Raw genomic sequence first — 60,284 nt, 5'->3', positions numbered from 1 at the left:
TCTGCAAGATGGAGGAAGGGAGCACAGCAGACCGTGGGCCTTCTGCCGCAGCCCAGCATGGCTGGGAGACCCCAGAGGCAGGAACCCACCACCCAGCATCGCCCGGGGCCTGCTGTTGATGGCAGAGTTGGCAGGGCGGGGCCAGAGTGGGGCCAGAGTGGGCAGGGGGTCCTCCATGGGGGACCAAAGGCAGTCCTGTAGAACCTACCCGAGCCACAGTCACCATGCAGCTCTGGGAAATGGAAGGGGCACCCACCCAGAAGGACCCAGGGGTGTGCAGGGGACAGTCTGCAGCAAGTGCACGGACTGTCTGAAGACCCATCAGTGCCGGAGGAAAACCCACATGAGCATGAGGCCCTCACCCCGGGGAAACCGAGGCCATGCAGGGAAAGCAGAGTCTGCTGCTGTGACCCGGTGATGTGTGTACTCAACTGAAATCTGCCCTCAGAATTCTTCCTGAAAGTTCCCCTCAAGCACAGCACCAGAGACCACATTTCCAGAGAGTTCTGTGTTAGTCCTCCCAGGACAGGGAAGACCCGCCGACATCCAGGCATCCTGGTGTCACCCAGGGATAGCGGCTGGGAGGGACTGTGGTCCCTTCTGTCCAGTCAGGTGGGCAGGAGCCACCGGGATAAGAAAGGACATGGCGTTGGTTGGGGAGACTGTGGAACAGTGAGGGTGTGGGGGAGGGGTGGACGATGTCTCACAGCTGCTGCAGGGGGACTTTTGGAAAACTCTGCCACATTATGCACTGTGCAGAGCCCTTCATGTCCCTTCAGAATAAAATGCGCAGGAAATGTAGTTGATAAAACTGAATTTCTTTGGGAAGAGACTTTTGTTGGAAAATATTCAAAGACTATTTCTTATGAGCTATAAATTCCCTTGGGGATTTTCCTAAGAGCGTGTTTCAGCGGCTGTTCACTCTGATACTCTGGGTGTGACACCAGGTAGACATGAGGCTGCAGTGGCCCCGAGCTTCCTTGGGTTACATGAGAATTTCAGGGAGACCTGCGACAAGACCACATTTATAAAACAGGCGGTGGGGGGAAGAGAACACAGAAAGGTAGTATTTGTATAAAAACACGATTCCCACATCAAAACCACATGCAGCTACAAGGCCAACCACAGAAAACACATGGCCGAAAGTCAAAATCCCAGAGTGGGGAAGGCAACATCACGGAATTATCGCAGATCTGGGAACAGAGGTGATGAAGTGATTATTACGAGAGAAAATTTCAATGACATGGAGACAATGTTACCCCTGGGATTTTGCACAAAAGGCAATGTAGAGGATGTAAGAGAAGAAACAAGGAAAAAAGGGGAAGAAAATGCGTCTGCAATTCAAGGGATTCAAGACTTTAGACCTGAAGCTTCAAGAGCCAGACAGGAGTCGTGACAAAAAGAAATAAGATTACCTACACTAACTATACGGACACCTGAAAGCGGGAACTGGCTTCCGATTTTGTAGAATTTAAAACAGAGCAGCTCTTCCAGTTCAGAGAGTACTTTGAACCAAAATAGACACAGCCAAGCTATCAGTCAAGCATGAGAGCGAAAGGAACGTGTGAAGCCTTGGAACATGTGAAGACTCAAAGTACCTCACACAAGTTTACTCCATCAAATCGGAAAATTACCCACAGCAGTGAGCAAACGAACCTACAAGTATGTCTGAATCTACAATAAAATCAACTTGAAATAACGCCTGATGACAGAGCAATGAGCCTGTGAGACGCGCGGCGTGTATGCTCGGCCCCGATTTCCTAGGACACAGACCTGCACACCGTGGTGAAGTCTGCCACTCTCCAAGGCTCTGTGGGTTCTTCAGGGACAGAGGGCACCTGGGAGAGAGCAGATGGTGAGTGAGCGGGGCCGGTTTGCCCCCTCATCCCGACCTCCCCCCTCAGCAGGGTCTTCACTTGTCTTCCTAAATGAAAACCAAGAGTCCTTTTCACCTAGTGTGAAATATGTGCAAAGGGAAATCGTGTGTTTTCTAGTTCAAATTCTTATCTCTTAGGAGATCAGATCAGTTCAAACAAACTGGAACCAAACCCCTGGCTATCAACAAATGTGCCACTTCCTGTTTCCTTCTGGGTGAAAGCTGCACAATTAAAGTGGGCTCCCTGGGAGCACCCCCCAGTCTCTCTGTGCGGACAGGGGGCCCTATCTGGTGACAACCCCCTTCCCCAGAGGACACGCAGGGAGCCACGCGAGGTAATCAGAGCCATCCACCTCCAGCCACCCATCCACAACTTTGAGGACCCTGTGCTTGGGGCCTGGCCTTCTGGGAAACAGCACTTCCTGCTGGAGATTCAGCTCTACCCTGCCTGCCAGCGCCGGCCGCCTGCCAGTCCCATGCTTCCTCCACCAAGCCCACTGTGAAGTGTGGAGTGGGAGGGGGTGCTGCTGAGGACCCAGGGTTACGGCAGCAGCACAGTGGAGTCTGTGTGTCCCAGGGACAGACAGCAGTGGCCAGGGCAGGTACCGACTCCCTCCCCAGCCAGCAACAGCAGCAGACCAGCAGGCAGCTCCACCACGCGGCCCCCCTGGTCAGGCCCCAGCTCCGCCACGCGTCCACCCTGGTCAGTGCGTAGCTTTCCAAGGGGAGTACTTCGAAGGTGACCATAGTGATATTCAGCAATGAGGTGGGTGGCACTTTTTCTAGGATGAGTTTGCGAACTTAATTGTCTGACCACGTGCACACCACAACCACACACACACACCACGTGCACAAACCACTGACAAACACACATCATACACATTGAACACAGACCACTACACATACATATCACATACATACATACCACACACACAAACGTACACATCACACACACCCCAGCACAATACACCCACCACACCACACATATACACACACCCCACACACAACACACCCACCACAGCACAATACACCCATCACACCACACAAAATCCACTCACACACGCTCGCATATACCTCACCATTCACACACACACTCATTTTGGTTTCTGGACTCATTTCTCACTTCTGACCTCTTTCATGTGGTTTCCTTGGCCTGGAATCTTGACTCACCTCTGCCCCTCCCCCAGCACTCACCTTGTGCCCCGTCCTAGTGTTACTTCCTCTCCATGTCCTCCCAGGCAGCCCCACCAAGTCTGAGTTGGGCCCTTCATTTATTCCTTCCATAGATGTTTTAATTAATCCCGATTCATTCTAAGGACTAGGAACATCCATGATGTCATTGGAGGGCAGACTTCTAGTGTTGGGCCCAGAAAATTAGCCCTGTTTGGGGCTTGATGGTGCCTGGGTCCCCTTTCTGCCCTATTTCAGTTCCTGCCTTGTTTTTCATTGTCCCTCAGCTTTATAGTCTGTGTTTTGGTCCACGATGCATCGGAGCTGAAATGACCCCCCAAGGTAGTGCTCACCTCCAGGCCCCCGGAGCCCCAACACAACCATGGCCGACATTCATGGAGCTTTGCCAAGCCGGCCCATGGTTACGGAGGGAGGCAGAAGGGGTGGCTTAGCCAATGGGCGGGTGACCACCCTGCCAGGACCTCCTGCCTCCCCTCTTCTGCGGGTGTAGAAACAGCCCCTTCTCACACTGGGCCTGTCCTCCCTGGGGACAAGGCGTTCTGGCACACCCACACACAGGCTAAGGATGCTGACCTGGGCACTCCCAACAGCATCTTTATGACACCACGACCTCTGTGCAAACATTCCTGAACTCTGTCACGGAACACAGATCCCAACAGCTTCTGAGTCAGTATTCTGTCTGCTCTGAGTCCTGCTGGGTCCTGGTACCTTCATGGACCTCCAGAGGGTAAAGCTGTAGTGCCCTGGTGAAAACAGAAAATAAAGCACTTACCTCCCTAACAGCCAGAACCCACTCTTCACAAGTATCACAAATGTCCTGGCTGAACAGAAAAACATGCACACGTCTGGCTCAGCCCAGGCCACACTGAGGAGGACTGCCCAGGCAGGACCTCAGGGGCTCCCTGGTTGACACGCCCAGGGTACCTCATAAAGCCAGGGCCCCACTGCCAGGTGTGGGGGAGGGAGGGTGGGCACAGCCCCCTGGACACGCCCCACTGCCAGGTGTAGTGAGGACAAGCCCAGGCCCTCTGGAGACCCCGTGGAGAAGGTGCCCACACACCTGGTGGCCAGTGAGCAGCGTCACCCTTTATCACCTGACTTGATTCCTTTTACATGGTCCTCAGTTGTGACTAGAACACTTCCTATCACAGCCCCTCAGTGAAAAAGGGGTCAGCTCATGCCGCCTGACCTGCTTCAGAAGCTCAGTGCCCGAGGAGCCGATCCTAACTTTCCTCGTCACACGTGGCCCCGTCAGCTGTTTTGCTCCAGGAGCCCAGACTCGCAGTCTGTCACACTGTCCAGGGCGTGGGCGTCTCTGGGTCACATGCAGGGACCATGGCACAGACACAGCCGCCTGAGCTTGGAGGCCCTGTGGGCTGGTCCCTTGGTGGCCACAAAGGGGCCGTGGCAGAAGGAGAGGCAGGAAGTGAGGGACACATGAATACTCTGTGCCGAGTGGGGGGTACGGGGGTGTCACGTGTCGGGGAGGGTTTTCTCCCAAGGATGGCCAGCCAGAGGGGTCACAGCACCCTCCCTCGTGCCCTGCTTTTTGCCTCAGTGTCTCAATCCTTAAGCTCCAGAAATTCCCAGTTCCTGCCTGTGGGGTCCAAGTATTCCTATCAGAAGGCCCCCACATGTGGGCCGATCCCCAGTCCCTTCCTTGGTGGGGATGGGGAGGGTAGACAGGGTAAGCTCATTTTCCATCCGCAGAGGTGGCTTCCTGTGGGCTCCACTGGTCCCGGGCACCATGAAACTTCCTAGGGAAGCCACTGGCGCCGGGGCATTCTGAGCAGCGGAGGGCTGGCTGTGCTTCTCCAACATGTGCTGTGTGCGGCCCTGCTACCAGGCGCCTGTGGTGGCCAGGGGTCTGTCTCCCAGTAGACAGCTGGGCCCAGACATACAGAGGCACAAGACACAGAGAAACGAGCAGGTCACTGGGCTGCCTGGGCAGGGCCAGGGGCTGTTTGGAGGGAAGGGGCTCTTCACGAGTTAGGGCTTATGTTGTGTGACACGTGGCCATGACAGCCTTTCTGGAGAGCCAGGGACCTCTCCGCTGGGCAGGGACCCAGGCCCACAGGGCTGGTGCTGCGACTGACCTCTGGTCATGGTCAGTTCAGCCATTAGTTCCCAGCCGCCCGGCCTCGCCCTCACCTGGGCTTCCATTTCTTACATGAGGCAGTGCCATCCGAAGGGGCAGTGAAGGAGCAAAGCATCATTGGGATGACAGGGACGCTTATCCTGGAAACTGCGCCTGACCACGGGCGAGCAGGAGGAGACAGGCCTGGGAGGCTCTTCTGGGATCACCAGCCTCTCAGGCCCCAGGGGATGATGGGGTATGGGGGCTGAGTCCCCAGGCCACTGTGGGGTGGGTGGTAGCCTCCCAGGGCCCCTAGACACCAGTACTGCCTGTGGGCAGGCCTGAGCTGGCACCAACAGAGCTGCACTGACCTCCACCCAGAAACTGCATGCAAGTGAGGTAAGAGCCCAGACGCCCACAGCTGACCAGGCAGCCACCAGGACTGCCAGGCACCGCTGTCCATGGTGCTGCCCAGGCCAGGCCCTTATCGGGCTCCCACCAGGTGCCAGGCCAATGTGGTACCAAAGAGACCCAGGGCAGACAGTCAGGCTGCCAACAGCACATGGAGGCAGAGGTTGTGGGAGACATCAGTGCCGTGATCCCCAGTAACTAAAAACCAGGGTACTGCACCCCTTGGAGAGGGCAGTCCGTTTACGGCACCTTCACTTTCAACAGGACGTGACTCTGAGAAAGCCCATAGCTCGTGGACAGCAATGTCACCGCTCCTGTGCATGGCAATGCATCATCCAGCTCTGGCCGTGTCGTCTTCACAGTGCTTCAAAGGGCTTCCCCGTAACTGAAGATGAACACCATCTGATCTTGCACAGAACGTGCTTCTCCAGACACGTGTGCAGCGCACGGATGGTGCAGGGTGGCCACTCAGCCATCGCTCTGGAAGCTGGTGACCTCAAGACCAGGGGTCCTGAAGGCCGACGGGCCCCAGGGCAGCTCCCCTGACACTGAAGGAGGCCACCAGGAGGGTGTGGGAGGTCACACTACTCCAGGGCACCCCAAGTCCACAGGTGGTGGTCTCCAGCCTGACCCAGATCCAAGGCGACCTCAGCTGCTCACGCCTTTGAGAAATGACCCTCCCTTGGCGATGTCTTTGCTTCCTGGAAATAACTTTAGAAGCTGCAAAATCAGGGCCTGCTCACTGTATAAACATTAGGAAACAGGCATGAGAATGGAGAACCTGCAGAGGGCCTCCCCTGTGCAGACGCAGAAGGGAGTTGACCAGGAGCACTGTGAAAGCGTTACAGCCACTCTTGTCCCCTCAGCGGTTGGCCCTTCCCACAACGCAGACCCGCCTGCACTGACTTTGTGGAATGGACGACACCTCATCACCTGTGACTGACCGACATGCCTGAAACTCAGGCCGTCCACTTCAATCTGTTGTAAGCAATGCTCTGTCACTGCATGCAGTCCTGCTGTGCACACAGCTGAGATCCTGGGGGTGCCCCTCACTGCAGGGAGAGAGGGGGTGGGACGGGGTGGGCCGGGCAGGGACACGCATATACACACACACGTGGGCTGACAGAAACGCTCTGGACTCACAGTGACGGGGGCTGCACAGCACCGTGAGTGTACAAACGCCACTGAGCTGCGTATTTAAAATAGGTAACGGATCGTTTATGTCATGTGCATTTTACCAACACAAGACTCCACAGAACACGAAGGCCTTGCGTCCGCGTCTTCCCGTCCTGAGGCTTCCTGCCCTGCAGGCCTGGAGCTTTCTGAGTGGAAGGCCATGGGCCCGTGTTTTGGGGCCTCTGCTGCCTGCACTGTCTGCCACCCTGGGAGGTGGACGCCACTCCCTTCGGGGAGGTCTGGGGCCCTGGGCGGTGCCACAGTGCACTCTGCCCAGTCGCACTGGCACTGGAATGAACTTGGGTCACGGAAGGGCAGTCTCCTGGGAGGTGCCCCCACCCAGAATCTGCCCTCCATCCCATGTTCAGGGACCCCCACCTGAGTCCTAGTGGAGGCAGAGCCCCTCTCCCATCGCAGGCTGGAGACCCAGCTTCTGCCCCCCCAGCCTTGCTGACATCGCATGTCAATGCAGAGACGAGCGGCTGGGGTGAGGCTGCAGGGCAGTGAGGACGCAGTGGCTCTGAGGCCAGCAGAGGGCCAGCTGCAGGGCTGGGGCCAGCTGCAGGGCTGGGGCCAGCTGCAGGGCTGGGGCCAGCTGCAGGGCTGGGGACAGCTCTGCAGCCGCGGGGCTTGCACTCCTTTGCTGAAGCCGTTAGTAAATTCCTTTCCTGCTTCCACCAGCCACAGCTGCTTCCTGATGCTTCATCTGTGATGTGTACCTTTCACCAGACATCTATGGAGGACCCTGAGATTCCAGACAGGGCTTCAGCCAGTCCTCGTCGCCCAGGCAGGCAGTGGCCAGCAGGGCCGTGTCCAGTGGTGCTTGTGGGGCCAAGGACGTCACACTACCCACTGCCTCCCAGTCACACATGTTCTCCCCCAGGACTGACCCACCCCAGGAAATAACGGACTCTGCAGTTTTCTGTTTTCACCATGAGGTAACAGAGCAGGAAGCTGTGTGGGGTGGGTGCAACCCCAGACATCACTGTGGGTACCAGAATTGGACTGGACCGCGCGAGACTGTGACCAGGAAGAATGGACACTGTAACCTCATGTGACAAAGGTTTTTTACTGAAAAGCCACTCAAAAGGGGACACCTAGCAGTGCTGTAAATAATTTTACGCATTTACAGTCTTTGTGCTTCTTTTTAAGATCTGTACTTACAGTGTGCAAATATAAACAGGCGTCCAGTAAACACATCAGAACAGAAAACGTGTAAGACTTGCCCGTAACTGGTGGGGCAGCTGGTGGCCTCTAAGTCTCCCAGCAGGAAGTACCCCTTTCTCAGGCATGTGAACTAACCCTCAACTCCCAGCCTGTCCTGGGCCAGGACGGGGCACGGCCAGCTCCCCACAGGCTCCTGTGTGGCTCCCATGGTGACTTGCCTCAGAAATGTGGGGATGTGGGGCCCGGGGGGCAAAGAACATGCAGGACCCCCAACACATGTAGACAGGTGCTCCCTCGTCTGCTGCCCCAGGGGCGCTCATGGAGGATGTGGGCAGAACAGGTACGTCCACACCGGCCTCCGAGAAGGGCTGTACCGACGCCGTTGAGGCTCAGACAGACCACACCAGCTTCATAGGCTCTTGTCACACACCCTTTATGTAGGATTTCCACGATTCAGGGTTCACGGCTGTCTACAGAAACACTGCATCTGTGTGCAGCCGACATGATATCAGAGACAATTCACCACCGCCCCGGCTGCTTCCTGCACGCCAGAGGGGACAACACAAAAGTATGTCTCACGAAAAGCACTCTACGTGCAAATGAAAACTTAGAAAATAAAAACAAACAATCCAAGACTATCTACAAGGCTAGCTCTTTGTAGAGGCTGCAGGTTCTGGAGACTGAAGAAACTCGTACGGGTCGTGGGTCACCTCTGGCTGCTCACCAACACTGAGGCGAGAAGGGCTTCCTGCAAGCGAGGGAAAGACGGGCCATTTCAACGGGTCTGCACATATGGCCCAGGCACAGCAGGTGCTGGGCCGAAGTCATGTGTCTGTGTCTCTGCTGTCAGCACAGCCCAGGACTCAGCCAGAGCAATGGCGCCCAGGCCACCCCCACCTCTCCCAGGGTACACGCCACCCCCCATCTCTCCCAGGGTACAGGCCAACCCATCATCTCTCTAGGGAACCTACTTCGTGTGCCGTTTATCACAAGGTTAATGGGACCGAAAACACTGGTCCTTATTCAGAGCTTTTGTCAAACCTCTACAGATGATACCCCTACCCCTCAAATGCCAAGACTTATTCTCTGAAAGAATCATTCAATATTTGTATCTGGGAACTGAAACTGTAGCGTGGACACAGCCCAGCAAATTGAAGGAGCCTCAGGGCAAATGTTTGGTCCCCTTCCTGGTGGGGCTGTGACATCCTGGCAGGGTACTGAAGAGCCAACACAGCCACTCATTAAACACGACGTCCCCTGCCCAAGGAAGGTGATGTGCTCTCTCCAAATAAGAGTCCTGGAGGAGGGCACTTGTTCAAACACTGTTTTAGGACTGAAAACAGGAACACTGGGAAGAAGCACTCATTTCCAACATCTAACTCCATGTGGCTGTCAGGGTCCTGGCCTCGTTCTGCCCCGACCAAGGGCCTCAGGAGGCAGCCACCTGGGACTCTTCCTGACACGTGGACTGCTGGCATCTCCTGGCCAAGGTCACACATTTCTAACACTAACTAAATTCCACTCCAATACGTCACTTCAGGGCAGCCGCCTGATGAGGGAGGCCCGTCCTCTGTGCCCTCACGAGCTCCGGCCCCCGAGGTCCTCAGTCTGCCCTGACTGGCCTCATCCCCGTGCGGCGGGGGTGTCTGGGCCTGAGGCCCGGGGGGCTGCCTTACCCAGGTGGTGCTGGTCCCTGTCCGAGGTATTGGACAGGGAGCTGAGGTTGGACGACGGCCGGGAGCCCCCGCGCTCTGCCTGCGCCTCCTGCAGGTCCTGCAAGAGCTTCGTCGTCTCGTCCAAGTGCAGGTGGCCGTCATCATGGTCCAGCTCCTTCTTCACTTTCCCTGCCAAACACAGGACGACGGGACATCGGCCCAGGTCACCAGGCAGCGTGGAGCGCACTGCATGCTGGCACTAGCAGTGTGCACCGTGACCTCTCCCTCGTCACTATGCGCACTCAGGACGACCCCTCAGGTGACGCCAGAGGAGCACGAGCAGCTCACAGGGCAGGGGGACACGGTGGGAGTGCACTGGAGGGGGAGGAGGACGACGGGAGGGGTGACGCGCTGACAAGGAGCCAGGTGCCAGCTCAGCGTGAGCCACTGCACGCACAGGACTGGCCTCCTGTTGTAACAATCAGAAAGCAGGACGGTGTGAGCGGAGGCCTGCCGACACCGGGACCGGGCACAGGCCACAGCCAGGGGGGGACCTGCGGGGCCGGGCAGTGAGCCGGTGAGGACGCGCTGCCCGGCTTGCGAGTGAGAACCCGCCAAGCATGGTCCTGCATCCGCCAGGGAGGTCAACAGCTCACACACGCTGTGACCACCTGTGTCCCCAGCATGTGGAAGGGTGTGGCCTCCACCAAATGCAGCTCTGTGCCCACCCTAAGAATGTGTCAGAGGAAACCGTGGACAGGCACCACAGCTCCAGGTTGCCCCACGGCCCGTCCAAGCAAGGCCCAGCACGGGTCAGAGGCATGCGACCAAGTCTAGCACCCAACAGCGTCACTGCAGAGCCTGGATAAACCACCAGCAGGCAGGTGACAGAGCAGGAACACACAGCTAACCAGGGAGGAACACCATAGAGACGCGGGGACGGGCAGACGGTGCGTTCAAACAGCGACTGGGAACACGCTCCCCGTGTTAGAGAAGGCACGGGGGACGATGGCGCTGGGAAGGCGGAACGGAGCTGGATGAACACGGAAACCCCAGCAGGCTCCATGGCAGCTCGGCCCTCGAGGACACAGCACGGGATGGCCCCCCACTCAGCAGAGACTCAACAACAAATGGGCAGAATCAGGGCACAGCCAAACTTCCCACACTTGATCAAAGATAAACCCCTGGGACCAAGAAACTGAATGTAACCCAGGAAGAATAAACCTAAAGGAAAGCTCACCAGGCACCTTAGGACCAAACTGCCGACAACCAGCAGGAAGGAGGAAGGAACCCTGACACGCAGCCAGAGGAACAAAGTGTGGTGTGCACTTTGTCCAAAGCAGAGCGTCACCGGAGCAGCTCGAACCACTCGCCTCTGCAGCCCAGGCTGCCCGTGGCCGGTGGCTGGGATTTCAGAAGGGCTGCCACCACCCGAGTGACAGGAGGGCTCACTGTGCCTCGGCCACCTGTGATCACAGGGTTAAGCTGAACGCCCGCTTTCCTTCTGGGAGCCCGGCACTGGGGGTGTGCCGAGCAGAGGGGCGACGCTGTCACACTGCTGCCGGGACACAGGGGAGGGGGCTGTGGACGCGGCACCTGGTCTCCAGGCTCTCCCCATGTGCCTTTCCTTTGTGGAGTGTGGTCAGTGTCCTTTTGCTGTAATAAACTGCAGCCATGAGGACAACCATATGCTGAGGTCCTAGGGAATCAGCAAACCTGGGGATGGCCTTGGGGATCCCCGAATACTGGGAGAATAGAAAACCAACAGCAAGATGGCAGACATGAGTCCAGTCACACCAGCAGCTACATTACACTCAAATGGGCTAAAGACACTGCAACCAGAAGGCAGAGTGTCAGGATGGATAACAAAGCAAGACCGTACTTCATGCTCCTGATGGTCTGACAAAACCACCTCGGCGCTATCTACACTGGCCTGTCACTGTGTGTGGGGGGGGTCTGTTTTGTGCCTTTCAGGAGGTTTAGCAGAATCTCCAGCCTCCACATGTGATGCCAGAAGCACGGCAGCCCAACTGTGACACACACAGGTACCTCCAGACATGGCCACAGGTCCCCCGGGGGAGCTGCTCCTGGTGAAAGCACAGGTATGTCCAAGGAAAAGAGGGGAGAAGCTGCACCACGACCACCACCAGAGACCCGGAGCTGGGATGGCAGCGTGGACTTCTAAACACCGAATGCTGGGTAGGATGTGGGGGGCACTGCCCACAATGGGGTCAGCAGGCCCCAGGGGAACATGCCGGAGGCACACGCGAGCACTGAGGCACTGATGCAGGCGCAGCAGGATGGAAGGGCCCAGCAATCTGAAAGCTGCAGCCTGAATCGGGAAGGAGACCCAGGAAGCCTGGCCCATAGCCATCTGCAGGGGGCCCCGAGGACAGGGGGCCACCCCGCCAGGCTGGGCCACCTTCCTGGGAGCCGGGATGGGCAGCACGTGACAGCCCCGTGCCCCTGGGGACCGCCTCTCAGGCTGTGTGGAAACAAGGCACCAGGAGCTGAGCCTCCCGACCCAACCACAGTGCGACAGGGGGTCGCTCCCGGCACAACCTACCCAGAGAGCCGAGCATGGAGATGTCCAGAGAGACGTCAGAATACGACTTCACTGACACAAAATCCAGCACGGAGCTGCCATCTCCTAGGGAGTCCCCAGCCTGCAGAGGACAGGAAACAGAAAAGGAAAGACAGCTAAGTGGGCAGTGAGCACCACTGGGAGGACGGGCCTGCAGTCGTGTCCACTCCCAGGAGTAGGCGAGACCAAGCTGTGTCCAGTCCATGCCGCGGCCCAGGGACCAGTGGAGGTGAGCCCACGAGGAGCCACCACCGAGAACAGCAATGCCAGACGGACGGACAAAGGCTGCTGGCTCTCTGGGGACCTGCGGGTGCGGAGGGAGCGTGAGGCAGACAGCATCAGGTAGGTGCACAGAACCTGAAGAGCCCACCGCTACTTCTCAGGGACTTCACGTAAGTCACGTGGCAGGTTGCAAACCACAGCACTCTCTTTCCTCCTCGCAGGGAGCCTCCCGAGCCACACACTGCAGCCCCCCAGCGCTCCTGCCCTTGGGGTGCACCTGTGCTCCTCTGTGGAAATGGCCGTGTCAATTCCAGCTTTGCATGGTACAGAAATGTCCCCACCTTCTCTGAGACCTTCTCCCCTACCACACACATATCTTCTTCCATCCCATTTGTGACTCTCTGAACACTAGGATTTTAGGGTTCACATGTAGCTATATTTTAAGCAAACATTTCAGGGGCCATCTAAGTACTCAAAATTCTGCCAAATCACATTCACTCACTGGAGTGCCAAGTCCTAAATCACTATAGACAATTTAGTGTCAAAAGACGGTGCCGTCCCCCACTGGACACTTTGGAGTCACTGTCTTTTCACCAAATAGTTAAGAAACAAAAGCGCCACATGCCGGACACTGCGAGTCCGTGGGCCTGGCTTGTGCAGATGCCCTTCCACGCCCCCCACTCCACCCTCGGCCGTCTCCCGGGGCTTGGACAGGACCCGCACTGCCCGCTCGGTGGGAGAAGGTGTCTACCTCCATCCAGCGACTCACAGGGACCCAGTGACGGGAGGGAGCTGAGGCTGCTGCTCCCGAGCAGGGGGCACCAGGCCTATAACCCCGTGCCTGTTGGGTTGTCTTGGCCTCGGTGTGAGCCCTCTGCCATCGGGCTTTCTTGGCCTCGGTGACCCGTGAATTTTCTTCTATCCTTGGCTTTCGTAAAACCTACCTCTGTCTGTGCCAAGTGATCTCTCCCAAGAGGAACTGTTACTGTCACGACTCTGACCATCAGCACATCAGGCTGAGCTCATGGTCACAGAGCCTGGTGATGGGCCAGGCCCCACAACAACCCGACCTCTGTCCATTTCATTGCGTCCCGCTCATGCCCCTCATGGTGTCATCCTTCCTCATAACCAGAGACTGAGGCTTAGAGTTGTCAGTCACCCCACACAGGGCCCTTATTCCTCAGACTCAGGGGGGACCATCCCACAGTGTGTCTTCCAGGGATGTTACAGGTTTACGTGACGATGCTACAGCACAAAGCCATCTGGAGCTCATACAGATCCTGAAAACTGGTTTGCTCACACCTTATTCCACCAGTAAAAGGGCACTAGAAGCAGATTCCCAAGGGACCACCGCAGAGCAACGCCCCCCCACACACACACGTGTGCACATATCCCAAAGAGCATTCCCAAGCTGGACCGCCCCAGGGCTCACCTACGGGGAACCAATCTGGCATTGACCTTCCCATTGGCCACTTCTGCTCGCCAAGTGAGGAGGTCTCCATTCTGAGACACCATTGAAAATGTTACCATTGAAGCTGGTGCCTTTGAGAATGTTAAAAAGTGAAGCCTAAGGCAGAAACATCTGGGAGCCGAGTGGTGACAGAAGCATATCACCAGATACCACGAGGGGCACGAGCAGGATGGAATGAAATGGACAGAGGTGGGCGCCTCGTCATGTGGCAATACCAGGAGGCCCCATGTGGACAGCAAAGCAGAGAATGGAGCGGAGACCCGGGACGGAGATGGCCACGGCCTCCAGGGGTCCGGAGAGGGGTGGAGAGAGGGTGCTGTGTGACAACCGCACAAGGAGTGACAAGGGGCCCCTTCTGAAAGCTGTCCACAAGGAGGCCCTGGTGACCGAGCAGGGGTGTGTGCCAGGCTCCCAGCTCAAGGTGGCCTGCTCACGTGCCAGCTCTTCAAAGACGTGTGCGGGCTTACGCTCTATACCACAGCGTCTGCAGAACCCCGGCTGCCTCTTGTACCCAGCTGCACTGGCAGCCACATCTACCCTCGGAAGAGACGCCGTGTCACCTTTGGTATGTCACTCAACAGGTGTCAACCACGGGAGGCTGACGCTCCTGCCCATGTAACACCTGAGGCCCAGGCGCACGTCCTGCCCAGCGTCCTGGCATCTCTGCTCCAACACCGGGACTGTGTTCAAAGCCCACTGTCAACACGTGCACGCCAAGGGATTCCCAAGGGACAGATGGGGGGAATCTTAGCGAACCATGGTTTCCTCGGAAACCATCTATGCTGGGCGCTGGTGAGGCCCCGAGGACCTAGTGCTGCCAAGCTCGTCCTGCTCACGAGTGTGCAGCACACATGCGCCCAGCCGCCAGCACAGGGCACCTGCCTGATGGTGTGTGCACCTCAGGACCTGAAGGACCCACTGCAGACAACGTCCCCTGCATGCCCTGCAGGCCCCAGGGCAGGACCTCCCCCGTCCACCACCCGGCACCTATGCATTCCTGAGTCTGGATTTACAGGTGTTTACTGGGGCTTTACACCCTGCACCCTAAGCCATTAAAATGGGGGGAAGGGCGAGACTACCACTTAATTGTATTCATCAGAAACGCAATTAGTCTCTAAATAAGACAGTACACGGCACTCTCTCAACCACCCCATTTCAAAGCCGGAGCAGGCCCGCCCTCTGGGCCCTACTTACACGTCTGTGGGACTCACCTTCACTTCATCTGGGGGCTTCATCGGGATGTTTCTCCTCTGCAAAGCAAAACAGGCGGGAAACCAGTTGTTCCAAAATGATTGTATACAGAAGGACCATTCATCCACGTCATAGACACACGTGACGGCTTTCTGACTGCTCCTGGGCTGTCCTCATCATGTTCCCACTCTGTTGTGAATCAGAGCCGGACCCCGACGCTTCTATGTAGCCAGCAGGTGACTAACCCACCTAACCCCACCCATAGACCACCAGTACACCCAGCGCCAGCCATGATTCCGGAAGGGCTGAGTGCCCATGAGCACAGCAGGCAAGATGGAGGGGAAGGGGCGAGAGGACACCCACCCTTGTTTCTGCAGCATCAGATGGCGGAAAACAAAAAGGAAAACATCAGACGTTGTACCTGAGTCTCAAGGGCAGCTCAGGAAAACACCGGGCCTGGGCCTGGTGGTTCCATGTAGGAGACCCAATCCGCCTGACACCAGCTCAAGTCCTGATGGGGCAGGATGCCCGATGCTGCCACTGCCCTCGGACTGGCAGAGCTATGGGGCCATGTGTCCTATTCATTGGCCAGCACAGCGCCTGGAAGAGGGCTCAAGCTTGACCACTACTGTGTGACCAGCCTGCATGCTGCCCTGAGCCACTGTCCTGTGATGTGGCAGGAGCATCACCCTGAAAATACCCTGCTGCACACATACCCCAAAACAGCCATTCCGTTTGCACAGGTTTGTATCTGCGACCTGTTGTTCAAATAATGTTTCTGAGATTCATTTGTGTTATGACTGTCACAAACTTTTAAACAGAAAAATAAGTACTGCCTTATTTTCACAAGTTTTCTCCCGTCAATTTCCTTTAACGTACACATCTGAGTATATTTAATGCTGTGGCACATCTTTAAAACTATGTGGCTGCAACAGAAGTTCACTATCAGGTCATGAAACTGGAACCTAGAGAGGAACCCCAGGCGCGAGCACAGCACAGGCCTCCTGCTGTAAGCAGCACACAGCGTGCAGACGGTGTTTCCAACGCTGGGCCTGAAGGCAACACCACGAGGACACTTTCACCCCATGGCACAAAGAGCGGCACTGAGAGCCCAGCTGCCACGCCGAGGCAAGGAGATCACAGGCCGGGCCGTCTGGAGGAGAGCACACTGCTCAGGGCAGGAGCCGGGCACGTCCACGTGAAATGCTACCAGGCTGGCGCGCAGGGCAGACCCATGCCAACTCCACGCAGACAGAGCAGACCTCACAATGAAACTACGTCCATCAGAAGAGACCCTCAAAGGGCTACTTCTTAGTATTTGAACCAAACCGACCCTAGAATAAACGCTGCCTGGAATGACCGTAAAAAGCTTAAAAACAAGATCAGATGATTCACAAGTAACAACTCTGCCAAAATGCACAGCGACAGTCTTAACGGACGAAGACAAATCCAGGTCAGCCTCGTCCAACGGAAAAATAACGTAAACTCAGACATGTGAATTTTCTAGCAGCCACATTAAAATTACCCTTAATGTGCAACTAGTCTTAACAGATTTTACTGAACCCATTAAAAACATTTTTATTTTACCATGAAAGCCAAATAAAATAATTACTGAGATAGTTTTACTTTTTTTTTTTTTAACCAGTCTCATCCAGCCAGACAATGAAACAGCAAGTCGTGGCCAATAACCCAGAGGAAAATCTGCCAATACAAACAGATCCAGAATAACAGAAATGACAGTTAGTTGACAAGGACTTGAAATGTGATGAGCATGTCCAAAGATTTAAAGGAAAACACGAACATAATGAGAGAGAATGGATGATGCAAAAAAGAACAGATGGAAACTCGAGATGGAAAACACCACATCTTCAATGAAAAATCCACTGGCTGGGACTAAGTAGATTCAGACGTGGTATAAGATAAGAATACGAAACTTGAAGTCAGGGCAACACAAACTATCCAAACAAAGAGGAGGAAAAAAAAGACTTTATTAAAAAAAAAAAAAAGACTTCAGTAACATGTGGGATATATCAGGACATCTAACAAATGTGTCAAAGTCACAGAAAAGCTGAAAGGGGTGCAGGCAAATGATAATTGAAGAAATAATGGCTGAAAATCTTCCAAATTTCTTGAAAATTGTAAACCAATAGGGCCAAGAAACTCAACAAATCAAAAGCAGAATAAACAAAGAAAAGTACCCTAAGACTCATCGAAAATAAGTTGCTGAAAATCAGTTATAAAGAGTAAAATTTAAAAGCATCCAAAGCAAAAGTCCACAAACTTTCTCCCAAGGACAGCAAAGATTTGAGGTTTGAGGCCACAAATAGCTCCCAGCACAGTCTTTGTTTTCTCACAACCTTCAAAAAATGTAAAATACATTCTTAGCTTGTGAGCTAGTTTGTCAGTCCATGATCTTGACCAAAAAAGACATATTACAAATGGAACACGAAGATAAAAGTGACTGAAGACATTTCAGAAACAGTGTAAGTCAGACATCTTTTAAAGCAGAAGGCAAAAAAAGCCAACCTATTAATTCCAGACCCAAGGACAACAAATTTCAAAACTGAATTTAAAGACTTTTCTCAAAGAAAAGCTGAACAAATTCACTAGGAGAAATATTAAAGAAAATTCTTCAGGACACAGGAAAATGACAGCTGAAAAATGGAAGAAATTTGGTTATACACAAAGTTATGAAGTGTGTCAGAAATGGTGAACACGAGATATATAGAGAAGACTTTGTAATGTTCCTTTTAGAGACAACTGCCAGTTGAAAGTAAAAATGAAAAATGGAAAATCCATGAGGGAGGAAGTGTTAGCAATGCTCTCAACACAGCATTCTCCCCCAGAACCCAGTCATGTGGACGGGCTCTTTCTACAGGAGTGGTACCATGCGCAGCCCACCTGCCTCAGCTGGAAGAGCATCCGCGAGTGGTCTCCACCTGTGATCTGGTCCAGGAGGTCGTCCACCATTCTCTTGCTGTAGCTCCCAGCATCCTTCACGAACTCCTGCAGGCTGGAAGGGGCCACGGGAGGACATGCTGGATGAACACTACGCTCCAATCTCCCCGACTCTGCTGCCACGAAGGCCGGCGGAGCAGCGCACAGGAGCCGGTGGCACTGGCCCCACCCCCACCTGCTCCACCTGGTCTTATGAGAGCTGCCAACCTCCCGCACAGGGTGGGTGTGGGCGTGGACCAACAGACTCATCAGATCTTCAGTGTCCACGACCCAAAAACGCGACAGAGATCTCAACAACAAATTAATTTCAAAAAAGTGAGGTGAAGAGCCGTGGATACATATACATAAGGCGACTTACACTAACTTCTGCAAAAAAGCACATTCATGTCTATTTGTATTTGGCGCAAAAATACACGTAGACTGAGGAGAGATGCACAGTGTAAATGGCCACCTACTGGGGAGGGGACGGGTGTGGGGGAAGGCTCTCCAAGAACATCTTCTAGTGTCACTTTGATTCTGGAGCCACTTTAGCGCCTTAAAAACCAAAATAATGCTGACCAAAAACTGTAAAAAGGCGGCAGAGAATGAAATGCCACGGTCCCAGCTTCAAAGCCGGGGGAAGGCTCAGAAGGGGGGCGCAGACTTCAAAGACCTTCACACAGAGCGAGGAGGTGCCAGCCTGGTGGCGACAACACCAGTGTCTACCAGGAGTGTTCAGAACAAAGCACGATGACCGTGAGAAGGGGCAGGCCTGGCCAGCACACTCCGCATGGCCCGGAAGTGGCCAGGGCAGAGCGCCTGGAATAGGTGGCGGGGGTGTCCAGGAGCCCTGTCCGCTTGCAGCTCGTGCGCTGGAACCTTCGCTGTGTAGCACAATCCCTGTTTCAGGGGCAGGTACCCGGGGAAGGCTAGCCTGGTCCAGTTACATGGTGCCACCCGAACAAAAGGTGACTGGTGTCCCTCAAGAGCTGTGAGCACACTGCCAGGGGACCGGGGACGGCAGCAAGGAGTGAAGGGGGCAGTCACCAGCCTGTGACATCATCCTCTCCTAGAAGAAATTTCCTTCTCAGTTTTCTATTTTCACTTCTTTTTTTCATGAAAACCCGGGTTAGGCATTCATTTACTGTATTAGGACTGATTTCTTGTTTATTTTTCAAATAAGTTGTTCCTTTTTTGAAATAATCCTTTTTTGAAATAAAACAAAGATCTAAAATGGAAAAATTCCACTGCTCAGAGGCCAGCAAAATTTAGTTTCCCCATAGAAAATTACTAAAATTCTACAAGCGTGACCAATTTCTCCTTTGCCACAGAAAACAAAACACACACAAAAACATCTGTATAGAAATGCAGTACGTCTATAACTTTACTATTATGATTCATCTTAGCCTATGTCCCCAGAATTCCCATGTTGAAGCCCTAACGCCCCCAGTCCCTCAGATGTGACTGCATTTGGAGATGAGGACTTTATTTTAAAGGGTGATTAAGTGACAATGACGCCTGTATGATAGCCCCTAACTCCCTGATTGGCGTCTTTGTAGCAAGTGATTAGGGCACACACACACACACACACACACACACACACTGACAACAACGGGACAACACAGAGGCTTCAGAAGGAAGCAGCCCTGCTGACACCTGCATCCTGGACTTCTGGCCTCCAGGACTGGATAGCAGATGTCTGTTGCTCACGCTGTATGCTGTGCTTGTTACTCAGCCCGAGCTGATTCATACAGCCGCCGAGAACCACATCTCAACACAATGGTGAAACAAACTTACTAAACACACACAGGTGATCACACACACGTTTTTCACAACCGTTCCCTGGACCATCACCTCCTTAAAACTGACTTAGTCACCCGAACATCAAGACCAGCCCTCAACAGACCAGTGCGTTACTGAAAATGACGTGGAACTTTCTGCTGCAGTTTGATCCTGCTGCCCGTGGCTGTCTCTCCCACTCGCCCACGAACAGGCCCCAAGGTGCACTGCAGGAAAAGGGCTCCGGGTGCAGAGCGAGCAAGAAGCCCACCGTACAGCCATGCCTGGCTTACCTCAGCGCACACTGCACGCCTGTCTCGTCTCCATAGGCAGAATACAGCAGCTCCGCTTCATCTGATCCAAGGTCCCCAAATACCGAGTTGTTCTGCATTGAAAGTGCAGTGCTGGCACTTGAGAGAAAAGTGACTAAGAGGAAAGAAAGGGAAGCACCGGAAACCTCAGGTTACACTCCAAGTGCACCGTGAACAAGACGCACGCACTCCGGCACTGTCCCTGTGGGCTGCTCTCCCACACACGCCCCCCCAGCCACACCGTCTTCTCTAACGCAATCTTGCTCCTGAGTCCAGCTGAACTGGCAAAAGCTTTGGAGGCAAAACGAGCAGAATGGTTTCGTCACCGTCGTTGACGTCCATGGCCAAGGCTGCAGAGAACGGCTAAATGTCCTGGGAGGGAGTGAGCGCTACTGGAGGGCAGCTGGGTGCTGGCTCATGTGTCCCTCACCGCCCCCTCCCCGACATCTGGGAACCATAGCTATAGAGGTCAGCTCTTGCCGAGGGGACGTAAAGGGGGTTGGATGGTGGCTGCCCTGAAGGAGATACGTGCTAGCATCTCCGTGAATGCTGTCAGGGGCCTGGAGGTTGGCATCTGAGGTACGGAAGGGCAAGCAGCAGCCAGGCCTCTCTCTGCTGGGCACCAGTAGCACCCCAGTGTGACAAAATGTCCTCTGGGAGCAAACAGCTGCACACACTGACACATTCCAGAACCAGAAAGCCGACCACGTATAGAAATGCGGCCAAGGCCCCGCCCCTGCTGGGCCAGCCCCCTCTCTGTGGAGACCTCCACCCACAGACCACGCTCTGTTGCAGGCATATCGCACCCCTCCAAACAGATGAAACGTGAGTTTGTTGGAGAAAATGAAATTCCCACCACTAGACCATGACCTGGCTCCAAGGGTCCCAGCAGCCACCACTGTGGCGGGCGGCAGCCCATCCAGAGAATTCCATGAAGCCCAGGGCTGAGACCCACCCACCAACAAAGAGCAGATGGCCAAGGGGGAGCTCGTCCTGTGTAATTTCATCGCCATCACTTTCAAATTGGGATCTGGATACAGTCCTGACAACAGGTGAGTCAAGACGACCATGGAAGAGCCACCGGGCCCACGATCCCCGCTCTCACCTTTGCTCCTTCTCTCATCTTTGAAGCCCAGCGTGGTGAAGCCGGGCAGCAGCTTGCTGCAGAGGGAACTCAGGTCCACGGGGTGGGTCTCCTCCTCTACAAGGAGAGCGCGCTGTGAGTGGACGATTCGCGAAGCCCCCGCCAGCCAGCACCGCCAGCTCTCTCCACCTCACAGCGCGTGGGAGCAAAGCCGGGGATCCCACAAACACCACCTAAAACCAAATCTACCAAAGCCAGCCAGCGTTCTCCAACCTTAACTGCACTCCAACTTTCACTGTGATTACCCCAAAGTCAAAAGCACGAAAAGCATCAGCTCCCTGACCATGACATCGGCAACATAACATACCCACTGACCGCTCAGCATCTAAGAAATGTTGCACGGGTCAGAGAAGCAGCAGGGGAACCCCCACCTCTGCGTGCCCTGCAAACGTATGTTTCCTGTGCAAGCTTGTTAACCACACACTGGTCATGTGACCTGAGTGGGGTTCAAGTCCACAATCAGAATCTCAATCTGGCCACTGTCTTTCTTAGTGGGCGATCAGCTCGTGTATTCTCTTCCCGAGAACATTAAGAAATTGGTTAGAGCTTTACTCCATATACATCAGAGAATGCCAAGTAAACCTGAAGGTCAAGGGCTGGGTGGAAGAACGCTGCCAGGAAGGCCAGGCCCATGGGGGCTGCCCATGTCCACCTGCGTGACACCGAGGGACAGTGTTTCACCTTCCGCGTGTGTGCACACGAGCACGTCCAAATCCAGTGGGTTCTGCTTTTCTTCAAAGGTAAGCCTTTGAAATCTTTTTCAAGGTGATGGAGAAGTGTAAAAATACGTCTTAAACACCATACAAGCTGGATGGACCCAGGGTTCACGCCCCCTTCGAGATCTTTCTTGACGTAATTATCAAAGGGGGGCTTCTCAGGAAACTTGTGTGGAGCTGACAGTTACCTTTCAGGCTTTGAGTGGGGCCAGGCTGGGCACCGGTTTCCGATGTGTGAGGTGAACCCAGCAGCAGGGCACCCAGCCCTAAGCCTGCAGCTTCGCGGGAGCACAATCCCCATCCTGCTGCTGTCCTGGGGACCCCGAGTCTGACCAGCGCCTCCACCCACACTGGACAACGCCCCAGTCAGCCTGTTTAGCACAAGTTTGGGGAGAGGAGGGCGGGAAACCAGCCGAGGCTGCGCATCCCCACAGGTTACTGCCCGTGTCACGCACACCAGGGAAAACGATCATCACAAACAAGTCGCAGGTTTTAAATCACCCAATAGGAGCAAGTAGAGGTCAGGAGACAAAAGACTAAGGAGAAAACGAGCCCGAGGGCCACCCACCGTCGGCATCCGGCTCGGCCGTGTTGACCACGCTGTAGAGCAGGCCCCCATCTGCGCTCTTCTTCAGGTAGCCCATCTGCAAGGAAGCGTGCCTGAGCTCGGGCCCGGAGCGCCGGCCCTGAGCACCCACAGAGGCTTCTACTGAAGCACCAGCAAAACAGGCAGCGGCGTGGGCCCCGCTGGGACAAGTCCCGAAGGGCCGCCAAGGTCACGGGCTCTCCATGAACGAAGACCAGACGCCCTTGTCGTGCCCTCCCTGGGGCCTGAGACCCACCTGCAGAGGATTGTGCACACGAGTGCAGTGACAGGATTTCTGAGAAAGGCAACTCAGGACCCCTCCTACAGGGAGCTCTGGGACCAGAATACGCAGGGAACACGTTTCCCAGTCATTAAGAAGCATCAGCAAGACGAGTGACCAGACACTGCATCACGTCACTGCCAGGCAGCCCAGAGGCTCCATCTCTAAGGCACGTGGGAGCTATTTCCACTTAGAAACCAACCACCAAGAGCAGCTCCCCCTCCACTGGTCCTGAGGGCCGGGAAGAGGCGGCACGCACGTGTCAGTGTGCGTGGGAGGGTGTGGGGAGGGCTGCCCACCGGCCTCGGTGCTGGAGCTCCAGGTGGGGGCCGGACGTCCGAGTGGGAGCAGCCACCGGCGGGGAACAGGGCCCAAGCAGGGTGAGTGGGGCACGGGGAGCGGGACGGGACACTGGCTACGCTTGGTCAAGTAAGTGTCCTGAGGTAACGGAAGCCAGGTTTCTCACTGTGGAATTACAAAACCGGAAAGGAGAGCAGTGAGCACGGGGACGTTGGGTGGCATCAAGTTCCAGTGTGAAAACACGGTGTTTGGAGAATGGAAACGCAGACGTCCGGCGAGGCTCCCTCTAGGAGCTGCATGTGCACAGTGGCCTTCCTTGCTGTCCCTGAGGGCCACCCCCAGAGCCCACAGTGTGGTTTCTGAACTCTATTCCCCACTGCGGAACCAGGGCTTCTTGGAGAAACAGCCGATACAGGGCTGAATGCAACAGGGGTACAGACCAGCAGATCCCAGAGAAGCACAATGTGAGCCGTACAGGAAGCCTCAAGCCTTCCAACAGGCATGTTCAAAATTGGTAAAAAGGAATAGGCGAAATTAATCTTAATAGGGTTTATGTGACCTGATGTATCCACAAGGTATTTCAAAATTTTTTACAGTCCGCTGTGCGTTTTGCAAACTCAGTGTGACAAAAAGAATGTAAAGTTCTAATAAGTTTTCACACGGACTACACATTATGAAATAAAATTTTGGATACATGCGAATTCCATCTGTGTCCTTGTCACACGACCACCAGGAGGTGTAAGCTGCCTCCGTGACCCGGCAGCTTTTATGGGAAGTGCTGGCCTAGGTCTGTGGCAGACATATGCTCAAAGCATGTGGGCCTCTTCCTGAGGACCAGCGACCCGCCGGCCGGGCGGCCAGGCTCCCCCGGCCACAGCTGGGCCGGTCCGTGAGCGACTGACTGCAGGGCACACGGAGCCGTGAGCACAGGCAGCCGACCTGCAGCAGAAAAGCCCGCCGGGCTCACCTGTAACTCTCAGGCTCAGCCCGATCTGAGCATCAGCCCCGAGGACCCCTCATGACCCCCCACCCCCCAAGACAAGGTCAGCGACCCCGACTGCAGCTTGCACGCCTGATCTGGACCCTGCAGTGACAAACGCACCCCCAGCACAGCAACGCAGCTCTGGCTAGACACGCAGACACCCTGACAGTCGGCAACTCTTGATTCTGACGCTGTGCTGCTGTCCTGCCAGACGACACACCCGCCCCGCTGGCAGTGCTACCTTGCCACCTGGGAGGACTCGGCTGATCCTGTCCCGAGCCTCGTCGGCCGCGTGCTCCACCAAGGCCAGCACGTGCTCCTCCGCTGTGCTGTCAGTCAGGCTGCAAGCGTTTCCTTCTGGCTCAAACATGCAGCTACAAGGCAGGAAGACCACACGAGTCACTGGGGCACGTGGCGCACACCACGCCCGCCTCCCATGCTCAACACCTAACGGCAGCCCCGAAGCCACGCAGGGCGCCAGCAGGAGTGGCCTAAAGTGCACATCTAACCACAGTAAAACAAGATGCTTTCAGGAAGAGGAAGCCAAGCACACTTTCCACATTGCTCACGTCTCGACTACATGTTTCAGTGGCTTTAAGGAAAATAGAAGAAACATCACACGACAGGAGCCTGGCTGGTTAAAGCATCATTCAAGGCGCCATTAGAAAAACGTGACAGAAATCCCACGGAGGCTGAGGAGCAGGTGGTGAGCCAGGCTGGAGAGCAGCCCCACGCGAGGCCACGGGCGCCCCGAGACTTCAGCAGGCCAGCCTCACACTCTGTGTGAAGGACTTCTTAACTCAAACAGCTGAGAGGAACTACAGGCAGTGCCCAAGGGAGGCTGCCTGTGCTGTGGAAGGTTCTGAAAGTAGGTGGGCGGAACCCCTCCTAGCAGCCCGGGGAGCAAGCCTGGCCTGGGGGGTCCTTAGCCCCCCGACCGGCGCAGCGCTGAGCTGCAGGAGCAGGGAACTCAGGCAGTGTGATGAGAAACGCATGTTGCCACGCGTGGTGCTTGCTCAACACTGCACAGCTGTGTCCCAGCCCGGACATGTAAGCCCAGGTCACCAGCACGTGTCCTGCATGTGAGAAGGCTTCTTAGGAATGAAGGGTCAAGTACGCACAATGGCACGTGTGGGAACAGGAGTGCCAGTGAGCAGAGGGCACGCCACGCACCAGAGACAGAGCCTGCGCACACGTGGCGTGCTTGTGTCAGCCTTGCTGCCGCTAGTGTCCGTCAGAGTGACAGCGTGTCTCCTCCAGGACAAGTCACTGTGCTGCCTGGAGAACAGTGTGCCTGCACGTGGACAGTGTGGCTCTCACACAAACCACTCCCTGCAGATCTGCCCACAGGTCCCACGGCCTCCTGACACCTCCCAGGGGTCATGGTGATATTCGTTACCCACACACTACAGTCACCTCCCTCTCAAGGTGGGCAGAGAAGGACGGGAGCGTCCCTCTGCACGTGGACCTAAACTGCTGAGGAGCCATGCCCCTCCCGCCAGGCGGCATGAGCAGCCCTTCTGTCCCTAAGCGACACTGAGCGCCTGGCACGGTCCCCAAGGCGGGGGTGCGAGTCCACAGGCCGGCGCCCTGCCCTTTACCTGATGACTTCTCTACTCGGCCTTTTGGATTTCTTGGCAGTTTCTACGTGTACAGGCGCCACTTCGGGAGCGGGCTCCTCAACGGCTGTGTGCTCACTGCCCAGGAGAGCTGCCTGCTGAGAAAAATCCATGTTCTGCATGAACGACACGCTGCGCTTCAGAGCTAACAGCCGCTCCTAGAAGCAGAAAGCACAGAGCGGCAAGGACTTTACCTCTCCCTCACATCAAGGTGCCATGACGATGGGATGCATGGGGTGGCCACAGCCTCACCTGGCCTAACCGCTAACCTGCCATGCGGTGCAGCGGGACGTGGCCACGGGGTCAACATGGAGAGTGCGGCCAACTGGCTGGTGAGTGCTCGGAGCTGGCACAGGGGAGCAGGCCAGAGATCTGGGCTGCACCTCACCTACGGGCTCAGCGGGCTCAAGGCGCGGGTCCTAGACATGGGACACATGCAACCTGGCTTATGGGACAGACCCGGGAAGCCACTCAGGATGGCAGAATGGCCCGGCTGGGCTCAGTGAGGCAGCCACACAAAACAAACCCAAAAGGCTGGCTGCAATCCAGTGAGACAGACACCCGGCTTGAGGCCAACAGATCCGGGACTTTCCACCAACCCTAAAGGAGACGTCACAGCTAGGCCAGGAGCGGTAGCAGGAAGAGGGTGCCTGGAGGAGAGGGACGTGGAGAGGCGGCCTGGGCGTCTACCCTAGAGCAGAGGGGTCCCCACCGCGGCCAGTGGCGGATGGATGGAAGCATGCCATTCACTGGGAGGGAGTTTCTGTTTAGGCATAAACCACGCAGAGGAGAACTCTCGTTTCTGTGGCTGCTCGCTCTCAGTGGGTCTCTTACTTTGCTCATCATCTTAAAGCCTGCGTGAAGAATCTTCTTAGCTAACTTGTAGTACACAGTGTCTGGTCTGTTGTATGTCATTGCATTATCACACATCAGTTTGAAATCTGCCTGAAAAAAGAAAAAAATTCCATCAGCTTTGAACCATCATGCAGACAACAGAGAGGCCAAAAGGAAGAGCCTGAAATTGAGTGGGAAACAATGAAATTCGGCTCTTTGATTAAAAAGGTAACTTTAAAACTCGGAGACATTTTCCTAATTGTTCATTGGTCTTAAGTCACATGAAACCAAGTCTAACTCCTTGGTGAGCTTCACGAGGAAGAGAACGGCTCCCTGTGCTTCCTCGCGTCTCCGTCTTCGCCCCTCTCTTCTGGAGGAGCTGGGACACAAATAAGATCGAAGGCCGACAACGGGTTACGGGAAAGTCCAGGGATGAACTGAGAGGTGGGCAGTCATGTCCTCTGTTTCTGCACTTTTCCATGTGACTTAAAATTTTGTCTGAGACAGTTATTCTAGCACTAGAAGAAAAACACTTCCTCCTAAAATAAAATCTTATTGAATAACAATCTGTATTAAAATTATTTGAAACACTGGTATTTTAACATCCTAACCAAGTCATTTAGCAAACACCTGCCACAGGTGAATCAGATGTCAGTATGGATGATGACCACTAAAGTCACACATTGATGTAGCATGTGCCATCTGGGGACCTTACAGGTCATGGTGCCAGTGTCCCCAGGCCTGGGACAGAGGCCGTGAAGCCCCCGGGGACCATCACAGGTCCCGACTGTTTCGGGTTCAGAAAACTCTCTTCAGGACAAGAGGCGGGGTGTACACTGCTCACACCTTGGCTTTGTCACCGGGCAAGAGACCAGATCAGGGCAGAGTTCAGAAAGGCAGAGGACTTCAGGTATGGTTACTGTTACCTCCTGCCCTCTGGGACGCCCCCACCCCGTAGAAATCTTCCTTTTCTCCTGCTCTCCTTTTAGCCTGGCACGATGTTTCTGCAGGTCAGCAAATGCTCTCTGTTATGTTTCCGGTAAATATGGAAAAGCCAACCTTTCCTAAAGCTAATAGGCCTAAGAAAGAAACCTAATCCTTTTTCTACACATGCTGCTGCCAACACCGTCCAGCCTTCCTTTCGAACCCCAGGGTTTCGACCCCACCAGCGTTTCTGTCTCTCACAGTTGGTAGGTACTATGAAGAAAGAACATTGCCAGCAAAGAACTCAGAGGATGCAAGAATTTATTATTCTAAAGACACCAAACTCCCAGTTATGTGACAAAACTAAGACTGAGAAAAGTTATATTGCTAAAATCACCCATTCTGAAACCAGGCCACACAGGACACATGCCTGTGACCCATCATGTCCTGTTTATGTCAGCACAGTAACTTATAAAAAAAAAAAAAAAAAGAAATGCATTTCTAACAGCATGTAACATGCACGCTAGCTTCTAGACCAAACACAAGAGAAAATGACAACCAACCCATTTCCTTCATGCTGTATTTGTGAAATACCAGCTCAAACACAAACACCTGCGAAAATGTGCAACCGGAAATGACCTGAAATGAACGAAGTGTTTACTGGACATAAACTGACACCGAGCCTCCTCCTAAGAATTATTTCAGGAACCGAAATTCACTTACCTTAAATTCCGTGACTGACTTATATTCATTAGCTACGATTTTGTCTTTCATCGTGCCAAAATCCATTGGATGTTTTATTATCATTGAGTATCCAGGAGCAATTGCGTCCGTGACAGGAAAAGCAAAAAATCCATGAGGATCTTTTCTGAAAACAAAATCACCTGTATTTAAACTGGTAAGCCCCTAAAATCTAAATTTCTAAATGACACAAAATCCTTCACAATACAAAAATTGATACAATTGATCAAAGTTTGGTTCTTAAAAAGAAAAAATACAACTTATGCTTTTAAAGCTGTGGTATGTATTTTGGACACACTAAAAGTTCCCATACTAGCATCATGGCTCTGGCCATGACATTTACATGATAGCATCACCGATACCCCCATGCTGACTGGGTAGATGGAGCCCCCACTCTGCTCATACATGGTGCTTGCCCACCCTGTCAGACCAGCGTCCCCAAAAACAGGCCCTTCGGAAACACTCTTTACCTCTGGAGCTGGCGGAGGAAATGCTCCAGTAGCTGTTGAATAGGCGTGCTCTCGTTTTCAGCTGATGATTTAAAAAAAAAAAAAAATTGAACAAAAAGAGTTTGCTATGACTTCACTGCAGAGCTCCAATGTCAGTGCGTGCGATCTGTTTCGAGTTCTACAGCATTTTAGTAAGAAAGTTCAAGTAAGAACTGGACACAAACATCAAGGAGAGTCAGCCTCGGCTCCTGGCACAAAGCTCAGCTGGGGGGGAAGGAGTACCCACGTTTCAGTCCCCAAACTCAACAGTGCCAACATCCCCTGGAACAACAACCCGGAGCTACAACTAACTCAGCAAACTATTTCCAGCCCCTATCACTGGGCCGGGTACATTCCAGACAAGGTAAGAAGGGGGGAACAAAGGCTTCGGACACAGAAGATCACCTTGGGAGTCCTACACTTCTCGGTTCGCCTGTCTGTCACCTGCAAAGTGAAGCTAAGAATACCCACCGCATGGGGATTCCTGTGAGCACTGCAGTTGTTAGCTACGTCTCTGGGCCCACATGTGAAAACAGTTTTGGAGAATGAAAACGCAGACGCCCGTCAAAGCTCCCTCTAGGAGCTGTATGTGCACAGTGGCCTTCCTTGCTCTGTCCCTAAGGGCCACCCCCAGCGCCCAGAGTGTGGTTTCTGAACGCTATTCCCCACTGCGGAACCAGGGCTTCTTGGAGAAACGGCCAATATAGGGCTGAATGCAACAGGGGTGCAGACCAGCAGGTCCTCAACAGAGATGCTCTTCCGAGTGACCAGGGAGGCCCAAGAGAGCAACATCTGATCATTAGCTCTGCAGGTAACCTGGGGAGGGGGCAACAGGGGGAGCGCTGGTGTACCACCTCTAGCAGGTAAGTCCGATCAAGCTGATAATCACCAGCGACTGTTCTGACTTTGCACATGTTCATTTTAGGGGCTGTTGTTTGTGCCTGACCTTCTCTGCTCCCCAACATGCCAGCAGCCCGAATCCCACCTGTTCACCATGGCAATGACTGCCAGAAAACCACACCCCCCATGATGGCAACACAATACCTCCCACCTCCCCCAGCAAGAAAAGAAACATCCGAAGAGCAAAGTATCTGGAAGCCTTTGAGGGTAGTGACCACACACAAAGCAGAGGGCTCCAAAGCTCCCCTCTGGCAGAGCAAGCCCAGCTCCCAGGGTGTCTGAAGGCCTGCGGACCCGACTCCAGCACTAGCCTCCTCCCATCTATGCTTCTCAGCTCGGGGGCTTAAAGAAAAAGGCCAGAGCGGCAGCTGGCCAAGCCCTGCTCCAGAAGTACCTCAGCTCTAGCTCACACCCTGTGAGGCCCTGGCCAGAAAACTCCCTCCCTCTCTCAATCCCTCCCCACCTCCATGTGCTTCTCCCAAAGGGACACAGCGCAGACCTCTAGTTCACAGTGACAAGCTCCAACGCTCCAGATGCCAGCACTTGCCTGGCTGTGTCCGGCACGCTCGGACAGGCCGATCGGGGGGCGGCTCCACCTCTACCTTCTTCCCAGGATCAAAGTCATCGGCCTCTCCCTCTGTGTCACAGTGTTCCTTTTCCCGTTTCCGCTTCTTCTCTTCCTGGGAAGCAGAGGCAAGCAATGCAAGCAGTTTTAAACAGACCTCCTGTTTCTAAGGGGAAACATGAAGCTAAGAGAAAAAACCACCTTCCAGAGGCTCTTCTCCTTGCAGACTCCACCCTTGCAAAGCCCCTCCCCAGGGGTCAGGTGAGAAGCGATGCACAGAGAGCCAGGACTGAAGCAACTACCTCCGTGGTCTACGTTTTGCTGCAAACAGAACGCCCCATTCCCTACGCCCTGGGACACCCGTCCTCTGCCCCCCAAGGATCTCCGCCCCCCAAGGGTCTCGGGGCCACCACCTTCCTTTACCTTTCGCTTCCTCCTCTCTTCATCATCCAGATATTTCTCCTTCTCTGACTTTTTCTTCTTTTTCTTCTTCTTCTCTTTGTGCCTCTCTCGCTCGTGATCTGACCTATCGTCGTAGTAACTGGAGTCGTGACCAGACCCCGAGAGCTCAGTCACTTCGCTTCCTCCAACCTTGAGGACCAGCTTCAGGGGCTTCTCCAAGGGCTTGTCTGTGTAATCTGCAGAGACAGGGTGGCCCTCAGCACGTGAGCTTAGAGGAAGCCCCGCCCCCAGCTGGGTGGCCTGGTGGCCCAATGCGCGGGTGCCACAGGGAGAAGCCACAGGGAGAAGCCCGAGGCCATGACAGAGGAGGGACCTGTGTTTCCCTGCACATAAGACCCCCCTGGACAATCAGCTCTAATGCGTCTTTTGGAGCAAAAGTTAACCTAAGAACAGGTCTTGCATTATAACACCTGGCATTACGTCACGTGAGACCTGGTATTGTGTTGCATTCTATTATGTTACATTACGTTACGTTATATCAGACCAGCTCTTATATTAGTGTTCGCTCCAAAAGACGCGTTAGCGCTGACTGCCCGTCTAGGTCTGATTCCGGGGAAACACAGAAGGCCGAGCGGGGACCGCCACGCCGTCGGGGGACGGGGGCAGAGCCGAGGGCCGAGTCTTCTCCCCTCACCCACGGTCCGCAGGGAGCCACGCAGGGGGTTCCTGTCACCCGGTCGGGGCAGGAGCAAGGCCAGGACCTGGGACCTCGTAGCCGATCCCGGGTCCCCCAACCCTCGGCTCCATTCAGTCCCTTGTGCTGACACGGGGACGGAGTGGCCCGGGCCCCGGCAGGGGCGGCGGGAGGGCGGGGAGCGTCTCCGGGAGACGCAGACGCGAGCCTGGAGCCCCCGCCCGCCGCAGGCACAACGCGCGCCCGCCGCTCACCCTCGTACGACGAGCGCCACTCGGTCTTGTGCTTCTTGTGCTTCTTGCCCATGGCGGCGGCGGCGGCGGCGGCGGGCGCGGGGCGGGGGCGGCAGGAGCGCGGCCGCAGCGCGGGTACCAGCGCCCGGCGGCCCAGGCCCCGCGGAGACCGCTGGGCCGCGCCGGAAGCAGGCGCCGCGGCCGGAAGCAGGCGCCGCGGCCGGAAGTGGCCCCGCCCGCCGGATGAGCGCTTCCGGGTCAGAGTTCGCCGAGCTGCTCGCGGCCGATTCAAACCGCGGGCGGGGCCGGCGGGCGCTTAGGAGGCTGTGGCGACGGGGCGCGGCGTGAGGCCGGGGCCGCCTCGCTCCGACCGGGTCCCCGGAGTTCCCTGCGGCGGCGCCATGGAGCAGGCGGCGGGCGACCTGAAGCAGGCGCTGCCCTGCGTGGCGGAGGCGCCGACGGTCCACGTGGAAGTGCACCAGCGGAGCGGCAGGTGCGCCCGACCCCGAGCGGCGCCCGCGGAGGCCGCCGGGCCCCCGGAGGCTGGCACGGGCCACTTTCGCGGGGCTCCCGGGCTGGGGCAGAGCGGTGTGGCCCTGGGAGCCAGCGTTTCTCAGGCCCTTCCGTCGTGCGCAGTCCCCCGGCCTGGTGCCCTGCCGCGCGGGCCAACCCCCCACTAGCGACCTGGCGACGGGTCCGGCGAGGCTGGCGTCCAGAGGAAGGCGCCTGGGGCGGTGCCGTGGGCTTCACAGCCCCGCAGGCGGGCCGGCCTCTGAGGCTGTGAGCAGAATGTCCCGCTGAGCGGGGCCGCGGGCGGGCGCAGCGTGGTGGCCACGCTCCTCGGTGCGGGCTCGGAACCGGTCGGGGGTTGGCGGGGCGAGCGGGGCCGCGAACGCCTCGGCGTGAGTCCCAGGCCTGGAGCGCTTGTTAAAATGCAGACTCGTAACCTGACCCACAGCTAGAGAAGTCCCGTCTCGTTAATGATAGGAATAGTCAGCGTTCATTGAGTGCTTTGTTCCTAAACGCTTAGAACGGGTTCACTGATCTGCATCGCAGCTCAGTGTAGCAAGAACTCCTGCCGCTAATGCCCCTCATCTAACGGGGAGCCGAGCCGGGGCTCGGGGTCCTGGGGCCACTGCCTGAGGGCGAACAGCTGGCAGGCAAGCCGTGGCTCCAGGTTTGGTCACCAGGCGGCCCCTCCCTCCTGTACTCTTAAGGACTCTTAACTACTGCACTTTCAAGTGTCTGCCCTGATTATTTCTTTAAAATGATTGTTACAGTCTTGTTTTCTAACTTAGAACTGATCTGTGTGTTTTGTTTGCTTAGCACGGCAAAAAAAGAAGATATAAAACTGAGTGTGAGAAAGCTACTTAACAGACACAATATTGTGTTTGGTGATTACACGTGGACTGAGTTTGATGACCCTTTTCTGACCAGAAATCTGCAGTCTGTTTCTATTGTTGACACAGAATTGAAGGTGAGAGACCCACAGGTAAGTTACTAATTCCCAGTACCGGGATCTGGTTAACCGTTAGCTGAGTCCAGAATCGGTACCATGCATGGCAGCTTGCTGCTGTGGTCGGTGTATGTCAGACTGGTTTACTCGTGTGTCGGTTTGCCGATCAAAGCACTGGCTGGCTGGGAGTAGACATGGCCCCTGTGTCAGCCTCGACCAGTGCAGTCGGGAGGCACACCGGAAACCCGGGACTCGCACGGTGGGCTGCCCTGCTCAGCCTGCGTGCCTCCTGTCTCATGCTTTCCGTCAGCAACATGTATGGAGCGCTCAGCGTGTGGGAGGCCGTGGGAGGTATGGGACAACAGAGAGGGGGGGTGGGCTGGCCTTCTCGGCGCTTCCCCTGGTCCAGCAGAATTCATACCCCTCTGCTTACAGAGTTCATGTGTGGGAGCTGAGAGGGGCTTTGTGTGGGCATGTGGCTGAGTGGGGCAGCTCTGTCACTATTGTAGAAACAGCCCAACATGTCGGCTTTGGGACAGTGTGCCTGTAGTTTCTGTCTTAGAAGGAATCAGTTTGGAAGAATTGATATGGCACTGACATTTCTTCAACGAGGTGGACCTCCCTCTTATATTAGGACTAACATTTGTGGCGTTCTCGGAGTTTTATCCACACCGAGATGTGATGTTACTGTACTTGATTTTGGCCAGCCTGCGGGGAACCAGGGAGCTTTCCGACACTTGTGGAAGGACAGAGTAGCACAGCGTAACTGGGGGGCCTGGGTGCTCACCACGAAACATTTTAATGTTCTCATTTCTGAAGAAGTTTGTCTTAACAGATAATTATTGTCAACAATAATTGACAATTTGAAATATTTTAATTATCAGAGATGTCTGAACAAATCTGACACATTCACACCAAATATGATGAAATAACCATGACAAAGAATGAGGTTTCTATCTACCGTACTGGCATAGAAATGTCTCTATGCTCTAGTACTAAGTGGGAAAAGCACAGTTAGAAAACTGAGTGGTAGAATCGCTTTTTGGTCAAATGCGTGTGAGTGTGTTTGAGACTAATATCTATGAGGTTGGATGTAGGGAACTTACATTCTTCTATATTTGCATTTTTTCAACAAGTGTGTGTTGACTTTTGTAATTACAAAAGCAATAAAGTTGTTGTAGGACCCCAAAAGGGGAGGGAGGGGTACACATTTTAAAACGAACTAATAGTAAATCTGAAATACAATCATAGTCTTTCATCTAATCTAAAAACTGGTCTTTAACATTCTGTACATTCAATCTTTATTTTTGGACTTTGACACCTAATTTTTATAGCTGGAATTAAAAGCGAGTTATTTTCCGTGTGTACGTGTTTGTTTGGTTTCTCCTGCTCACAGCCCATCGACTTGAGCACGTGCACTATTGCCCTTCACACCTTCCAGCTGAATGAAGATGGTCCCAGCAGTGAGAACCTGGAGGAAGAGACAGAAAGTATAACTGCGGCAAATCATTGGCTTCTGCCCGCAGGTACTTGTGACAGTGACCGTGGGGGCAGTGTGCTGAGCCCACGAGGTCAGAGCATGGCACACCAAGGCGTGCCAAGTGGGTTAGCCAAGGAAATGGCCATTGTTTTGTAGGGTTTTAGGGTGTTTTAGCGCTTCTGAAATGGAAAGTAGATCACAGCAGAGGAAAGTGGGAATTCCTTTGGACGGGTCCTTGCAGATAGAATGCAACCTTGCTCTTTGCTGCCCAGTGGGTCCGTCCTGCCGGACCACTCCTCCCCCCGACCTTCTTCTTGGTGCTTCTCCAGAGACTTGCTGATGGGTTCTCGCAGGCAGAGTCCTGGGGTTAATTCACTCATCAGGTTTTATGCCGATGTCCTCACGGCTGGACTAGACCTGCCACTCTGCCTCGCCCAAGTGTTGGCTTGTGGGGAGAGTGGTGGGCCATGTCATAGCGCAGATCCAGAGAAGACAGTTGTGCATAATGATGACAAAAAGGTTACTCTTCCCCAGTTAATTATCGGTCAGAAGTCCTACGTCACTTGTGTTTATTTTGCGTCTTTAAAAAATTACCATCCCTGTAATCAGAATCTTAGCATGCCACGTGTGGCGCAGTGGAGCGCACATCGGTGGTTTGGCATTTCTAGCCGGTCGGTGTAATGCTTTCCTTAAGTTAGGTTTTTGTCTTTTTCTCAGCGGAATTCCATGGGCTGTGGGACAGCCTGGTGTATGATGTGGAAGTCAAATCTCATGTAAGTTGCCCGTTTTCCCAGAAGGCCCATTTGTAGTAGAATCGCTATAGTGTTGGTCTCCAGCACCGGGGAGCCCTGTGACACAAATGGGCTTTTGGGAACTGCTGCCCGCCAGCAGCCTGCGTCCTGCGTGTCTGTTCCCTAGGGTTGCTCCCAAGTGGAGTTGGTCTCTGGGGCGTCTCCTGAGGGGGAAGAGGGGTGCAGAAGGTGACGACAGCTTCTGTTGGGTTTTACTCCTAGGCACCCCCGGGGGCTGAGGGGCAGAGTGTGGGCAGACAGGTGGGCGGGATTCAGCGAGCACGATGTGGGGATACTCGAAGTCCGTACCCCATTCCTCTGGCCCCCGTCTGCTCTGGGAAGCCACCCTGAGCCCAGGGAGTCCTGGCTGCTGGCATCTTGTAGTAAGTGTGCTACGGGTGTTGGCCCCAAGGAAGAGGCGTCCCCCTTCTTGAACAGTCCCATCGTCATTGTGTGCGATGCTGGCATTTTACAGAAAAAGGCCGTGTTCCTCCTTTCCACTCGCGGTAATAATCAGCACGTACCCTCTTTGTCTCGCGTTAGCGTTCTGCAGTGAAAGCTTGTGAGGTGTGCAGGAAGCGACTGGCACGGCAGCCACGTGGAGCCACCGCGCTCCTTCCCTGCCGCTCACGTGGCAGCGCGTTTGGTGGCAGCCTCTGCCTGTCGGCACCTGTATCTGTATTTTCCTTTCTCCACTCAGCTCCTCGATTACGTGATGACAGCGTTACTGTTTTCAGACAAGAACGTGGACAGCAATCTGATCACATGGAACCGGGTGGTGCTACTCCACGGTAACGGCGCGGGGCTGTGTGTGGCGTCAGCGTTGTTCATAGCTCTGTCCGTCTGCGAGGAGTCACTGCGCTCCTGTGGTGGGGGCCACAGTTGTCCTCGAGTGCTCCTTGTCCCCGAAGCCAGTGCAGCCCCTGTCTGTGCGTTTGCTACCTGACCCTTCATTGGCCGCCATCCGATTACTGCCCTGTGACTTTTCCAGTATTACTAAACTTTTTGGTGAATTCTCTTATTGCCTCAACTGACCATAAACTCCTTGGGGTAGAAATTGCCGTGTATTTCTTTGTAGCTTTCTTAGAGCTTCACTTTGAGTCGTAAACTGCAGAAACCCCACTTCACAGAAGTTCTGTCTGAGTGTTCTCAGAGGAAGAGCGTGGGTGTTTTTCTTAACGTCACTGGATGGAAAGGAATCTAGGATACACAAATTATAGTGAGGTAGGAACTCAGAGTACCTAGCTTCTTTATACCAGTTAAGATGGTGTAAATGCTTATATGCAATCTTAAAAAAGGTATCTTTTAAATAGTAGATACCCCGGTACCTTGTCTTGATACCAGATTCAGAGTAGGCGATCAGTAGCTATTTCAATAAGTGAAATAAATTATTTTCCATTTAGAATTTGTTACATGTCCCCTTTTTGATTACTGAAAATGCTTGCAGAAACTCAGTTGAACGTGTCAGCATTTTCTGTTAGATGCAAGGCGTTGTAGGTGACATAGCAAGAAGCTGTACACACAAGGCCCTCACTTTGCCGCTCGATTAGTGTGGGTGCAGGCCCTGGTAGAGAGAGCCAGGAAGGCGGTGCTGCTGTGGGCCGCAGGCAGCACGCTTCAGGGCTCGAGTCCTGGTGTTGTCAGCAAAGGTGTATGGGGCTTGCGAAAAGTGCCTGAAGGCCTGGATTTCACGGGACATGTGGCGATGACGAGGGTGTCGGGGAAGCCGGGAAATGCAGCACTCAGAGCTGAGCGGCCCTTGGCCCAGAGGTGGGACTTTGTTGAGCAGTGGAAGCTAAGACCAGAGACACGAGTTCAAACTGGAAGAGAGAGGGAGAGACTTGTAAAGTGCATTGGTGATATTGCATGGCACTTAAACGCTGCTAGCAGACTTGTTTGTGAGTTAGCAAGCAGCGCTCGTAATACCATTCACAGCATCGAAAACTCTGCTCCTTCTTTCGTATTCTGTGGAAAAGACAGTTGCTGCTGTTTTCAGAAATTTGTCACAGCCCTGACTTCCCCACATCTGTGCTTGAATTTTGCTGCAGGTCCTCCGGGAACTGGCAAAACATCCCTGTGTCGAGCGCTGGCCCAGAAACTGACCATCCGACTTTCGAGCAGGTATCTTGGTGACTGGAGAGAGGGGAAGGTCCCTGCCTTTCATTTACAACAGTGGGAGCGGTCTCTGTTTGTTAATCGTTTTACATAAACAGCAGGTCCGTCTGTCAGTGTAAATCAACCAGTTCCTCTGTCATCAGCATCGTCTTGAGTTACGATTTCGATCTTTTTAAGTTTATGGACACTTGTTTGGTAAGCAGCACATGTCTGTCCTGGTGAGAGTGGCACATGTACCTCAGAGAACGTGTTTCTGCTCCTGTGGGTGGGATGACTCGTGGGTGTCAGCTCAGGGTACTTGACGTCCATGCTGGTGGCCTGGTCTGTTGTCACTTACTGGAGAGGCGTGGCCAAGCCTCTGATGGTGCACTTGTCTGTTTCAGTCTCCTCTGGGTTTGTAGTTTCATCACATTTGGATGAAATTAGTTTTCTCAACTAATTTCCCTGTCCCCCCTTTCTGGGAGTCCATTTATTTACATGTTAGACTGTCTGATATTATCCCACAGGCCACTGATGCGCCTTTTTTTTTCTCCGGGTTTTGAATTTTTCTTTGTTTCATTTTGGACTTTTTTGCAGTATCTACTTTGCTTTTAATTCCATTCAATGAAATTTTCATTTCTGAGAGCATATTTCTCAGAGGTTCTGTTTGGTTCCTTTTATACTTTCCATTCCCCTTTTCATTGTGTTCTTCTTAAAATCCTTGAGCAAATGGGTAATAGCCATTTTAATGTTCAGATAATTTTCTTTTAATGTGGACGTTGGGATTTGAAGTGTCTGAGTTACCTACCTGAAGTGTTCTGGTAGCATGTCAGTTATTTGCAATTTGGTATGATCCTTTTGAGGGTCAGTTTTAAGCTTTCTTAGAGAGGGGTCTAGGTGTCCTCTAGGGGCCGCCTGGAGTCTCAGCTGGACACCAGGAACGCATAATGAGTACTCTCTGCTCCGGCGACCCGGAATTTGAACACGCCCAGCCTGCTGTTCAGCTCACACAGGGGCACAGCCTGATGGCTTTCCCTGCTCATATGTGTCCAACTGTTCAGTAAAGACTCGAGGGACCCCGCGATGGTTTCTGGCACTTAATTCCTGAAAATCTCCCTCCGCTCTGGAACTCTGCTCTGCAACCTCCAGCTGCCTCAGGCTCTTTGAACTCTGACCTCTGTCTCCTCCACTTAGTATGATGGCCGTGCCCTTCCTGGGTCATGTCCCGGTGCTCCAGGCAGAGAGACAGGGTGCCTGCAGAGCTCACCTCATTTCCCTTCTCTCGGGTCCCAGTTCTCAGATGCCTCTTGGCCAGTGTCCTTTACAGACGTTTCGTTTATTTTGTCCAGTTTTCTAATTGATGAAGGCAAAGGGTTATTCTGGTACCTGCTACTCCAGTTTGGCTTTAGAAAAGGAAATGCTGTGAGGTTTACTTTTGAATATATTTTCTTTTCAAAATGTCTTGTATTTGTACATAGGAAAATTTCTTTATTTCAACTCTTTATTTTATGTTTAGTGACTTGGCCTTCATCTTAACATACTGTAGTGCCACCTGTGTTTTAAAGATCTCTAGGGACAGGTTTCTAAAACAGCAGAGTGAAGATGTTATTACAAGAAATAGAACTTTTCCCAGTACAGTCAGGCACCGTATGCTATGTTTCAGTCACCCACAGACCACATATACGACGGTGGTCCTGTAGGGTTACAACGGAGGTGAAAAACCCTCCCGCCTGGTGACATCACAGCTGTTTCACCGCACCCCTCACGTCTTTGTGGTGACCCAACCTACTGCGTGTTTCTGGTGAAAACACCTACTGCTCTGCCAATCGCATGAAGGAACAGCACATACAGTGACGTGCAGGGCGCACTGCTTGACATTGGCAATACACGGCTGCACTACTGGCGTGTGTGTTCAGTTTTTATCCTCACTTTACAGTGGACCCTCTACTGAGAGAAGTTTGCTGTGACACAGTGTGCGGGTTACGCCTCAGCAGCCTCCCCGTCTCGTGATCACATCCTCTCCTGTGCTGGACTGAGTCCCGTGATGTTTTACGTGGTGACGTGCTGCACAGGCCTGAAGCCCGGGCGTGCAGTGGGCTGGGCCGTCACTGATGTTCTCACAACAATGAAATCTCCTGACGACACATTTCTCAGAACGTATCCCATCATTAAGTGACACGTAACCATACCAAGAGCTGGAAACAATGTATTTATTTTGTGGCTCAGAAACAGCACACGAAACCTTTGTTGCTTCCTTAATAATCAAAATGCTTTATAATTAACTTTAATATTCAATCCAATCTTTATTTCGTTAGGGAGTCTGTCTCCCTTCTCTCTCTTTTGTAAACAACTAGTAAATGGTCTTTTCCTCTTTTTTTAGTGGAAAGTCAATGATACTTTTTGACAGTAATTTTTCTTCTGTGGGCTTTTGACAAGAACAAAACTGAAGACGGCCTAGGAGCCGGCTTCTCTCCCGCCTCAGTCTGGTTCCCTGTCTGAGTCTAGTGAGGACTCAGTGCGTCCGGATGTCTCGGCCACCTCCTGCGTGATGGGAGTGTTAGCGCTAGACTTCCATCCATGAGTGTGTGCTAAGGTCGTCCAAGCATTCAGAGCAGTAAGTGATTTTGTGCCGTCGTACTCGAGGGTTTTGTGGAAGGAAGAGAAAATGTTCAGCTCCAGTCTAAACTTGTGATGTTTATATATTGATTTGTTTGCTGGATTACTACCAATAATACGTTTTAAATGTAGAAATGTCAATTGCAAGTAGGTTAAAAATAAAAGGGGTTGTACTCTTGCTTTAATTCAAGTGAAGATATCACTCAGTGTGAAAAACCTTGCTTTGCTTCCACTAGAACTTTTGGTTGTGTCCTGTTAGATTTTTCACACTTAGCATGCAGGCTTCCTGACCCATCAGTTTGCTGTCAGTAGATACAACGATTGAACAAGTCAGTAGTTTCCGCAGGCAGGGCAGTGGGAGAACTGGGGCCAATCGTGAAGTGGGTGTCTTAACTCTTTTATCATCCTAGGTACCGGTATGGCCAGTTAATTGAGATAAACAGCCACAGCCTCTTTTCTAAATGGTTTTCAGAAGTAAGTATTAATATTCTAATTCTCTGGATTGTCGACCATGTTGTTGAAAAGGTGTCGTGTATATTAGGCAAACTTTCTGTGGGGCTTCCTTTCTGGTCAGAGGAAAGTTCCACAGCTAAACAGTAACGTGGAAATGGTCTGAGGCCCGAGAGCCGGGGCACATGTAAACCCGTGACTGGTGGGACAGCACATTCAGTGTTATCTGAGGAGGGAGGGGACCCCAAGTTCTGACCTGGGCTGCACCCCTCACCTAAGAATGCCCTCGGGCTCTGAGCCTCATGCCACCATCTGTGAATGGGGGCTTGGCAAGGTGACATCACGAGGGCCCCTGACCTCTGAAGCATTCTGCTGTGTCAGCAGGCCCGTCTGGCAGATGGGAGTGGGGACAGGGAGTGTCCATCAGGGGTTGCCTGGCCAGTTTACATGTTTGCAGCCGTGACCCATCTCATGGCTGGTATAAGGACAGCTGGGAAAGGGACAGTAAGAGGCAGGCAGACAGGTGTGCCGTGTGGCCCTGGAAGGGAGGCGTGTTGACTCAAGTCTTGGCGTCCTGGCACCTGAGACGGGGAGGCGGGGCTTTGGGTGGACCTCCTCCCCTGCAGGCCTGGCTTCTGGGACTCGGAGTTCTTCGAGGGCCATCAGGAGACCGAGCTTGTGGGGCCACTTGGGGTCAGCAGGGCCAGGCAGGGACAGTGGATGCATGTGTGCCCCAGGCAGTGTGACGAGTGCCTGGCAGCACTAAGAGTGTGTTGGTTCCAGAGTGGCAAGCTGGTGACTAAGATGTTCCAGAAGATCCAGGACCTGATCGATGACAAGGACGCTCTGGTGTTCGTGCTGATTGATGAGGTCGGTGTGTCCACCTGCGGAGTGGGGATCCCGGCTGCGTCAGCTCTCACTGCTACCCGGCCGCTGTCGGCACGCGCTGCCCTCCATGGCACCCCACATGTTGAGCTGGCACAGGCGGGCTCCTGCACACCCACTCATTTGTTCATTCACTCTCTCAGTGGATGTGTTTCGTGGCTGCCCTGTGGGGCCAGGCACGGTCATTTTTGACCCATTGCTCCGTCCCCACAGGTGGAGAGCCTCACAGCTGCCCGCAATGCCTGCAGGGCGGGCACCGAACCTTCAGATGCCATCCGCGTGGTCAATGCCGTCTTGACCCAAATTGATCAGATTAAAAGGTAATACAGTCACGTGCTGCTTAACAACGGATACGTTCTGAGAAATGCGTTGCTAGGTGATCCATCGTCTGTGAACATGACAGAGGCAGGAGGGCACCGCCCACTGCACCCCTGGGCTGCGTGCTGCAGCCTCCTGCTCCTGGGCCACAAGCCTGGAAGCGTGTGAGGGCACCAAGGACCGCAGGCAGTTGGAACACATGGTATTTGGGCAGCTAACGAGAGCCAGGGCACAGCGAGCACACGGTGTAGAAGGTGAAGTGTGTGCACGTGCACACACGTTTGGACAGGGCTCTGGGGGGAAAGAAGGAAAAAGGGAGAGAGTGGGAGAGGAGGGATGGAAAGACACCCAGGGAAATAAGCCTGAGATGAGAAATAATAAAGAAGACGAGGGAAACGGAAGGGAAATGAGCTTGAGCACAAGCGTGTGCAGGGCCGCCTCTGGCTCCCTCGCCAACCCCGGGCTCCCAGCCGCGAGTGGTGCCTGGTGGGAGGACAGCGTCCTGAGCCTCCCCATCCAGTCAGACCACCCAGAGCCAACGGTAAGGTCAGCGCTGTAGGCGGATCCAGCCTTTGCTCAGCATCGCCAGCAAACCTGTGTTTCTAATGCATCGTGACCTCATGGACCCACCATCACCGAAATGGTGTGAAGCAGTGTGTGGCTGTAAAGGACCAGACACCCAGTGACGTGACGTGACAGGTCGCAGAGAGGATGTGTGAGGGTCACAGACCTTTCTGCCCTACTCCACTTCTCCTAATGAAACATGCGTCTGCCGTGCAGTGTCGGCTCTTTGTCCACTTCTGAGTGGCGTACACTAACTGCATTTTAGGACTTATGCACTTTATAAAGTATTAAAATGGGAACCAGACCTTGGGCCTGGTGAAAACTTACGCCCTCCCTGCTGAGCAGCATAAAAGGAAGTGTGGGTGCTCTGTCCCCACGTGCCAGCACCATGGTGTGTGTTGCAGCTGAGGTGCTGACACTGGGCGGAGTGCCATCTGCTCGCCCTTCGTGGACCCAGGTGTCACATCTGCACCGTCCAGCCATGCAAGTCCAGGGCCTGTGCTCAGGACACCAGCATTCCCGCTGTAGGGAGCGAGCCCCACAGACCTGACTCCTGGGGCAGTGACGGCCTGAACCAGAACCCCAGCTGTTCTTCACGGGACATCCACGCTCCCTCCACCACCCGGCATCCTGCTTGTTCTCCGGTGTCTGCTCCCGGGGTGCCAGGGCTCCCGAGTGTTGCCCAGAAGCCAGCTCGTTGGATGTGCAGTGACAGTGACCACACTGCTCAGCAGTGTGTTGGCTCAGCCCTCGCCGCTGTTGGCTGTGGAGAATGTCTGGCTTCTTGGAGGTGTGCTTGTCTCCTGCACTCAGCTGCAGGGGCCTCCTGCTTCCCGCCCTCCCGCAGGCGAGCCTCGTGGGACGTGGAGCCCCTCCTTGGGGCTGCTTCTGTCCCTCCCTGATTGGCTGCTCCGTCTGGTTTCTGCCCCGTGCTCAGCCGAGTGCTCAGTTTTCTCTTCCTGGAACTTCCCTCAGCGTTTTCCTCCATCTTCACTCCTGACTACCTCAGTTTCTGCTGCCGGAGTTTCCCCACCGTCTCTTCAGGGGCCCTTGCACAGCCTGTTCGCAGCTTTCTGTCATCTGGCATTACTCATGGTCCAAGTGGGTGAGTCCCAGTCACAGACCTGTGTGTCCACCGTGAGCAAACGTCAGACACGCTCCCAGGCTGCTCATTCTGCACTGAAGCCCCAACTTCCTGGGTTCCCGTGACAACGATGGCTGCATCGTGCACCCGCCACTCAAGCCAGGACATGTCACCCTGACACTCCTCCTGTTGCTGGGTGTGTGGACTCGGGAAGCAGCAGAGACACGTGTTTGCCCGGTTTCTCTCGCCTGCCTTGCCTCATGTTGCGTTATACCCTGGTTCAGGCCCCTCTCTGGGTGACCCTTGCACGCCTGCCTCTATGCAGGTCAGATGCTTTGTAACAAACTCCCTCTGGGACGTGATTCCAGCCACATGCTCCCTCTGCGTCCCCACTCAGCTGCTGGGCTGAGCAGCCAGCTCCCCTGCTCTGCCCAGGCTCCTGGGACCCGTGTGCCCTGCCACAGGGCAGCACTCCTCATGCCAGCGTCCGGGTGAAGCCCACCCTCTCAGGTGCGTCCCCGGCCACACCTGTGTGCTACCAGCGGGCCCTGTGCCCACAGCCACCAGGCCCTGTGCCAGCCCATGTTGCTGAGCAGAGCAATGACAGTGGCCTTGTGGAACCTGGAAGCTAACGGAGAAGTGGCTGGTACTCGGGATAAATAATTCAGCTCCACCGTGTTGGGGTGACGGGACCTGTGAGATGAGCAGTCATGTCCCAGCCGAGCGGTCAGGGACACTCCACAGAGATGGCAGCTTCACCACAGTTGAAGGAGGCAAGGGAACAGTCAGCAGGAGTCTAGGAGAGCTTTCCAGAAGGCAGAGGAGCAGATGGAGCACAGGCCCCAAGAGTGTTCCTGGCACGTTGTGCTGTGGCCAGGACAGCCTAATGGGAGTGAGGGGTTCGGCAGTAGCTCGGGTGAGGGCCATGGGAGGCCTTGCGGGCCGGCGTTGGGACAGTGGGTGCGCCCAGCCCAATGATGGTGGTTGAACGCCCAGGACCTTCAAGGGCATGTGACACTCCCCGTGTAGGGGAGGCTATAGTCAGGTCACTGAGGCATGGGGTGACCGGTCCTTGCTCTTCTGCCTCCAGGCACTCCAACGTGGTGATTCTGACCACTTCCAACATCACGGAGAGGATCGACGTGGCTTTCGTGGACCGTGCAGACATCAGGCAGTACATCGGGCCGCCGTCTGCAGCAGCCATCTTCAAAATCTACCTGTCCTGTTTAGAAGAACTGATGAAGGTGCCAGGGTTTTCTTTCTTTGTACTGATCAGTCAGTAGATTTTTTATGTTTTCACAATTCCTGGCATAGCATAATAGGCCAGTATGGAATGAGGGCGTTTGACATGGCATTAACCCTTTAGATTGAGATTTTCAGTTTATTGTATCGGGCAGGTTGCACTAACAGAATTACGGCCACTGACTCAGTGTTTGCTTCCTTGAGCACAAAACGGTCACCACACGCCCTGATAGTTGCTCTCCCTGCAGGTGATGAGTGGGAGGGGTGGGCTGTGGTCAGCCTTCCCAGCCTGGCCCGGTTCTCACAGCCTTTGCAAGTGACCCACTCTCTGGGCTTCCGTTTCCTCCCTGGAAAGAATAGTAGTGTTCCTGGTTCACAGGTCATAGTTCACAGGGAGGCCATCCTGACTGGAGGTCATAGTTCACGGGGAGGTCATCCTGACTGGAGGTCTAGTTCACAGGGAGGTCATCCTGACTAGATGTCATTGCTCACAGGGAGTTCCTTCTGACTGGAGGTCATAGTTCACAGGCTGTCATCGGTTGCAGTGTTTGTGTCCCTTTGGTCACGAGTTTTAGCGATGGCCATGAGCACAGCAGCAGTGAGTGTGGTGATGGTCACTGTCAATCTCTTGTAACTCAGTCTAACGGAGCTGCCGTGTGCCTGGTGCCAGGAGCTCCGGGCACTCGGGGGACGGGCGGTAACCATCCCAGCCCACAAATGGGCGTTGACATGGTGATCACAGTAATGGCGTCATTGTAACTGCTGGTGGGGTGGGATCGACGACCCCAGCCTGCAGCCACCACCTGGCACCGTGGACCTGGGGCCCCAGCATCCTCAACAAGGATGGCACAGCATCTGCGACGGGGGCGGGAGCTGGTCTCAGCACTGGTCTTGGAGCTGGGCCGTGCTGGCCTGGTGTGCACATCCGGCCTGCTTTCTGGCGTGGGAGATGGAGCGGGGCCCTGAGGAGCTTTAACGCAAGTCCCAAGTGACAGGCAGAGTGTTGTGCCGCAGTGTTGCTGCCCAGGAACCAGTGCGATGGCGGGTCCAGCTGGAGGCCACCGAGGGCCTTCAGTGTGGTGTCGTGCTCACACTTGTGCTGTGAGTCCCGGGGCTGGGTAAGGTTACAAGTGCACAGTCTTCCTGGGAGCTGAGCGTGTGTCTAGACAGCTTGTGGTAAGTTAAGGCATTCCGATGTTGCCTTGGAGATTTGGCCAGTCCTGAAGGCATGTGACTGTGGTCCTCTGTCAGGAGCCTGCCGTCTGCCATGCTCACTCAATTAATGTTGGACGGCGTGTGTCAGTGGAGGGGCAGCCGGGAGCCTGAGGCAGGCAGGAAAGTCACAACACACCGAACGCGAACTTCTGAATTTACCCATGACCTTCATCAAACCTCCAGCATGGGCTTTCTCCTCTCCGGGTTCCCAAGTCGAAACAGTTCATGTCCGAATTCATTAAGTAGTGGTCATTTGGTCATCATGGCAGCCTGACAGTTCAGTGTGGTGACTGGCAAAGAGTGTCCATTGTACAGTCATGTGGTCTGCATGGCGAACACGGTGGCTCAGCTCCTGGGTCTGTCATTCCACCGAGTGAGGGTCTTATCTTACAAACAGCAAACAGACCCTACTTGAAAGGCAGGTCAAGTCCTGGCTCCCGGGCCCAACTCTGCCATCTAGCTTGTGACACGTCCTTGAAACCGAGTAACAAACTGGACTCCTGCCCGGACATGCGGTGACGACACATTTTGGCCAAAAGCACAGAGGAGACTGGGTCACTGCTGGGTTCTGAGACGTGTTTTATTTGTGTTGTTTAAGAAGCGTGTGGGGTGGGGTGGGGACAGGTGTGCACGCGCACCCACGAGGGGAGCGGGGAACCAGCCTGTTTCCTGGTCGGCTGTGCATGGGAAGTGCTCTCTGTTTGCGTTTCTGTGAGACGTGATTTGGTTTGTGTTCGCTCACTAAGTGCTGTCCTGTTGCTGACGTGTGCGTCCCACCCTGTCCCCAGTGTCAGATCATATACCCTCGCCAGCAGCTGCTGACCCTCCGTGAGCTGGAGATGATCGGCTTCATTGAAAACAACGTGTCGAAGTTAAGCCTCCTTCTAAGTGAAATTTCAAGGTGCGATTGACCTCGTTTTTGTAACCAAGAAGAAAAGTCCATTCACTACAGTAATGGGGTAGTCTTAATTGACTGTAGCCATCTGGGTAGTGGTTTGGGGGTCAGAGGAAAGGAAGTTGAGTCCTGAGTCATCACACACAGGCTGGGGGAGCCCCCTCGTCCCCGAGTTCCTGGACCAGAGGATGGAGGTCCACTGCCCTCCCGAAGGGGCCATCAGCTAATGGGAAAAAGTGCTACGCTTATATCTGCAGACTGATGTTCAAATTGAGGTTTTCTTGGTGCGTTAATGATTTCTTAAGCAATATCTGTTAAATGTTTACAAATTGGCAAGGAGAAAATAAGAGAAGCTTTTCCTTAAATTAGCAAAGGAAATAACTGCAGGGTTATATGCTTGGTGCTTTGGGAAAGAAAAGACCGTGTGTGGTCCTGCCCTGGGCGCCAAGAGACGCGTAGCACGTGAACACCGGGAGTCTCTGGCACGCGTGTGAGGCCCAGGGCTGGTAGCGCTTTCAAGGCCTCTGGTGACATTGGGGGTCAAGGGAAGGTGGGAAATGGAGCAGTGTCTCAGAGGACAGTTTGAATTCGGATAAACTGGAGAGAAAATGGGAAGGTCATGGGCACCGTGTGTGTAGGGACCTCAGGTGGGTTGTACTGCAAAGAGCAGGTAATGGCACTGGGGGCGCTGAGGGCTGAGGGGGCAGCTTCCGAGTTCTGACCAGCGAGTCTGAACTTTATTCTGAGACCGTGAGGCACGTGGAAGCTTTTGAACAAAGCATGAAGAATGGTATTTTTCAAAGGTGTTTTTTTTCGGATTATATGGTGAAGTGGTTTAAGTGGTGGAAATGGGACGGGGGTGCAGTTCAGAGCCTTGGACAAAAGTTACTGAAGACGTGAACCAGCCTAATTGCCTGGGTAATCTGTGCTGCGAGCCGTGCCCACCGCATCAAGCTCTGTGCCTGGCACTCTCAGGCAGGCGGGCATCCGGTCCCTGAGCACAGCGGCGCCTGTGGGTGACATGTCAGGGCAACAGGGACCCCGTCCCACCTGAACGGTAGCTGAGGACTCAGGGAGAGCAGCCCCACTCCAAAGGCCGTGGGAGAAGGGACATTCAGAGACTGGGGTGGGAAACTAGCCCTGACACACAACTGTTTGTGCGGACTGACGTCCCCAAACTTGGTTATGTTCACAGGAGGAGCGAGGGCCTCAGCGGCCGTGTCCTAAGAAAACTCCCGTTTCTGGCTCACGCGCTGTACATCCAGGTGAGTGTTCCGCAGCCACCCTCGCCTCTGGGCACCCTCCTCACCCACTCTTGCAGCAGGGTGTGACCTCGCTGGGAGTCACACTGAACACCGTTGGGATGTCTGCCTTCTTTTCCTCCATTTCCAAAGGGACAGGCTCCTGGGCAGTAGGAGGCGTTGACCTTAACGGCGGGGCCCTCTTGAGCCCTTTGGGAGGAGGTGGCCATGCTGGGCTTGACTCACACAGGACAGCTGTGGAACCGCTGCCCAGAGTCGTCCCCTCTGTTCTCTGCACCGTGGGTAGGATGGGTGCAGCCAGTGGCACCCCAAGGGCGAGGGCCACCCCACAATGCCTGTGTATTCTTCCAGGCCCCCACCGTCACCATTGAGGGCTTCCTCCAGGCCCTGTCTCTGGCAGTGGACAAGCAGTTTGAAGACAGGAAGAAGCTTTCCTCTTGCACTTGATCTGGGCTCCTCCACCTGCGGTTTTCAAATAGTGAACACAGTGAGCGACACTGCCCTGGAGATCTCCATATAACACGGCTGGGCCTGCAGAGCCAAGCGTTATTGATGGAAGTGTGTTGCACTTACATACTTCCAATGCACATTAAAGGCACGTGGCCTGTCATTTTCACTGTCTGAAAGGGTCGTACTTCAAGGTCTATTGTCTGTAAAGAACTGTCTAGATGTTTTTATTTCATCCTTCCGCCAGTCGATCAGACACAAAATGCTGACAAATTTTGTTTAATAAAGATGATTAATATGGTTAGGGAAACAAGGATTTGATTGTAGCATTAAAAATGTACACGTCACTCAGGATAGAAGGCGGCATTTGCTCTCTGACGTGAGCTTGTTTTCTTTAGCGCACATCTCCAAGACTACTTCATGAATAAGGAAAACCTATTCCTGTGTCCTAGAAACCGAGAAAAAATTCTAGGTAAAGTGTTCCATGCAGTAGTCAGACATGGTCCTCTGTGGGAGAGCTGCAGCCCTCAGCGTTCAGTTGAAACGTGTGTGTGGAAACGCCCCTCATAACCAGCATTATCATAGCTCAAATGAGTCACGTTCACAGATGTGAAATAAATTGGCTGATAATTGGTATATTCCACCAATTATGTATTAGAATATTATGTTTGCTTTTGTCTCGTGCTAAAATAAATTTCATATTAGTGTTTTATACATATTTTTAAAGAACATTTTACCTTTTGTTACATCTTTTTAAGTATTAAACTTTTTCCAGAATGTTCTCATTTTGTTTCTCTTATCACTCTCGAATGCTTTGAATTTTATTTAAGAATTGCTCACACGATTACTTAACTTTTAGCCTGTTTTATGCTTTGAGGGAGAAGCACAGAAGAAGCTGTGCCCATTTCATGGGAGCTGCACACAGCCATGGGGAGGGGTTCTCAGGCTGGCGGAGGAGGACCCCCCAGGTCGTGGCACATGCAGGTTTCGTCCCGGGGCCAGCTGTCATCCTTGGCTCCAGCCAGATGCAGAAGCAGATCTCATGAGTCCTGTCTTGGAGACCAGAGCCTGGCTCCGGTTTCCTGAAGACCTTGAAATGGGGTCTGTGGGCACTGGGGCAGGAGGGGGGCACTCCACGCTGCAGTATTGGGGCTGAAGCAGTTGAGGACTGTGAAACAACTTCATTTCACAGGTTTGCTGCTGAAATGCCCAATGTCTGGATATCCAGGTGGAAGGAAAGGCCCTGAGAAGAGGGAGAGTACAGGCTCTGTGGCTGGTGAGACACACGGTTAGGGAGACAGACCAGGGAGGAGAGAGCCGAGAGAGGGACGGGGATGGGGACAGATGGGGTGGGGCCTTGGAGCCCTGTGGGCTGAGGATAGGAGATCTGGGTGGGGGCTCCACCACATCTAGACACATTTCCCAGAAAGTGGCTTCCAGAGGTTCTGTTCTGTGGGTGTGGCTGATGTGACTGCCCGTGGGCCACTAGAGGGCGGCACCGCTCTGTGGGACAAGGCTCCCCGAGACCCCAGGGTGGAAAGACTAGTCAGCAGAGGTGGCCAGCCAGGCCAGGGGTGTCTGTGTGCATGTATGTGCACGTGTGTCTGCCTGTGAATATGTATATGGACATCTGGGCATGCGTGACGGGGAGCAGGGCATGGGAACATAGGTATTCTCGGCCCTTCGTGCCTCCCCAGAACCTAGCTCACTCGACAACATGGGCCGGCCATCTTCACACCCACCTTTCCTTCCAGGGGAGGCCCCTGCTTGACATGGGTAGGCCAAGGCATGAGGTGGGGGTCACATCTGGGCCCCCAAGCCCAGATGCGGTACCTGGCTCCTGGCCTGGCCCAGGCTGTGGTGGGCACTTTGTGGGATGGGATGCAGCCAAAATCCCCAAATGCACGTCACAGGGCGTGGCTGGCTACTCCCACTGGCCCAGGGCCAGGATGCAGTGGGGCTGCCACGCCCACGAGGGGCAGGTGTGTGAAGACGGTGCCCTGCTCCTGGGGTGCTGTGGGCCAGAGCGCTGCCCAGAAACTCCACGGGTGATGAGACCCAGCGGGCGCAGGTGAGCGCCGGTCAGGAAGCCGTGTGTGTGTGACCCTGGTCCTTTGTGAGTCCTCCAGAAGAGGGCACGAGCCCTGGCCTGGGGCCCCAGGGGCTGCTGCAGCTGTGAGGCCACACCTGGCACAGGCGTGGGGACATGCTAACGGGACCACCGCTCAGCCCAGCCTGAGGGAGTCCACGGCCATGCCAGGGTAGTCGGTTTCTGCAGGATCCATGTGAGTGCACATCAAGAACAGGTCACCTTGTGCCCTGCCCATCATGGGGAGGTCAGTTTCTGAGGTTTCTCCTTGGCCTTCCCACGAGAATGGCTCTTACCTGCAGGCCAGGACCCACAGTTGGGGGTCACCCTGACTGCCAGGTTTCAGTCCCAATGACACATGGGGCTGGGGAAAGACTGGAAGCTCCCACTGTACAGGGGTTCTGGTGCCTCATCCCCTGCTGCCCCGGGCCCCTTCCGCACAGGCCTCGCGGCCAGAGAAAGTGGGCACACAATTAAGCTTTTTGAGGGGAGGCGTGGTAAAGCCAATGCCTAACTTTGGGAAAATGACTCTGGGGTGGTACCGTTGGGGGCTATCGCGACGAGCTGATAGCCCTCACCCTGGGAAAGATGAGGTAGCGTAGCAGCAGGTAAAGGGTAGGGTAGGCTGAGAGGACATGCCAGGAGATTGTGGCGGAGATGGTGCTGCCCAAACCCCGCCCCTGCTCCATCAGCACACTTTCCCAGCTTCCCTGAGTGGGTGTGGCCTGTGGGAATAAAGGGGTGGGATGCGCGTGGCTTCCAGGGACAGGCGACTGAGCCATGTGTGGAAACTGGTACAGCCTCCCCAGGCTGAGCCTGACTGAGTGAAGGGGAGCAGCCCCACCCCGCCACCCCCAGTGTCAGGAGATAGACCTGATACCCCTGAGTCCAGCCATCACACCTGCTGTGGATATGGCACAGGGCAGAAAATAATACATAGGAAGGAATGTGATGATGACATGCCCTTGCACCTGAGGCCAAGGAGCCCAACACTCGCAAGCCCCGAGTGCCTGGTATGAGACACCACTTCATGGCCCAGGTAAGGAAGCAGCTGCGCCCCATGGATGCACTTCTGTCACTCCTGTCACCATGATGCTGCTGCTAGAATTAGCTGAATGATCATTTGTTACTGGACACCTTCCTCTGCTATCACCTGCGTTATCTTTTATGATGGGAAAATTTCCTCCTCTATCACATATTTATGACTGAAAATGTTTTCTCAAAAAATCTGAGTTATCATTTTTAATGAAAACATTTTGTTCTCTATCACCTGAATTATTTATGACTGGAAATGTATCTCTATCACCTGAGTTATCACTGATGACTGGAAACCTTCTTCCTCTATAACCTGAGTTGTCATTTATGACGAGAAATCTTCTTCCTCTATATTTTGAATTATTATTTATGACTGAAAACCTTCCTTATCAATCACCTGAGTTATCATTTATGACTGGAAATATTCTTCCTCTTTAAATTATCATTTATGAGTGAAAACATTTTGTTTCTAGCACCTGAATTATCATTTATAGCTAGAAATGTTCCTCTATCACAAGCATATTACTTATGACTGAAAATTTTATTCCTCTATCACCTGAGTTATCGTTTATGACTAGAAACCTTCTTTCTCAATCATCTGAGTTACTATATATGACTGAATACATTTTGTTCTCTTATCATCTAAATTATAATTTCTGACTGGAAATATTTCTCTATCCCCAGAGTTATTTATGACTGGAAACATTCTTTCTTTATAACCTGAGTTATCATTTATGACTGAAATCCTTTTTTCTCAATCATCTGAGTTATTTTTATTTTTGAAAATGTTTTGTTCTATATCATCTCAGTTTTCGTAGATTACTAGAAACTTTTTTCAATTGTAACTTGAATAACCATTTATGACTGAAAAGCTTCTTTCTGAATCAACTGAGTTAGTATTTATGATGGAAACAGTCATTCTCTACCACTTGAAACATCATTTATAATGGAAATGTTTCTCTACCACCTGAGTATCATTTATGACTGAAAATGTTATCACCTAAGTTATTAGTGATGACTGGAAGCCTTCTGCTATCACCTGAGTTATCATTTGTGACTGAAGACATTTTGTTCTCTATCACCTGAATTATCATTATGACTGGAAATGTATCACTACCACCAAGTTATCCTTTATTACTGGAAATCTTCCTCTACAACCTGAGTTATCATTTGTGACTGAAGACATTTTGTTCTCTATCACCTGAATTATTGTTTATGACGGAAATGTGTTTCTCTATCACCTGAGTTATCTTTTATGACTGGAAACATTCCTCCTCTATTAACTGAGTTAACATTTATGACTCAAAAATCTTCTTTATCAATCATCTGAGTTATCATTTATGACTGAAGACATTTTGTTTTCTATCACCTGAATTATTTTTTATGACTAGAAACTTTCTTCCTCTATAACCTGAGTTGTCATTTATAATAAACTCTTCTTTCTCAATCATCTGAGTTGTAATTTATGACAAAATATTTTGTTCTCTATCACTTAAAATATCATTTATGACTGGAAATGTATCTCTATCATCTGACTTATCCATTATGACTAGATAGCTTCTTCCTCTATAACCTGAGTAATATTTTACTACTGGAAACATCATTCTTCCTCTCTACATTGAGTTATCATTTATGACTGAAAACCTTCCTCTATCACCTGAGTTATCGTTTATGACTGAAACATTTTGTTCTCTATCACCTGAATTATTATTTATGACTGGAAATGTGTTTCTCTATAGCCTAAGGTATCTCTTATGACTGGAAACATTCCTCCTCTATTAAGTGAGTTATTATTTATGATTCAAAAACCTTCTTTATCAGTCATCTGAGTTTTCACTTATGACTAAAGACATTTTGTTCTCTATCACCTGAGTCATCATGTATGACTGGAAATGTTTCTCTATCACCCGCGTTATCATTTATGACTGAAAACCTTTTGTTCTTTATCACCTGAGTTATCATTTATGACTCCATAGATTCTTCCTCGATTACCAAAGCTATCTATGACTGGAAATATTCTTCCTCTGTAACCTGAGTTATTTATGACTGAAAACTTTCCTCTATCACCTGAGTTATCATTTATGACAGGAAACATTCTTCCTCTTAACCTGCATTGTCATTTATGACTGAAAACCTTCTTCTATAACATGTATTTTCACGTATGAGTGAAAACATATTGTTTCTACCACCTGAATTATCATTTATGACTGGAAATGTATCTATCATCTGAGTTATCCTTTATGACTAGAAACCTTCTTCCTCTATAATCTGAGTTGTCATTTATGACTAGAAACATTCTTTCTCTCTAAATTGAGTTATCATTTATGACTGTAAACCTTCTTCCTCTGTCAACTGAGTCATCATTTGTGACTGCAAACATTTTTCTTCTATAATCTTGGTTATCATTTATGACTGATTACCTTTTCCCTCTATAACTTCATTTATCATTTATGACTGAAAACAATTTCTATCATCTGATATGATTTATGACTGGAAATTTTTTTCACTATCTCCTGACATACTATTTTTGACTTGATAAGTTATTTCTCTATCGTATGAATTATTTATGATAGGAAATTGTTCATTATCTGTCACCTGAGTTATCATATAAGACTGGAAAATTTCTTTCTCTATTACTTCTGTTACCATTTTTGATTGAAAATTTTCTATTTCTATTAACTTACCCTTTATGAAGTTATAAGTTATCCTTTATAAAGGAACCTCTGTAATCAGAGTTTCCATTTATGACTAGAAACCTTATTTTTTTAGACATTGGTTATCATTTATCACTCGTGCTTTGAATTTTTTTCTATGTGTCCTGATTAATTATTATGACTTAAAATTCTTTTTTTCTCTATCGATTGTTAAAGAATTCTTTTTTTCTCTATAAACTGCGTAAAGAAGACTACCCTTTTTCCCTTTTACTCAACTTCTCACTTATGCCTGGAGACTTTTATTGTTTATCATCTATGTTATCATTTGTGATTGAAACCTGTTTTTCTCTATCACTTGAACTATTAGGAATTATTGGAAACCTTTCTTTTTCTATCATCTGTCTTATCATTTATAATTGGAAATCTTTCTTTCTCTATCACCCCAGTTGTATTTTTGACTAGGAACCTTCTTCCTATATTACCTGAATTATTATTTATGACTGGAAACCTTTCTCTATCATGTAGTTATCATTTAAAACTGGGAGCCTTTTTTATGTATAACTTCACTTACTTTTTATGATTCGAAACCTTCCTCTCTATCCCATTAGTCATTATTTATAGCTTAAAACGTTATTTCTCTATGACTTGAGTTATAATTTATAACAGGAAACAGTCTTTCTCTATCATCTGATTTATCTTTCATGACTTGAGTCATTATTTTTCTGTCACCTGAGTAATCACTTATAAATGGAGAACTTTTTTCTGTGTCACCCTAGTTAATATTTATGACTAGAAATCTTCTTTCTCTATTACCTGAATTATCATTTATAACAGAATCTTTTTTTCTTTCTCACCGGAGTTATCCTTTAAGGCTAGAAAGCTTTCTTTTCTATCATCTGGCTTATCCTTTATGGCTGGGAACGCTCTCTATATATCACCTGTTATCATTTATAACTAAAAACATGTTTTTCTATCAAGTGAGTTATCATTTATGCCTGGAATTTTCCTTCTCTATCACTTCACTTATCGTTTATGACATGAAATCTCCTCTATCTTCTGACTTATCACTTATGACTGGAAATCTTTATTCTCTATCATCTAATGTAATAATTTATTGATGGAAAACTTCATTATCACTTGAGTTATCGTTTATGACCAGAAACTTGCTTTTTCCATCACTTGCATTATTTATTATTGGAAACTGTCTTTCTCTATCACACAAGTTATCATTAATACTAGATACATTCTCTCCTTATCTGGTGAGAATCATTAATGATTAGAAACCTTTCTTTTCCTCTCACCTAAGTTATCACATGTAGTAGGAACACTTTTTTATCACCAGAATTATCATTATGGCAGGAAACCTTATTTTTATCACCCAAGTTATCATTTATAACTGGAAAACTATCATGTGAGTTAACATTTATTAATTGATACATTTCTTTTCCTGTCACCTTTTCCTGTTGTAATCATTTATGACTGCAACCTGCTTCTCCATTATGTGACTTATCATTTATGACTAGAAACCTTCTTTCTTTATGGTTTGAGTTATCATTTATGGTGAAGATCTTTCCCTGTCTTGAGTTTTCTTTTATGAACACTTTATGTTCCCAGAGCTCTATACATTGCACACCTTGTTTTATTTTTAATGGTTTCTTTTCTTACGTCCATAGTGTTTTCATGGAGAAACAAAAGGCATTAAATAGAAGTTTGAGAAATATAGCTATGACTTCATGTCCTAACCTATGGTACTTTCTGTTCGAGATTGAATCGGTACAGATTTTTTACCTTCCCTTTATTTTCATTTGCAGTTATTTGGGAAAGAGCGCTATAAATATTTCTTCCAATATCATGTACTTAGTAGACTTATAAAATGCCATACAAGGTGAAATTGCTCAAAGCAACACAATATGTTATCAGGTTATCTAAGAAAGTTGACGTTATTCCTAATGTATTTATTTAGTCTTTTTGAGGCATTAAAAACAAGAGGCCTTCTTTCAGCCATCTTTTGGTGGGTTTTGATGAGCAATTGTTCTAACATGTTTGTTTTGTTTCTTCTCTTTGAGTTTTTCAGAAAATACGGCTCACTTGCATGGCGCTGTTCTGTTGCTTCCTAGCTGTGTGCATTGGCAGTACGCTCCTGCTCCTGCCTTTGTCCTGGGTCTTGGGCACGAGGCACCCACTCAGCTCTCCCTGGGCTGGGGTGGAGACTGGAGTTCCCGGAGCAGCTGGTGTTGCATCCACAGCTATGCTAAAGACGTGTGATCAGAACTTCATTGACAAGAGGGGGCCTCAGACCCTTAGTGGATCAACTCTTTGCTCCAATTGCCCAGAGCCACAAATCAACCGTGTGGAACGCAAGGCCAGGCCCCAGGGGCGCTGCTGTTTGCTGGGACACACCGGCCTCCCAGGCAGGGTGTCTGCTCTGGTCACAGAGGAGAGTAATTATATCCAGTGGGTCTTGGGGCATCTGGGTAGCTGTTATTTTGGAGAGGCAGAAGCGCTCTATCCACTGACACACTGGGGGTGAGCCACCTAGCCACTGGGAAAGGCTACCACCGGCTGGCCAGTGCCCCTCATTCTAAGCTCTGTGACCCCAGGTGGCTCTGTGGAAAGTTTCTGTGGAGGGTGCATTTGCTCTGGCTTTATACGAGTTTTCAGAATCACACAGGTGGCTGGCTTAGGGGACGCTGGGTGGGGCCTCCCTGCCATGACCAGGCAGCTACTTGGCCTGAGCCCAGAGCCCATCTTCAGACAGCAGAAAATACGAATGTGGTTCTCTGGCTCTGTGACCCCAAGTGCACTTTTGCTGAGCCTGCAGCTGTGCCAGGAGCAGATGGGGACTCTTCTTCCCTCATTTACCGACTGGCGTCACCTGTCATGCTGGGTGGCGGGTGCATCTGTGTGAGGAGCTCCAGCCTGTGTTCCTGGGGCCTTGCTCGCTGTGGTCCGGGGTGTGGGCTGATGTGGCCGGCGGGACACGCTCTGCCTGCTGTGGGCTATTCAGGTTACTCTCTGTATTTCACGTCCTTGTGTCGGTCGAGAGAACCTAAGTCAGAGTTACTGGTTCTGAGGACCTGAGTACCCACCTGTGTGTATAGATCGGCGCCCCCATGGAGACAGCAGTGACTGTGCAAGAGAGGCTGCAGGACAGACGGATGGCGCGACTTGGGCTCCACGGCCCTGGTCAGCCCCAGGCAGCTGACCTCACACAGCTGTGTGCCCACCAGCACACACACACACAGTCTCACATGCGCATGTGCCTGGATGAGCTTCCCGGTGTCTCTGAACAGAAGTGTTGGCCCATGGCCGCCATGCTCTCTCTGGTGTGGACTTGACACAGTGGTGAGGTGGCCACTCTGTCAGCCCTATGCACAGCTGCAGGCCAGCGGGATGGGCTTAGAAACCCCCATCTGAGTTGCAAGGGAGCTGTGGGCTGGCAGGTGTCCATGGCCAGCACGCAGTGGCTTCTCCCTCTCCCAGTGTGGGGCTTCCAGATACTTCCAGACGTTGGGTCAATGTTTTCCCACCTGATTGGCCCCCAGGCAGAGCCTCGGTGCCCCTCCTTACCCCAGTGGGCTCTGTCCTCCGTGCGCTCAGGGCCTGGTCACTGCCACCCCCATAGTGCCCGTGGGCCATCCCTGTCTCTCCCGTCCGCCCTATAAGCCTCAGGCAACCCGGCCACACACTCCCACTTGAGGATAAAAGGCCGACTTCTGAGTGGCCATCAGTGTTCCCGGCAGGGTTCACCCCAAACTTGACTAAGGGGCCAAATGTAACTGCTGGTCATTTCTTTAAAAAACCCTTTCCTTTTGGTTGTTTCAGGGAAGAGCCTGTTTCTCCTGCTGCCGGGCACCTTCAGCGCCACAAGTGAGTAACTGTCCTCCCAGTAGCCCTGACAGCAGGAGCCTTCAGGGAACGTCACCACGGGAGGTGGGGAGCGCCTGCTCAGTGACGCCACCAGGACAGCAAGCTGTTGCCACGTCTGCTCTGGGCGTCAGCGTCAGGGAGCACAAGTGGCCGTTTCCCAAGGTAAGAAATGTCAGCGAACTTCAGGCCCACACTCTCCACGGCACAGGCTGGTCTCAGCTGGGGACCAGCCCCTCCGTGTGAGGGCAAGGGGTCTGCACCTGCCATGCGGGGCCTCCTGTCCAAGATGGACTGGCCGGGGGTCCTGCCCTCAGGGGAAGGGGCAGCGCTCCTGAGGACGCCGCCATCCTGCCTGTCTGCTCTTTCTGGCTCAGCCTACTTCCCTTTGCATAAACTTAGCAAAACTGGCTCCTCCTTCCTTCCAGACACGTCTGTCCTTGGGTCTGTGCGATGGTGCCAAGAAGCCATGTCGGCTCAGTGAGAGCGAACCCCTTTCGCAGACATTAGTGCTCAGACGGAGGGCACCGGCCACCCTGGGCCCACACCTCTGTCACACGCTGCTTTCCTTCTCAAAGGGACAGAGTGATCTGCCCACAGGACATGGTGACTATGTGGCCTGAAGCTCAGGGGGTAAGGCCTGCCCTCACATCCACTCCCAGGCCTTCCACTCCCCACAGCACCAGCTGCTTTGGGCTGGGCTCAGGGGGTGAATGGCAGCCTTGGGGTAAATCAGAGAACTAACAGTGATAAGATGGTTCCCCATCAACATCTATTGCCCCTTCCTGAGTGCTCTGGGCAGAGCTGGCTGCCAGCATGAGCACCCAGGGGACTCTGGCACCTTCTGTGCCATGTCAGTGGGACAGTGGGAGCGACGCAAGAACCAGCAGGCAAAGCCAGTTCCTGGCCCACCCACCAGGCTGTCACAGGGTTGCCGTGTTTTCTACTGAGACACATGACTTCTTTCATTTCCATTTTGGAGAACAATTGGCAAATGTTCCAGCTAGTTTTTATTCAGCTTAACTTTGGGGATGAAAGGGAAGTGGGGTCATTCCTTCATTTGGATGCAAGTTGGAGAAGCATGGACACGGTGTCTCAGGGTCAAGCACGGCTGTGTGGACGCCGGTCGGACCCCTTTTCTTTCTGAAATCAACCTAAAGTTAGGCCTTTGCACACTTTCCAGTTTTCTCCTTGTGAAATGATTGCTCAATGTTTACTTAACACAAGAAATAAGTATAATTGCTGGGAATTAAACTTCCAGCCAATGGTGAAGCGCTGCCACTTTACAATGATCAAAGGCTTTGATCTGAAATTGGATGTGTAACTACCAAGCGGACACTTCATCCCATCTCTGTAAGAAATCAGGTGGACACCTTGTTTGCGCAGCATGAAGACGTCAGTCGTGGAGACCGTTAGCACACGGGCCAGACCTTGGTCACAGGCTGGGTCCTGGGGACCGACGCTCACCATGCCCAGCACTCTGCGCTGACGCGGCCTCTTCTGACCTGCGTGGTTGCCCTTCTTGTCACAGCCACTCTCTGCGAAGGTCTAGTCACGGGTTTAGAGTTGTCTGCTCCAAACACCCTTCCTGTCCACGGGAGTCTCATCTCGGTTCTGTCATGTCCATCTTCACGCTTCCGTACGAGGCCGCGAGGCTGGTGCTCACATGCAGGGGCTGTTGTCCCCACAGCGAAGCCTCTTTGCCTCTGGGCTGCGGCTGCCCCCGTGGCTCTGAGCGTCCTTCGTCCTCACCCACCTACGATGCCCTGAGGTGGTGCTCTGCTGTCCCGCTGCTCCTGTGTCCACGGGTGTTTATTGAGCACCTTGCGTGTCCCAGCATGTCGGCCTCAGCCCAGCTCAGCTCCGTCTTCCTTCCATCAGGGCCACAGGATGGAGTAGGGGTGGGGACAGCCCACCAGACTGGGTGCAGTCTTGGCTCCCGGTGCACAGGTGCAGGGTGGGGTCTGGGAGGGAACTCTGGCCTCAGGCCGGCCTCTCACACTCCACTGGGGAGGCAACGATGGGCCAGTTGCCTCTCAGATCCCTGGGTTAGGCTCCGGGTGGGGTAAGGGCCGGACCCAGCCAGGCTCAGCTGCTGTGTCTCCTCCAGCCTCCTTCCCTCCCTTCTCCCATCGCAGGCAAACCTTAGTCTGGTGGGTGTGAGAGACGTGGGAGCGCAAGGGCAGACAGCGCATTAAACCCACTGCAGCACAGGGAGATGTGGCTTTCGAGACCAAACAGCCCATCTGGGGCTGCCAGCCGGAAAGCGCCTGAACTGGGACTTTCCTCCTTCTCGGCATATCCAATCCCTGTGAATCTGGGTTCCTGGAGTGTGGCTGGTGCCCCTGGGTAGTGTGGCCGACACAGCAGCTGGTCTCAGCACC

The 60,284-nt window shown here is 52.8% G+C and overlaps 2 protein-coding genes across 5 annotated transcripts; one reads left to right on the top strand and one right to left on the bottom strand.

The window, feature by feature from the left end:
• Positions 1 to 7,781: 7,781 nt before the first annotated feature.
• Positions 7,782 to 31,647, bottom strand: BRD9 (bromodomain containing 9). Of its 3 annotated transcripts, none has more exons than XM_074329141.1 (16): positions 31,478 to 31,647; positions 30,551 to 30,765; positions 30,110 to 30,242; positions 28,645 to 28,705; positions 28,157 to 28,301; positions 26,510 to 26,620; positions 25,658 to 25,833; positions 24,298 to 24,430; positions 22,477 to 22,552; positions 21,154 to 21,249; positions 20,031 to 20,163; positions 17,923 to 18,034; positions 15,042 to 15,080; positions 12,120 to 12,219; positions 9,575 to 9,742; positions 7,782 to 8,646 (listed from the first exon to the last, which is right to left on the bottom strand). In XM_074329141.1, exons 1-16 carry the CDS (start codon positions 31,527 to 31,529, stop codon positions 8,546 to 8,548), a joined length of 1,851 nt encoding a protein of 616 aa, XP_074185242.1. In that variant the 5' UTR covers positions 31,530 to 31,647; the 3' UTR covers positions 7,782 to 8,545. The 3 variants fall into 3 exon arrangements, with proteins under 3 accessions (XP_074185242.1, XP_074185243.1, XP_074185244.1); XM_074329142.1 differs by having other exon boundaries at positions 25,658 to 25,773; XM_074329143.1 differs by having other exon boundaries at positions 25,658 to 25,770.
• Positions 31,648 to 31,715: 68 nt separating this feature from the next.
• Positions 31,716 to 49,036, top strand: TRIP13 (thyroid hormone receptor interactor 13). Of its 2 annotated transcripts, none has more exons than XM_019744580.2 (13): positions 31,716 to 31,949; positions 32,783 to 32,948; positions 34,309 to 34,438; positions 35,110 to 35,165; positions 35,884 to 35,974; positions 37,232 to 37,304; positions 40,304 to 40,367; positions 41,127 to 41,213; positions 41,442 to 41,548; positions 44,285 to 44,438; positions 46,440 to 46,552; positions 47,742 to 47,811; positions 48,160 to 49,036. In XM_019744580.2, the coding sequence occupies exons 1-13, from the start codon at positions 31,858 to 31,860 to the stop codon at positions 48,253 to 48,255; spliced, it is 1,299 nt and encodes a 432-aa protein (XP_019600139.2). In that variant the 5' UTR covers positions 31,716 to 31,857; the 3' UTR covers positions 48,256 to 49,036. The 2 variants fall into 2 exon arrangements, with proteins under 2 accessions (XP_019600139.2, XP_074185246.1); XM_074329145.1 differs by having other exon boundaries at positions 32,783 to 32,933; positions 48,160 to 48,401.
• Positions 49,037 to 60,284: the final 11,248 nt, after the last annotated feature.

Source organism: Rhinolophus sinicus, linkage group LG03 (genome assembly GCF_036562045.2).
Source record: "Rhinolophus sinicus isolate RSC01 linkage group LG03, ASM3656204v1, whole genome shotgun sequence".
NCBI classification, from domain to species: domain Eukaryota; kingdom Metazoa; phylum Chordata; class Mammalia; order Chiroptera; family Rhinolophidae; genus Rhinolophus; species Rhinolophus sinicus.
Note: the sequence above shows the minus strand (reverse complement) of the source record. Positions and strands in the feature narration are given on the sequence as shown.

What these genes read in the sequence shown, in the direction of transcription:
- TRIP13 (XM_019744580.2), top strand. Translation starts at nt 31,858, where the DNA reads ATGGAGCAGGCGGCGGGCGACCTGAAGCAGGCGCTGCCCTGCGTGGCG. An exon ending in TCATTGGCTTCTGCCCGCAG is followed by an intron (nt 34,439 to 35,109) that starts GTACTTGTGACA and finishes TCTTTTTCTCAG; the next exon opens with CGGAATTCCATGGGCTGTGG. An exon ending in TGTTCGTGCTGATTGATGAG is followed by an intron (nt 41,214 to 41,441) that starts GTCGGTGTGTCC and finishes CCGTCCCCACAG; the next exon opens with GTGGAGAGCCTCACAGCTGC.
- BRD9 (XM_074329141.1), bottom strand. Translation starts at nt 31,529, where the DNA reads ATGGGCAAGAAGCACAAGAAGCACAAGACCGAGTGGCGCTCGTCGTAC. An exon ending in GGCCGAGCCGGATGCCGACG is followed by an intron (nt 21,250 to 22,476) that starts GTGGGTGGCCCT and finishes CTCTCCTTGTAG; the next exon opens with AGGAGGAGACCCACCCCGTG. An exon ending in CAGGGACCAGCACCACCTGG is followed by an intron (nt 8,647 to 9,574) that starts GTAAGGCAGCCC and finishes CCTCGCTTGCAG; the next exon opens with GAAGCCCTTCTCGCCTCAGT.